This window comes from Talpa europaea, assembly GCF_964194135.1.
Source record: "Talpa europaea genome assembly, chromosome: 11".
Taxonomy (NCBI): Eukaryota; Metazoa; Chordata; class Mammalia; order Eulipotyphla; family Talpidae; genus Talpa; species Talpa europaea.
The window spans coordinates 64,225,217-64,297,305 of NC_140078.1; the positions used below are offsets into that span (position 1 = coordinate 64,225,217).

Sequence of the window (72,089 nt, forward strand, 5' to 3'; positions counted from 1 at the left end):
CAAAAGGAAACCTCATTGTTTTGCAGGTCTTTGCTATGGATGTTGGTCAGTTTGATGGAAGGCTTTACCTTGCTCCATCTTCCATTTAATGGCAGGATAGTTTTCATAAGGAGTTTTTGTAGAGCATGATCAATTTAGCAAGACTTAGACTTATTACAAAGCACCCTGCACACTCTTTAATGAGGTCAAGTACACGCAAGACCTGGGTGAAGAAACTAGTGAATTTTCTATGCAGTAAAGAGCAGGTGATTATTCCTATCTCTGAAGAATCCTTCATTATACAAAGTATTCACCCCAACTGTCCTTTAAAAAGCCAGCTCTCCGCTTCTGTACAGCAAAAGAAACAGTAACCAAAACAAAGAGACACCCACCGACTGGGAGAACATTTTTGCACACAACACTAATGATAAAGGACTGATCACAAAAATCTACAAAGAGCTGATGAGACTCAACAAAAACAAAGTAAATAATCCCGTCAAAAAATGGGCAGAAGAGCTAAAAAGGAACTTCTCCAAGGAGGAAATGTAAATGGCCAACAGGCATATGAAAAAATGTTCAACATCACCTGTAATCAGGGAAATGCAAATCAAAACTACAATGAGATACCATCTTACACCAGTGAGAATGGCACATATTAAAAAAACTAGCTACAACAAATGTTGGCGAGGATGCGGAGAAAAAGGAACTCTCCTGCACTGCTAGTGGGAGTGCAAACCACTATGGAAAGCTGTATGGAGTTTCCTCAGCCTGCTAAAGGAGCTTCCATATGATCCAGCAATTCCACTCCTAGGTATTACCCAAAGGACACAGAAACATTAATTCAAAAGGACACCTGCACTCCTATGTTTATAGTAGCACTATGTACAATAGCTAAGCGATGGAAACAACCCAAATGCCCAAAAACAGATGACTGGATCAAGAAGATGTGGTACATATACACAATGGGATATTACTCAGCAATCAAAAAAAGATAAACTCATGCAATTTGCAGCAACATGGATGGAGCTGGAAGGGGTCATGCTCAGCAAAATAAGCCAGAAAGAAAAAGAAAAATAGGGCAGGGTCTCAGGTGAGGGGCGGTGGCACCATGTCCGGCCGCAAAGGTGGCAAGAAGAAGCCCTTGAGGCAGCCCAAGAAGCAGGCCAAGGAGATGGGCGAGGAAGATAAGGCATTCAAGCAGAAGCAGAAAGAGGAGCAGAAGAAGCTCGAGGAGCTAAAAGCGAAGGCTGCGGGGAAAGACCCCCTGGCCACAGGTGGAATTAAGAAATCTGGCAAAAAGTTAGATGTTCCTTGTGCCTGAGACAATGGTGGTCCTTAATTCCATTCATATTTCAACATGTGGATTCTCTGCCATAGTATCTTTTGATGCCAATAGCTAGAATGAAGTGTCTTGGCGCTTGTTGTACATTTAAGAATAAATTTTGTAAAAAAAAAAAAATAATAAAATAAGAAGTCATACACTGAAAAAAAAAAGAAAAAGAAAAAGAAAAATACCAGATGGTCTCACTCATAGCAGGAATTTAGAAAACCTAAATAAGGGACCAAGAAAAAGACTATAATAAAGTAAAAATCAAAATCAATAAGCAACTATAAACCGGAGACATACTACGGGGGGTGGGGAAGGAAGGAGAATGGATGAGGGTCAAAATAAGGGGGGGGGGATTGTATGGGGACTATAACCAAGATGAAAATGCATACATTGTGCAAAAATGAAAAATGATGTAAAATATATGTCAAATAAAAATTTAAAAAAAAAGTCAGCTTTCCTACCCTACTGGGTCTGTTTATATGATACTCTATCTACCCAAGGGGGAGGATGGAGCCCAGGAACCCACCAGTGATCAAAACTCTGAGGGGTATAACATGGGGTTTTCCAAAGTATTAGGTCTGTACAACCAATGCCTACAAGACAACTCAAAGAAGCAGGAGAATACTAATTCTCAGGGTTACACAGCATTAGATAAGAGAAATTCTCAGTATGGTGTTAAACTGCTCTCTAACCCTTAAGCCTTCCACAAGTTGAACAGTATCTAACTATTTAATAATATGACTTCACTATTTGACTTTAATGGATACTTTCAGTTTATAGCAGGGATGGAAATTAATTTTTTAAATTAATTTAACAGGCAGATTTAAAGAAAAATGCTGAGGCAATACAGGGAAGCTGATAAAAGTTGTGATGGTGATACAGGAAAGGCTGTCAGTGAGACAGACTCAGGAGGTAGATGGGCCCCAGCCTGGTTTGGGGGTGGCATTCCAGCTGGCTGACTTCTACCAGGCTCTTCTACACTTCAGCTGCGAGGCCTTGCTTTCCTCATCTATTAAATGAGAACATTCATCCAAATCATCTCTTCTGTCATTTCCTACTCTGGTGATTTAAAATATTTCTGAAATTATGTCAGGCAATTAAAAAGTAGGATCTAGCTTGCCCTGATGATAATCTTGTTCCTTACTGTATTTCCCTGGAAACTAAAACTGTACCTGGCATAGAGTTGGTGCTTGAAAATGTTTATTGCCTGAGTAGACTGAGAAAGAAAAATGCACTCATTTTACATACCTGTTGTGTGAAGTGTGGCACACCAGCATTAAAGACAGTGATTTTGGTGGCCCTGTAGCTCGGTGGTAATTGCAATGTCAGGAAGGAGAACTTCCATCATGGCACTAGGGTGGGTGACACATACTCACATCCCAGAGCAGACCTGCACATGCCTTCCTCTGTGACCATTAGTATATTATTAATAACTGTGCTTTCCGGGCCTTTATCTTTCAACATAGGAGCAAAGACTACCTGGCCTAAAGGTATGTCAGTGGGCCCAAATAAACATTGTGTCAAGGAAATTTCATGTTCCTATTTATTTATTTATTTGTGCATAGAAGAACTGGGTGTAGGCCAGAGGTGCAGGCAGTGAGAGGATTCACCAGACATAGATAGGGTGGGGAGCAGAACAGGCAGATTTACTGAAATACACTGCTGAGGGGAGCAGTGGGCAAGACAGGAGAGGTCTGCTGTGCCATGTGGGTTAGCTCCCTGGTGGGGAATCAAACTCAGGCCACAGTGGTGATAGCCGATAGCATGATAGCTCTGAGACTTAACCCCTACACCTCCAAGGAGGCCCTGTTTCTAAATTTAATCTTTTAATGGTCTCACTGAAAACTGGGAATCCTGAATTCCAATACTTTAATCTTAGAGTATAAATCAAAATTCCAATTTATTCCAGAATAAAGAATGGAAGACACATTCAAGGAATCTTGCCTTTTCCTAGACATCTACCTGTATTTTATTAAATTTGGTTACCTAAAGTTCTGGTCTCTCCACTATAATAACAATTATCATAACAACAATGGCAACAAATGACAATAAGCAGGCCCCCACTACCATAGCTAAAGATGTCAGAGTGACAGCCTCCATCTATGGAATAACTACAGTATGCCAGGGCCTGTGGAGACAGTTTATCATCTCCTTTTATCCCTTACAACATTATGCGTTAGGAAGCATTTCCCCCATTTTACAAATGGAGAAGTTAAAGAAGTTGACAAATGCCTCCAAACTTATCTGCATTTCAGTCCAATACTGGAGGTGTCCCCAGTTCACGCCACCTTGGCTCCCTTTCAAAGTTTGTGATGAAACAAAATTTATTGTGCATCAGTTACATACAGGGCTCAGAGTTCAATGCCTGCAATGTGATCATCAACATTCTTTACACTTATCTAGAATTACTTATGAGCAGATAACAAGCTGACTTTACAAGTTACCAGTCAGTGTCTTACCTTATTCCTGCTGTTTTTTTAAAATTCTGCCGTATGAAAATTCTTTATGCAACATTTTTTGCTAGGAAAACACTATGTTTTTGAATCTAAGTATAATATCCCAATTATTAAATATTGTTTCATCTAATCCAATTTGTAAAGACAAACTGATTCCTCAAAGCTATCACTGATGACCAATGGCTGCAAAAGAAAAAGATCAGATTCCCTTTGCAGAAGTCCAGGATTGATTAGACAGAATAATTTAAGAAATGAGCAGTTCTAACTCCTTATCATAAATATCTTCTTCAGCATGGAGGACAACTACACTGAAATTTCCAGAAAACAGCCAGGCTTCTGTTGTCATCACTGACAGCATGGTGTGGCTCCCAGGCTTACTGCCAAGAGGAACTCACCTCTGCCTTCTGGTCTCATTTGTCTCCCTCTCCACCCCTGCTCTGGCTGAGCCCATTTCTTTTCTTTTGAAAGATTTATTTTATTTATTTATGTACACAAGAACTGGGGTGTAGGCCAGAGGTACAGTGGGTAAGAGGATTCATCCAAGACAGAGCGGGGAGCAGAACAGGCAGATCTACTGAAATACACTGCTGAGGGGAGCAGCAGGTGAGACAGCAGAGGTCTGCTGCGCCATGTGCATTAGATCTTTGGCCAGGAGTCAACTCAGGTCATAGGGGATAGAACTCAGGTCATAGCAATGGCTGGGGATAGCTTGACAGTGCTGAGACTTAACCCCTGCACCACCAGGGAGGCCTGGCTGAGCCCATTTCTCTGTACTGTGCAGGTGACAGCCCTGCTGGTGAAACAAGCTGTGCGCACACCTGCCGTGGGTCCTTGAATGCTCTCTTCAATCTCTCCTCTGGATATTCCCAAGATGCTCTCCTACTCTCTAGCCTAGATATTCCTCTGATGCTTTCTTTACTGTCTTCCTTAGAAAGCTCTTCATCCCTACATCCTCCACAAGAGGGAATGGATCAAAAACTCCCTCTTGTAGGGAATTAAAAAGTTAATATAACTGAGGGCCTCCCTGGTGGGGCAAGGGGTTAAGACACGACCTATGAAGCTATCCACAGCTGCTGCAGCAGGAGTTCGATCCCCAGCCAGGGAGCTACCCACATGGTGCAGCAGACCTCTGCTGACTCACCCGTTGCTCCCCTCAGCAGTGTATTTCAGTCAGTCTGCCTGTTCTGCTCCCCACTCTGTCTCTGGTGAATCCTCTCACCCCCCCATCTCTGGTCTGTACCCCAGTTCTTGTATGCATAAATAAATAAATCTTTAAAAAAATGAAAAGTTAATATAACTGAGTAGGACTTCCTTCTAGATTTTTTTCTGAAAACTGTTTGCCACTCTCATGACCCAACAATTTTACAATCAGATACAGTCCTCCCACTTCTGATTCACTGATTTCTGCCAGCAGTAGCCTCATCAGTCTAGCCTCCTGGACTCCGATGTGTCACTCTTCCTACTTGCTTACCATCCTATTATGTGGTGCCAGCACTGCAGCCAAATCAAGTCGACACAAACTATGCCATTCTAGATAACTATTTAAATTTAAATTAACTAAATAAAATGAAGTGTTCAGTTCTTTAGTCACACATATCACATGTGAACAGGAGTTACCATATTACACAGCACAGCTTTAGGGAGTTTACACCCCTGAAAATCTCTTACAACCAATTCCTTAGGCCAGTCTGGTTCCATAATTACTAGGAATGTTGGGTGGGAAGAGAAATTTTCCAACTGATACTGATTCGCCAGATGTGAGATTTTGTATAAGTTGGAGCACAGGTCCCTCTGGTCCTGGTCACTTCTTGCTCCCATTTCTAAAGGCTGCTCTTTCACCTCCCATTCAGTCCTTCCACCACCAGCTGTCAGAGCAACCCTCTCAATTCACAGCAGGGACTATATTGTTCTGGTCAAATAGGAATGTCAACCACTCCACATGATCCCAACTCAATTTCCTGTTTGAACTCCCACATCTCCATCTGCACCCCAAATAACACTCCTGTCCCCATGCAAGCCCCACACAGCCTCATGCTTTGTTGTTCCTCCAGCTGTCCCCTTCCTGTGGGGCACTCTCATGCCCTGGCTGCCTAATGATCTCTCTGCCTTGAAGGCAGACTCCAGTGTCACATTCCCCAGGAAAGCACTGGCCCAGGTCTGCAAGACTCCCTTCAAACTCAGAGCCCTGTTCCAGGTACAGTCATTGAGAACTGTTTGCAGGGAGCTTTCAGATACATGTCTGAGCTTATGAACACCTCAGCTGCCCAGTTCCCGCTCCATTAGTTCTAAGGAACTAGAGAAATCACCCTTTACATACTGGCCTGCCAAGGGGTTGTGAGGGAGCTTATGAAGAAACAGGCTCAGTATGGGCTGCTGGGTGTTCTTTTTTTGTTATCTATGGTGTTAAAAATCCATACTCACTCTTCAAGGAGTACAGTCTTCTTTCCCAACTGCTGCTGGCTCTGGCAGAAGCTGAAAATGAGATTCTGGAAACACAAGAAAGAAAATGACAAAGCATTAAATCATATTAAGGAATATGAATGAAGTGCAACAGCCAGCAAAATTGCTGGGCTGCGGGGAGGCAGACTGCTCTCCTCCTTGGCACAAAGTACAAATATCCTATGGCTTTATAGTTTGCTTCCAGTTCAGGTCACCCCCCCCCCCAATGAAGTAATCTGCATTGGCCATGCCAAAGTGCACAAAAGGCAGAGCTTATCAGATATTGAGCCAAGCCTCCAAAGGTGTGAAGAGGGCAAAATAGAGATCTTAGGGTGGTGTGAGGTGAAAGCATGAGAGTGACATAGTGACTCTGGACTAGGGTGAGAAAGCAAAAACAGGGGAGTGGACGGAGGGTAAAACAGGTCCACTATGGCAAAAGGGGTTCAAACTTAACTTAAACTCTCCTTTAGGGTTAGGGTTGACTTAAAAGTTATATTCAGAAAGGAATGGGAGGAAGATGGTAATCAATGGACAAATAAAGGTATGTTTCTACAAGTGGCTAGCAAGAGGGAATGGATCAAAAACAGGCAGACAGCAGGAAAATGAGACAGGCAAAGGATGGTAAATGCACAAAACATTTGGAGAATTAAACATTAAAAAAATTAAACCATGAAAGTTCTAAAAGAAAACAGCTTTCTTAAAATATCTCCACAAGGGAGACCTTTTAAAATAAGACATAAAACCCAGAGGCATCACATAAATTAACAAATAGACTGCATAAAAATGTTCTCAAATGTCCACATGGAAAGAGATACCATGAACAAGATTAAAATTTATCAACACAGGGACTCCCTGGTGGCGCAAAGGGTTAAGCCCCGCACTATGAAGAAATCCGCAGCCACTGCAGCACAAGTTTGATCCCCAGCTGGCCAGGGAGCAACCCACATAGCGTAGCAGACCTCTCCTGACTCACCCACTGCTCCCCTCAGCAGTGTACTTTGGTCAGTCTGCCTGTACTTTTGGTCAGTCAGTTTCCCCACTCTGATCTGGTGAATCCTCTCACCCATCTCCCCCACATCTCTGGCCTGTACCCCAGCTCTTGTATGCATAAATAAATAAATTTTTTAAAAAAAATTTATCAACACATTATCAGGGTCAATAGACTAATTTCCTTAATATATAAATATATAATATATATTTCTACACATCAACAAAAACAACAATAATGATGACCCAAAAAATCCCATTAAAAATGGGCAAATAATCTAAATAATTTACTAGAAAGGCAATACAAATGATTATTCAACATGTAAAAAGATGCTCAAGCTCATTTATAATAAGAGAAATGCAAATGAAAACAACAAAGTGATGGAGAATTTTATTTTCTGTACTGATAAAGAACACGAGTTTCCTAATAGACTGAACTGCTGAGGCTATGGGGAAACAGAAGAGTCACACAATGTTCTAATTTACAATTCCATCAACAAAGTCTACATGGCATTTGGGCCAAAATCTGTGGCAATGTAAAATACATATACCCTTGACCTTAGAATCTCACATCTCGGAATGTACCAATGTTTAACCCTGAATATAATAAATATATTAAAATGTTTATGCAATGTTTCTTGTTACAGGATTATTTAAAATCAAAAAAGGTTGGCAATAACTCATATACCCATTTTATAAGGGATGCCAGGTAAATGAGGACACAGCTTTATAAAAGAATATTACATGTAGCCATTCAATACAAATAAAATTAAATGTCATTAAAATAATAGGGCAGTTCTATTTGTTTCTATGGGTAATGACCCCCCAAACTCCAAAAAGCAAGGAACAAAGAGATCAGAGAGAATAATACCTCTTGCGCTGGAAGAGAGAAGAGGGAAGAGGGGGAAGAAAGGAGAGAGGTAATAGGAGATGAAATGTTGTTTCTGGAGGTGACACAAGTTGTTTTGTCATGGCCACCATGGCAAGAAACAAAGGAAACGTCACAGATACCCTTTTATACCTTTTGAATGACTGCTATTTGCATGTGTATGACTTTTCCTATTTCATTGAACAATATACTTCCCTGCACATGTTGTTAGTGGCTACCACACTGAACACAGACAACACAGAATATTTTTTATTACCACCAAAAGTTCTAGTGGCCAGTCCTAGAGTCATTGTAAGGGGAAAAAAAAAAAAAAGACTCCATTAGAGCAGCTAAGACTTCATTGTTTACCATGAGGATGAAAGAAACACAAATGTGGGCCTCCCCAGTGGCACAGCAAGTTAAGCGCAGGCCGGCAGACCTGCAGACCTCTCCTGTCTCGCCACCCGTTGCTCCCCTCAGCAGTGTTTGTGGACTTTCTGTCTGTTCTACTCCCCACTCTGTCTCTGGTGACTCCTCTCACCCTCCCACACCTCTGTACCCTGTACCCTGTTCTTGTATAAATAAATCAATCTTTAAAAAAAAAAGATATACAAATGTGAATGTTAAGAACAAAACCTCTCTAAACGATAGTGGCCTGGCTGCCTAACAAGGTAACAAAGACTGGAGGACCCTATGTGACCATCCAAAGATTAAATCATCCTGGCAGGCGCTTCAGTGTTTAAGGGTCAAAATCCAGTACTCTAAGATTGAAGATAAGAATTCCCATCCTGTTTGGTGGTAATGAGCTTGTAGTGTATACAGCTATCAAATTATGATGTTATATACCTGAAATTACATAATATCATAAACCAAAATTACCTCAATTAAAAAAAAAATTTCCATGCTAAAACCATTCCAGACCTTCCATAAATCAGACATTCGTATCTCCTCTGAGGATCTGAGAGAGGAGAAGAGAAGTTTTGTTTTGACCTGCTCTAGACCAAGGTGGTTCCCCATGGGGGTTCTTGTTCAAGAACTACACAGCCCCCTTCCCTGCTTCTGCCTCCTGGGCATGCAGCACAGTGGGCAAGGAAACAGTCAAACCAGGATGGTCCTGTGGGTGGAGAAATCAGAGAACCAGGAAATCCTGCCACCTATTCCTCTGGGAATGGAAACAGCCAGAGGAAGCAGAGGCAGGCAGCTCAATCAGGAGCCATTTGGAAGGCAGGGGGTTTATCTTCTCACCATCATATTGGTCAAGAAGCATGAAATGAAACAAGTAGTATGTGCCCAGGCCTAATCTAGCACTTTCAAAACATAAGCCTCTGGAGTGAAGATGTGGGAGGTGGAGATAGTTTGAAATCACCACCCACTTGAAATCTTGTTGAAAGCAAAAAATCCCTACAGTGATACAAACCAGTCTCCTACTGGATAAAAGAGCAGCCAAAAGTCACTTGACCCTTTACCTCCAGGGATCCCAAAGTCTTCATGGTCTTAGGGAGCCCAGAACAAGCTTTTAAGAAAACACTTCTCTATGAATTAGAGTGAATGCATGCACTGTTGTCAGCCAGGTCACCTCTCAAAGGTAAACTGCTGGAAAGAACATCACATAAGTGGCTATTTTCCACATGACTGAAAAGAATTAAAATAGCCCTCTCAATGGGTGTGCAAGAGCAGAGGGACTGAAATAGAACCTTGGCACCCAAAAACATTCTCCTACTGCCTACATCTGCGTTCCTAAGTAAAAGGAAAGGCAAAATTAAAGAGAGTCTAGTCATTTCTTAAGGAGGTGAAATTGATCTATAGTATTTTCCAACTGCAGGAACAACGCTGGCATTAGACAAAAAGGAGCCCTGTTATAAAGAGCCAGGAGGTTTCTCTCAGGACAAGATTTCTGGCACCCAGAACTACGCTCCACCATTAGGACCTTTTGGGATCTAATCCCCACCTTCTTTCTAGTCAATCTTTTTCCCCAGAGGAGATCTCTGTAACACAGTTGAATTAGCATCAGACAAAGGGAAATGTGATAAAGCTGCAACTGAAAACTTCACAGTTAAGTATAAAACTCAGTTTTGCTTAGAACTTTATCCAAATAAAAACAAAGATCTATTTTGTTTAACTCACTGGCAAAATGTATTTATTAGTCCCCTAAAATTAAAAAACCATCTCAGTAAGCTTATTAGTAAAATATATGAAAAGAGGGCAAAGACAGACTACCTACCTCCTATATGTCTGCAGAGAAAGCTCTTTGCAGATGGCAATCCCGTGTGTATAAGAACATGGCTTATTTATATCAACAAATTAATAAAAAAAATCATTCTAAGTCATTTTATTGTTTACTCCATAGTCACATTTAAATTGTCAGAACTGCTCCCAGGACAGTCAGGAAAGAGACCGTCATACAAGGAAAAATAAGGTTTTCATAAAGCTTGGGGAGAGAAGTACCACAGTAACACAAAGATAGCTACACCAATCTCAGAACAGCTGCCCCTCAGTTTGAGATTATGACTTATTTATATCAGCTATTTCCTAAGGGGTGATTTCCTAATATGCTGTAAGCAAATCACCTGTAACACAGATGTAAATGGAGTAGGTTGGCATTTCTGCAGAAGTACAGACACTTCTGTAAGTTTCTGGGATGTTTCTTCAAATCATTTCTGTGGTAAATGTGGCTGAAATATGATTCCACAAAACCCATAACTAGAGAGTCTAAGGCCAAAAAAATTGGCACAAACCAAACCTACATAACATGAATTAAATGGTGCCATGTTAGGGTTTCAAAAAGAACCAGAGCAAGAAAGATTATTCAAACAGAAGAACCTCATTGTTTTCTTCAGCTAGAAGATTGGGCACCACTCTAGCTGCCTTTCATTGCTCTAACTCCTTCTCCGATTTTTCCATGAGAATTTTTTCTCCTTTTGTGCTTTCTTTAACTGGTAGAAGTCTTCTTGTTCTCTCTCATTCAGTTCTATGATGATATAGGCAGGGGTCTGTTCAATGGGGGATAGATGATTTGTTCAATGCATTTACATGCCTGTTGGTTATCTTAACAGCTTCATCCAAAATAAGCAAAGAAGTCTGCAGCAAGGCTAGTTCCACTGATTTACTGTAATTCCACTTGAATTTAGCTAACTGCTCCCCACTTCGGGCTAAACAAGTCAGTTATAACTGTCAGTTCCTTCATGGTGATCTTCAAATACTGGTACAGTAATACCTGCTACATTCATATCTTCACCTGGGCTTTATTTACATTTTGGGTAACTGTGGTGCTAAATTCTCCTGCTCTGAACTTGTCCTAAGCAAGTGGAAAGGCAGCCCCTCTCATTATTTCTCCACCAACATTTTAGTCTCTATTATCTTCTTTAGAATCTATCGAAATCAGAGTTAAGGCATCAGATTTTTTCTTCAGGAAGTTTCAACCTGTCTGTGCTCCTTTGAAGCGAGTCTTCATGAGGGTCTGTGCCAGCTATGAGAGGAAGATTTCAGTTTGGTTTTTGCCTGCGATTCTGACCAGTTTGGGTCCCCAGCCAACCAATTATGACTGCACCCAACCCAGGCACACTGTCTACCTCTTTAAAAAAAAAAAAATTATTTTAAAAGCAATAGCAAATAGTGGAGAAGATTTAGCTAATAATTGTAGTCCTGTGCTAATTCTTAGAACAAAGAATAAATTTCATGCAGATTGTCTGATAGTATAATAAATCCTTTCATTTAACATTTGGTTATCACAGTGCTATGTTAAAGAGGACATTTTCACAAAAATTACCTTATTGATTTCTCAAGGGCTTCTCAGTTCTTTGATTTTCATTCTCTTCACCAATTAATAAGCCTCCCAGGGCAGATCCTCATCTATTTAATGCCTTGACATATTATTCAAGCGGTCCTCCAATACCACTTGCTTACATTTCATGAAATCCTGCCTCTTGCACAATAGTTAAAATTTCACTTTCCCCTGTCCACAGCCTCTGAGGCGCGGGTTCCATCCCGGCTGGCCGGGGAGAATCCCACATGGCGCAGCAGAACTCTCCTGCTGCGCCTGCTGCTCCCCTCAGCAGTGTCTTTGGTCCATCTGCCTGTTCTGCTCCCCGCTCTGTCTCTGGTGAATTCTCTCACCCTCCCGTGCCTCTGACTATACTCCGGTCCTTGTAAGAATAATTAAATCTTTAAAAAAAAAAAAGTTAAAAAAAATATTCTGCAGCCTGGGAGAGACAGATGACCAGGATGTGGAGGCACCAAGATCCTGCTTGGACACCAGGCTTGGATACTAGATGTGCCAATAACTTGACCCTTCAGTGACTGTTTGAACTGGATTTCTATTTTTCTTCATTTTCCCCATTCCCTCTACTTGAATGATATCCTCAACTTACCCCATTCTTCTCCTACACAAATCTTCCTGGCAGTTAGGAATTAACCCCTTCAATTACCTTCCATCAGCCCCAGAATCATTAGGAAGTTCCACTTCATTCACTGCACCAGAGTATTTTGTAGATGTACCCTTTCTCATGGCACTTGGGATCTGTGCCTTCTATCACAGTACTCATGAGAACACCAGCTATATCCTCCACTACGTTACAAACTCCTTGAAGACAAGTCTTGCAAAATCTTTGCATCTGCCATAGCACTTTAGTACATACTGTGGCTTGTCCTTGGTGGGCACTTCGCAAATACCAAACACTAAGTTGGAAAGTCAGAAATGGACAGGGCTGCCCACCAGTGTCGATGGAGGTCATTTCTTCACCAACAAAATCAGAGCAGGGTTAAGAGACTTCAGTTCAGAGAATGAGCCCGACACGGAGCAGTTAAACAAGCTGCCCAGTGTCACACAGTTGTCTTCTGCCTCCAGTCCACCAGTGGCTCATGGTGGCCCTCAGCACAGTGTGGATTAGGTGCCTAACTCTCTCAAGTGTTATCCTCTTCTATCCCCAACCCCCACCTTCCTTGAATGATGTGCAGTACCCCACCACACATTGTGGTCCTCATACCTACAAGGCTTTGGCACCATGCTCCCCTCTCCCTGGCATACTTTTTCTCCCTCTTGCCTGGTGAGCTCCAGCTCAACCTATAAGTCTTGGCTATAAAAGCATTAACTCTGTTGTTAATGCTCCTCAAAGAGTTCAGTTTCACAGTTCCATAACCTGGTTCAAATCTCTGCTCTGCCACTGACAAGCTGGGTGATCTTGGCAAGTCACATAACCTCTTAGAACCTCAGTGGGGGAGGAAATGAGAGGATGCGTGGAAGAGACTGCTCAAAATGTTGTGCAGCAAATTCCCAGTGCTCACTCTGAACAGATGAAGTAGTTGGCTGCCCTATCAAGTCAAGTCAGGCTGACCTGCCACACCTCCACCACGCTGAATTGTCACTGTGCTTAGGTCTGCTAAGATGCTTGAGTTTATGGGCACATCTGTGTGCTATCTTTACACCCCCAGAGTCTAGCCCATATCTCAGTTCCCAAACTTCATTACATATAAGGTTTCAATCCTATTCAGGGTATATCACAAGGCAAACACCAATGCCAACAGCCAGATAGCCACAGCTCCTGGAAAACTGCCTAAAAGCACAGGCTGCTGTTACTTTAAGGTAATTACTTAAGATCCCAGCCTGCAGCAGTGTAAGGACCTCTGCCCACATCTTCCGCAGTTGTTTCCCTGATTCAGCACTTGGCTTAGTGCATCCCTAAACGCATCCAACCACAGAAAGCAACATCCCATATGGTTTCTGGGACTGAAAAGCCTAGAATATGATCAAAAGGGATTCGGAGGGTCTGGTTTAGGAGAATATCTTGATCCTCTTTAAGGAAGCAACCATATCCAAGGTCAAAGAGAACTTTGGTTTGCAAAAATTATGTCTAGATCAGGGTTTCTCAACTGTGGCACCAGTGATATTTGTGGCTGGTTGATTCTTTGTTGTGGGATGCTACCCTACAGGACATTCAGCAACATTCTGGGCCTCTACCTAGTAGATACCACCAAGTTGTGAAAACCGAAACTGTCTCCAGTCACTGCCACATGCCCCAGATGAGGGCACTTCGAGAGGAAGTGAGCCCACGCAACTCCAACCCTTATTACCACATAAATCAATGAGGAACAGTTTTAGTCCCCCACTAAATGTACCTTGAAACACTGTCTTCCAGTCCTCAGGGATTTTTTCTGAAGCTCAGTCCTGAACACAGTTGTACTCAACCCTGGATTCACATTAGGATCCCTCAGGGAGTTTAAAAAAAAAATTGATTCCTGGACCCCACCTCTGAAGATTAAGATTCAGCAGGCCCGGACATATGCTGTTTTGAAAGTTCCCTGGACAGAATATGCAGCCAGGGGGAAGTGCTGCTCAAAGACATTCCATTCTTTCCCTCATCCTCTGAATCTGGCAGTATGAAAGCCAGTGAGCCGGAGAGCCAAAAGGAGACTAAGGGCCTCCTTGGTGGCACAAGGGGGTAAGCACTCCACTATGAAGCAATCTCCAGCTCTACAGTATGAGTTTGATCCCCGACCGGCAAGGGAGCTATCCACATGGCGCAGCAGACCCCTCCTGTCTCGCCCGCTGCTCCCCTCAACAGTGTACTTCAGTCAGTCTGCCTGTTCTGTTCCCCACTCTGTCTCTGGTGAATCCTCTCACCCCCTGCGCCTCTGGGCTGTACCCCAGCTCTTGTATGCATAAATAAATAAATCTCTTTAAAAAAAAAAAAAGAGAGAGAGACTAAGGGAATTTACTAACATGCCTCTTCTTTTTTTTTTTTTTTTTTTTTAAGATTTTTATTTATTTATTTATTTACAGAAGAACCAGGGTACAGGCCAGATTCGCGGGAGGGTGAGAGGATTCATCAGAGACAGAGCGGGGAACAGAACAGGCAGACTGACTGAAATACACTGCTGAGGGGAGCAGCGGGCGAGACAGGAGAGGTGTGCCACGCCATGTGGGACCCTCGCTGGCTAGCCGGGATCGGGATCAAACCGGCACTGCAGAGGCTACGGACAGCTTCACAGCACTGTGCTCAACTGCCTGCGCCACCAGGGGAGGCCCAACATGCCTCTTCTTGACAATGAAACATTCTCTGCATTCTCCATTGCTTGGCCTGCAGATGACTTGCCAGGAGGATAGAACTTAACCCTCGATCAAGCACCTTGACCATAGCCATATTGATTTAAACATACTTGTCCCATAGACCTTTCTACAATGCTGGGAATGTTCTCTGTCTGTTCTGCCTGATACAGTAGCTGCTAGTCACGTGTGGCTATCAAAGTCCTGAACGTGGTTAGTATGCCAGAAAACAGAATTTAATTTGAAGTTAGATAGCCTTATGTGGCCACCATATTGGGTAGTACAAAAAGTGTTTATGTCCTGACAGAGGCACAAAAACAAAGAAAAGTCCTATAGTCTGTCAAATTCCACAGAAGTATGAATTATCTTAAAATATCTAAACTCATCAGTCTTTATCAAATGCAATACTAGCTATTCCACTAAAGAACTTATTTATGAGAAATGTTCAGTTTTTTCCTACTTGCAGAACTAGTTCCCAAACATATTCCAAACACTTAGCTTTGAGGGGGACATTCCTGGACCTTTTCTTCTGAATGCTCATCACTATAACTGATTTAGTCACCAAAAAAGGCAGAAATTGGTTAAGAATACCACTCAGGGAAGTTAATTTCCACTCCTAACAGCTGGCTAGCTTACAAAGATGGAGCACTCCCCCTTGCTTTCCTTCCCTTCAAATCCTGAGATAACCTTCGATTCTAATCCCTTGCTCCTAAAATAGGGCTAAACCAACACACACTGCAAACCAAGGTCACTTCTACGAACAAGTCATTTTTTTTTAGAACAAGTTTTTTTCTACTTTCTCATAACATTAACTTTCATAATGACTTACAATCACACAAACTGCATTCACACATTCACTCTAAGTGTGTGCATCCTCACAGTATTCAAAGCCCATAAATTTTTAAAGCTAAAAAAGAGAAAGGCATATGGATGGTTTAGAGTTGAAGAAAGCCACATAGATCTTTCTTTTCTTTTTCACAGGTCTGTCTGAGCACAAAACTGCTTACCTAGTCTTGGCCCAAACTCCTTTGACTCACCTCTAAGCAGTCAGTGTGAACCACTGAGTAATGATCTAATATTTCTCCAGTAATTCACGGTGATGGCCAACTTTGCTCACCCTTCCTAACAGCTGTTTATTGAGAGCTTGCACTATCAGACCTTCTGGGCCATGTGTCTTAGTTATCTAACTCTTACCACTGCCTTCTGAAGCAAGAACTATTACTATTTAATAGTTGGCAAGGCTCAAAGAGATAACCCCCGCCTCCTATAGCCACATAGCTAGTAAGTGGTAGAGGTCAGTTTTTGACACAAATCTCTCTGATTTTCTGGTGAGAATTCTTTGGACTGTTGGTCTCACTCAGAGCAGGAATTTAGAAAACCTAAATAAGGGACCAAGAAAAAGACTAATTTTAATAAAGCAAAAATCAAAATCAACAAGCAACTATAAACCAGAGACACACTACAGGGGCAGGGATCAAAACAAGGGGGGTGGGAATTGTATGGGGACTATAACCAAGATGAAAATGCATACATTGTGCAAAAATGAAAAATGATGTAAAAATACATAAAATAAAATAAAACATAAAAAAATAAATAAAAGAATTCTTTGGACTATGAACACACTCAGTTATAATGTTAGGCACCAGGCTGAGCCATTCTCCCTGTGATTAGGCTGCAGTTCAGTGAAAGGAAGATAATATTATAGAATACAAAAATTCTGAGAACCAACCCAACCCCCTACGGCCTCTCCCTCTGTCCTGGGGAATCATCAGGGCAGGTGGAAGGAGGGGTGTGATCCTGCCAGTACAACTGCTCCCCAAAGGCAAAGCAGACACATGCGACAGAACTTTCCAAATGCAATCACAGCAGTGGGAGGTAGTAGAGAGGGGAGAGCAACAGATTTCAGTTGGAGGCAGAGAAGAAATCAGCATGTTCCTGGAAGGAACAGCTGAGTTGGACCCTGAGGGATAGATAAAATTTAGACTTGAGGGGTGATAGCAAAGGCAGCTGAGAGGGGGGTGGGTGTCAGAGGAGGGTGGGGGCAGCTTCTTTAGGTGTCTAGGCTGATGGGCTGGGGCCAGGGGGAGTGGTGGCAGAGAGAGCCTAGGGTACAGTACCCTTTAAGCATTCCAAAACCATCCCATTTTGCATCCCAGCCTTGAACTTTCTAGCTTTGGATCCTCAAGCAATCTCCTCTGCTCTCTGGGCATCAGTCTCCTTGAGGAGGACACCGAGGACCCCCTAGTTGACCTGAGAACCTAATTTTAGAAAAATTTAATTGGAGCTAGGAGCATAGGTTATTCTCTTCTTTTAACTTCCTATACTATAAAAATGTGGATAAGAATGTACAGGTTACAACTGTGTAAAAATAAGGCTAGTGGGGGGGCCTCCCCCGTGGCGCAGCGGTTGAGCGCTGGGTTGCGAAGCTGCCCCGCAGCCTCCGCAGTGCCTCCTCGGAGGAGGGTCCCTCTCCTGCCACCCGCTGCGTACCCAGTGCATGTATAAACAAAGAACAACAAAACAAACAAACAAACAAATAAATAACATGCCTCAAAATAAATAAATAAATCTTAAAAAAAAATAATAAGGCTAGTGGTTCAGAACAGGGGCTTTGAGGTCAGACTCATTGTGCCCTGGGAAGGGACCAGCCCTGGAAGCCGCACATTCCTCCTCCAACAAACGGGCACAGCAGAGGGACCTACTTTATGAAGCCATTGTGAAGAGCAAGGCAGGCAATGTCTTTAAGGTGCTTAGACAGAGTCTGACAATCAGTATTTGCTTATTCTACACCACCTATTATAAATAATAAACTATTTTTAACTCCTAGTCTAGTGGAGCTACTCGTTAGGGATTACCAAGCAGGTAAGGGTGGAGACAAATGTTGCCCTTCAGTCCCTGCTGGGATTTCCTAATCACCCACCCTATGGGGCACAAAAGGGCTCCAAACAACATTCCTGGATGCACACCTTCTAGACCCTCTCGCATCCTAAATCTTCCTCCCTACCTCACAGTCAGCTGGCCTCCTCCACTGGTCTGCAGGTTTGGGGGTGCAACTCTTACACGTGCTTTGCCCTGCAGCGGGCGTTACACAATCCGCAATTCCCAGACTATCAGGACCCGCGTAGGCGTGGGTGGGGGACGCGAGGGTGGCAGGCTGGCACCTGGCTGCCAAGGAGGTTGGACCAACATCCTGATTTACCGGTTGAGAGGAGGAGGCACAAGAACGAGGGTGCCGGGGCAGGATGGGGAAATGGGAGCTGCAAGCCTTCTGGGGGTAGGCATTGGCAGGGAGCGGTCTGGAGGGGTGCAGAGGTCTGCAGCGGGACTGGGAGAGGTGACCCGGGAACGCAGGGCGAGCTACAGCCCTTCCCCAGGAAATGGAAGAAGCGGGGATGCAGGAGTCTCCAAACCTTGCAGGCGTTGGGTAGGGGTGCTTAGGGCGCGGGGTCAGGAGGCAGAGCGGTAAGAGGGTGCAGGTCCCCGACCCGTCCTCACCTGGCCGCTCGGCTTAGGGAGTCAGGCACTTCCCTCCCGGGGAGTGGAGGGACGGGCATTGGGAATGTCAAACCTATCCGGTGCTGATGCTGGAGATTGGGGTACGGAGTAGCAAGGAAGGCGCAGGTTCCTGACCCATCTTCACCCGGTGCCCCGCTTGTGGGGAGGCCAGGCAGCCGCACTCGGTAAGTGGAGGGTGGATTATGGGGCCAAGAGGGAGCCCCGATAACTCCCTTCGAGGTGCGCACCCCTCCCCCGGCCCAGCCCCGCCCCCGCTCACCTGACCCGACCCAGGCCGTCAGGGTCGAGAAGCGCGGTCCGGACGCCTGCCCGCGGCCCCCAGCCCCCCACTCGGTCCGGCTGCAGCGCTCGAGCCCGAGCGCCTCTCAGCTCGCTGCTCCGGGCGCGGGTTCTGCTGGATGCCTTAAAGGCGCAGCGCGTTGGCCTGCGTCCGCCGACAGAAAAGTTGGCTCCGCCCGCGTCCCTCCCCCTCCCCCGCTCAGCTCCCCTTTCCTCGCTTTCGGTACTGGGGACCTTGGGAAGAAGCCCCGAGGGCCTTCGTATCGCTGTGCCTTAGTGTTAAACCTGGAGGGCAAAGGTCATATCGCGCAAAACCCGACCCCAGCAACCTGTCTGCAAGCATCCTAGAGCCAAGGCAGGACACCAGCGCCTGCAGTGTTCTGGGCGCAGAGCCAGGTGCGGAGGCAGAACCCAACCATCACGTCCTAAAGAGCTCGTTTGGGCGGGGGACAGAGGGTGGGGAGGGGGTGGGACGGATTGGAACCCAAAGAGCCACAGTTCCACAATGCGACTCCAGAATTCGTTGGGGGCATTGTTTCATTTGCTGAGCACCTACTGTGTGCCTGGCACTGCTGGGCACTGCACTGGCCGAAGAGACTTGGGCTGGATATCTGCCCCTAAGGGGCTCAGAGTGAATGAATAGGGACAGACAGAGCTTCACAGGCAAGCAAAACTACTCTACCATACAATGGTTTTCTCATTTAATCTTATGAGGAGAGCATTGGTGTTGGCTTCCTTTCTTGAAAGAACCTCTTGTCAGGGGTTCAGCCTGCAAATGCCAACCCAGGATCCTCTAGCTCCAAAGTTCTGGGGGGAGGGAAACCAGAATCTTGAAAGGTCTTCAGTCGTCTCTGGTTAAATCCCCAAAAGGCCATTTTTCTTTTAAAAGCAATCAAACCTCAGACCTTCATGGTGCTGCAGGGGTTAAAGTCTCAGTGCTATCAAGCTATCACCAGCTACTGTGACCTGAGTTTGATCCCTAGCCAGGGAGTTAACCCACATGTGGCCCAGCAGACCTCTCTTCTCTGGCCCACTGCTTCCCTCAGCAGTGTATTTCAGTAGATCTGCCTGCTCTGTTCCCCACTCTGGTGAATCCTCTCACACCCCTCCCCCCACCTCTGGCCTACACCCCAGTTCTAGCATACATAAATAAATCTTTAAAAAATAAAAACAATCAAACTGAGACACAGGGCAAGCTAGAAATTATGCAGTTTTAGGGACAGTGCAGGAGGGGGACCTCTGAAGAATTTAGGGAGGCTTCAGAGATAAGGACAACCAAGGGAAAGTAACCCATTCCACTAGGAAAAACAAACATCTCAGGAGCAAGGACAACATTGTTAATGCTGGTCCTGGTTTTCTTCAGGTGGTAAAGAGAGGCGGAGATTGGAGAAATGGAGAGTGGTTTAATTTATGGACACATTAGAAGGGCAGCTGTTTAACTTCAATGCAGGGATGCCCATCCAGAAGACTGGGCCAAAAATTTAAAGATGCAACCAATGGGAAAAGAGAAAGCTGTTAGATAAGGAATGTGAAGATCCCCCACTCAGTAGCAAATTAAGTGAGACAGCCGAGAACTAACCAATCACAAAAAGACTGGTGGAGCTTTAGAATAATGAGGGAAAAAAGGTATATAGTCCCTGAGACACGACTCCACTTTGGCTTCCTTGCCCCTCACAGGCCTGGTTCCCTGGCCTGGGAGTCCCACTTTATTTCTGTTCTTTTTCTCCTCAATAAACTTTTTCTTCTTCTAAACAAAACCTGCCTCTTCTCGCTTGCTTGCCTGAGCGTCTGCGAAGTTCCTGCTGTGGCTTCGTGAGACACCAACCCGTGGGGGTCTAACGGCTGGGACTCAGCGCTGCCCTGCAGCCTGGGATCCGTTTCTGGCTGGAAGACTAGGCCTGACAATTCTGTTATCAAAACCACATTAGGAGAAAGGAAAAAAATATATATAATGGCAGGGAGCATAAAAGTTATAACCACTGAAAACAAGTGGAGCTTCCTGACTAGCTTATCAGCTACAAAACCTGGGTTTTAAATACCTGGCTTCAATTTACTATTCTGACTCATCTCAGCATTCAGACTGAGCTCTTACCTCTTATGCCTTTGCATGGGCTGTTCCCTTCACCAAGAACTTTTCCCTTCTTGCATTTCCTGGCTACTTCTTCCTCTTTTCCAAACCTGGATTTAAATGTTACTTCCTCCAGGAAATCTTCCTGAAGTCCCCTTTGGGACCACACTGCACTTTGAGCTTCTCTCATCAAAATGTTTATTCATTCCTTTAACATATTTACTGAGCACTTCTGTTTGCCAAGCACTGAGTGTGGGGAACAGGGAGCCCTCCTTGCAAGTTTTCTTGCTGTGCTGAGGTCTTGGCGTGTTTGTCTGCCTTTTCCTGACCTAGGTGGGATCCGTGCCCAGCAGTACCCTTTATCCATTCTTTCATTCCTTCATTCAGCAAACCTTTCCAGAACCGACTTTTGGGTGAACAAAGATATGCCCGTTATGGCAGAATTCCATCAGGGAAGCAGGCATCACTCAGAGAGGAGGAGAGAAGGTCTTTCTTTATGCCAGTGGGCTTTATACCAGTGGGCCCAGAGGAGGTATCTCTTCAAAGTCTGAGCCCCAGCAATTAGTTTACAGAGTATTTATTGACTAAAGCAAGAGGTACTGAGTCAGTTGGGAATGAATGAATCAGGGTGCCTGTGCCTTGAGGGCGCATATCAGTTGGTCCCTAAATCTTTCAGTCTACAGGCTATGTCCTGACTTGAGCTAATCCACAGGTCAGCCTGACATTTTCCACTTTATGCCTTCAAGGTCTTAGAGTCTATTAAGAAGTTTTGAAAACATAGTTGTTTATTGATTTTGATTTTTTTCTTTCTTATAGCTATTCTTTTTCCTGGTCCCTTATTTAGGTTTTCTAGATTCCTGCTATGAGTGAGACCAGCTGGTATTTTTCTTTTTCTTTCTGGCTTATTTCGCTGAGCATGAGCCAACAAACAACTATGAACCAGAGACACACTATGGGGGGCAGCGGGGAAAGGAGGAGTTGGGGTCAAAATAAGGGGGTTGCAATTGTATGGGGAATATAAAAATAAAATTAAAAAAACAAACAAACAGGGGAGAGAAGAGCACAAGGAATTTGGTGAAGGTTCATAGGTGATGTGGTGGTGGGAGATTTACGGGGACTACACCTAAGGAGAGAAACCAAATACTGTACAAAAATGAATAACCATGTAAGAAAATTAAAAAGTTTAATAAAAAGTTAAATATTCCCCCCCCAAAAAAAAAGAAGTTTTGAAAATGTTAGAAATTTTCATCCAGTCTCCCTAACAGGATGGGGTAGGCTTTTCTCCATATGACTAGACAAGGTCTCTTGTCACCTTGGTAAGGGATCTAAAGATCAATCAAGCTCTGGTGACAGGAGGCCTATTACCATTAAAGAATGCAGATTATTTTGAGTTGAGAGCAGCTTCTGTCTCTGCTTAAATTCTCCAACCCTCCCTAACTGAATATGTTATCACTTGCTGAACTTTTGTCCTTTTACCTATCAGAGAAGCAATGCACTGTTTCTCTTTAATGACCTAGAAGAATGTGGTTTGGAAGGTCTCATCCAGTTGAAGGTTTATCAGCAAACATGTTTCAGGACAGGGTGAGGGGCAACCCAGAACTCCCAACCCTGCCCACTCTAAATAGATTCTGTCATCCACCGAATCAAGTCAAAACATGCTCTAATGCATATGACCTTTAATGGAAAGAACTTTAATACAATTTGTGTGCAACAAAGCACCCAAAGTTACCCATCCCCTTGTGGGTGAATGTCCAGTCAAAGAGGTGCAAAGCAGGCCCACTGAGGCCTGAAAGCCTGCCCCAAGTCTAAGGTACCTCCTGGTGAGGACCCACAGACAAGGGGCAGAAGGGGCCCAGCATGTCTGGGACAAAGGAGCAAAATCAAGACAAAAGCTGCCATTGTTAACCTCCCTAATGACCTCTCACCCACATCTGTTTCAACCAGTCCAGGACCAAGAAGCAAGCAAGGTTTCTTCACATGTCTCTCTCCATTTGGCTCCTCCAGGTCTCCTGCTTGCTCCCCACACTTCTTCCTTCCTTCTCCAGTCTCCTCTCCAGCTTCCCTGCTCAGCTCCACCCTTCCTTGGTGGGAAGGGGCAGGGAATCTGGAACCACCCCTTTCCCTGGGGACCACCCTGATACAAACATGTTCTTTCTAAGAATTTCATCTTTATTCTCAGAGTGACGATGAGGTAATTCCCTTCTTATCTGTCATGTGATTCCACCCTCGCCCCCTCCAGCTTGAAACCTTGGGTTTCTAAACACAGGAAAATACTCCTGGTCTGTTCTATTATTCTTTTTTTTAAAAGATTTATTTATTTATGCATACAAGAACTGGGGTACAGGCCAGAGGTGCAGGGGGTGAGAGGATTCGCCAGAGACAGAGTGGAGAACAGAACAGGCGGACTGACTGAAATACACTGCTGAGGGGAGCAGTGGGCAAGACAGGAGAAGTCTGCTGTGCCATGTGGGTTGCTCCCTGGCCGGGGATTGAACTCGTGCTACAGTGGCTGAGGACAGCCTCACAGGCTGCGTCTTAACCCCTTGCGCCACCAGGGAGGCCCTGTTCCGTTATTCTTATTAACAACCATGTAAATTCTCTGTATGTATGTTATTACACCGATTGCTTTTCCTTTGCTACCATTCTGATGCTGTTTTGATTACTCATTCACCTCAAAAAGAACCCAGAAGGGTGCCAGGTGATTTTCTGTGTGCCTTGACAAAATTATTCAATCAGGGACCACATACAAACTCTAATGGAATCATGAGTAACACCAAGTACAAAAGCTATGTTGGCATACAGAAATACATGCAGGGGAAGAAGAAAAAACACAAGATACCATATGCTCACAGACCTCATCCCTGAGCTTAAGGGTGTGCGCATGAGTCTTTCTCCAAACATTTACTGCATAGCATTTCTAAGCTGAGCCCCTGCCCATTATGTGATTCAGATGTTACCACTTCACATCAGCCTTTCCTGAAACTGTTCCATTATCCATACCCCTTTAGCACATTGTACGTGGTTACATATTTATTCATTTCAGTGACTCTTTTTTTTTTAAAGATTTATTTATTTATGCATACAAGAGCTGGGGTACAGGCCAGAGATGTGGGGGGTGAGAGGATCCAACAGAGACAGAACAGGGAACAGAAGAGGCAGACTGACAAAATACACTGCTGAAAGGAGCAGCAGGCAAGACAGGAGAGGTCTGCCTCACCATGTGGATTTCTCCCTGGCCGGCTGGGGATTGAACACATGCTACAGAGGCTGTGGATTGCTTCATAGTGGAGTGCTTAACCCCTTGAACCACCAGGGAGGCCCTCCTTTCAGTGACTCTTTATCCCACTGAGTTCTGAACTCCTTTTCCATCTCCATCTCCCCAGGGACCAGCATGAAAGGTGGCAGAGTAGACACATTAACTAATTAATGGACTAATTAATAAATTAATTGACTAATTATTACAGCCCAGGATACTTAGATATGATCTCAGAAACATATTCAGTGATCTCCAAGAAGTCATGCCAGAAGATTCTTATAAGAGCGAAGGTCCCATATCAAATAAGTAGAAAGTTCATGTGCACCTTGTACTCTGCTTGCGTGCATTATCACATTGAATCTTCCTAACAACATAATGAGGTAAGCATTGTTATTTACCCCATTTTATATATAAGGAAATTGAAGCTCTGAGCACTTACATAATCTACCCAAGATAATACAACTAGTAAGTGAAACTGTTAGAGCCCAAACCAAGTTGTGTATGTGTGATTCTAATCTAGGTTCTAATCACTAAGATGTCTGCTGCCATAATCAATAATGGAATTAAATATGATAGCTGTGGCAGCCTTACCTCAAAAAAGCTGTATCAATAAATCTGTAAAATATTCACATTCTTTTTTTTAAGATTTATTTATTTATTTTATACAAGAACCGGGGTACAGGCCAGATGCGCAGGAGGGTGAGAGGATTCACCAGAGACAGAGGGGGAACAGAATAGGCAGTCTGACGAAATACACTGCTGAGAGGAGCAGCGGGAGAGGCAGGAGAGGTCTGCCGGGCCATGTGGGACCCTCACGGGCCAGCTGGGATTAAACCAGGGCTGCAGAGGCTGCAGACAGCTTCACAGCGTGGCGCTCAACTGCCTGCACCACCAGGGGAGGCCCAATATTCACATTCTTCAGGCAAAAAGCATCCCCTTTCTAAACAATTCAATATATTGCTTATTCATTTATTTGTTAACTAAAGGTTTTGGAGCATCTGCTATGCATAGGCTGCAAACTGTGCAAGATACATTGAGTATCTTCCAGGAATACAGTCTAAGTTGTAGTTATATATACCTAGTTATCATTATATGCACCTTAAAAAAAAATCAATGCAAGAGTTACATAATAGAACATGCTGAGACAACATTTTAACATATGTCAAAATACAGCATATGATCCCAGAATGAGGAACTCAGTAATAAGGCAGTAAATAACTCAGCAAACTTGATTTGGTGAAAATGTCAGTTGAGCCCAGTACTAGGCTCAAGGGTTTCCTGGATTTGAAAGGGAAGACATTGAGAGAGTGGTGTGACTGCAGAGGTAGCTCTCTGATAAACCCAGATTTTTCAAGCACCCATGTATACGTTGAAAGATGATGCAAAATTTCCTGGACCTTAAAAAAGAGGAAAGGAAGGCTGATATTCAGAATCACTGAGACTAAAATGCTGCAGACAGAAAAAAAATTGTTCATTTACATTCACATTTGGATAAAGATGAATTAAAAAGCAACTGAACATGCGTCATGGCAACAGATAGCAGAAGGAAGCAAAGCTACCAGTTTCCTACTTTACTTCATCACAGAGAAAGAGCTTCCTTGGGAGCAAAGAATATGCATTGGAGCAAAGAAAGTTTGTTCAATAAATGGTGCTGGGAAAACTGGGTCGCTACATGCAAAAGAATGAAGCTTGACCACCACCTCACACCATACACAAAAATCAACTCAAAATGGATTAAAGAACTAGACATAAGACCTGAAACCATAAAATATATAGAAGGAAATATAGGCGAAACACTACGTGATTTGCACATCAAAGACATCTTTACAGACACATCACCCAAAGCAGTGATAGTGAAGGCAAAGATAAACAGCTGGGACTACATCAAATTAAAGAGCTTTTGCACAGCAAAAGAGACAATAACAAAAACAAAGAGAAACCCCACCAACTGGGAGAACATTTTTGCACCCAACACTAATGATAAAGGACTGATCACAAAAATCTGCAAAGAGCTGATGAAACTCAACAACAACAAAGAAAATAATCCAGTCAAAAAATGGGCAGAAGAGCTTAAAAGAAACTTCTCTGAAGAGGAAATGCAAATGGCCAACAGGCATATGAAAAAATGTTCAACATCACTTGTCATCAGGGAAATGCAAATCAAAACTACCATGAGATACCATTTTACACCAGTGAGAATGGCACATATTAAAAAAACTAGCAACAACAAATGTTGGCGAGGGTGTGGAGAAAAAGGAACTCTTCTGCACTGTTGGTGGGAGTGCAAACTGGTCCAACCACTGTGGAAAGCTGTATGGAGATTTCTGGACCTACTAAACATAGAGCTTCCATATGATCCAGCAATTCCACTCCTAGGTATTTACCCAAAGGACACAGAAACATCAATTCCAAAGAACACCTGCACCCCTATGTTTATAGCAGCACTGTTTACAATAGCTAAGCTTTGGAAACAACCCAAATGCCCAAAAATAGATGACTGGATCAAGAAGATGTGGTACATATATACCATGGAATATTACTCAGCATTCAAAAAAGATAAACACATGCAATTTGCAGCAACATGGATGGCGCTGGAAGGGATCATGCTCAGCGAAATAAGCCAAAAAGAAAAAGAAAAATACCGGATGGTCTCACTCATAGCAGGAATCTAGAAAACTTAAATAAGGGACCAGGAAAATGAATAACTATAAGAAAGTGAAAATCAAAATCAACAAAAAACTATGAACCGGAGACACTTTTAGGGGGGCGGGGGTGGGAGGGGAGGGATTGGGGTCAGAATGGGGGGGCTGCAATTGTATGGGGAATATAACAATAAAATTTATTAAAAAAAAAATAAAGAGCTTCCTTGGTCAGATTAGAATATCACAAAGAGGGAAACCGAGTGCAGTATAGGAATAAAGGATAGGGAATGAATAACAACAATTTAAATTCATTCAGTTTATCAGATCACAAGAAGACTGTGATAACTAAAAAAAAACAACCATCACTGGAGCCTCCCTGGTGGCGCAAGCACCACACTATGAAGCAATGGCAGCCTCTGCAGCAGGAGTTTGATCCCCCACTGGCCAGGGAGCAACCCACATGGCGCAGCAGACCTCTCCTGACTCCCCCGCTGCTCCCCTCAGCAGTGTACTTCCGTCAATCTGCTTGTTCTGTTCCCCACTCTGTCTCTGGTGAATCCTCTCACCACCCCCACTCCCCAGCCCCGCATCTCTGGCCTGTACCCCAGCTCTTGTATGCATAAATAAATTAAAAAAAAAAAAAGATAACCATCACTATGTAAAGGGGAGAAAAGCTTTTATTCTCAGAGTCAAAGTTGAGGATTAACCTAGATGAGAACAGTCCAGTGAGAAAAGGGACCCAGACAGCTCTTTTCTTCACTCCCCCACCAAAACCCCCAACAAGGTAGGGTCTGATTAATATAGCATTGTGGCAGGTGGTGTTTCTTGGGGGGTGGGGGAGTCACTTAAGGCAAACTCATTAGAGAAACAAAGTATTCCTTTTCATGTGCTATGGTAATTTTCTGACAGAGGATTGTGCATGCTTTAAGCTCAAGGATTGTTTTTTCTGTGACAGATGCTATCTGTGTGTGAGGCAGGCAAGGCCTTGAAAGAGTAAACTCTCTCATGGCGAACAGCTGACTTGGCTAGACCCTGCAGGTCTGCACATTGCTCCAGTGAAGGGAAGGCTTCCAGGCTTCCAGATGGTTCAGTCATTTCTGGACCTCGAGTGCCTTCTTTCTCACAGCCGGTCTCTTTGATCTGCTGACTCAATGTCTGCATACTTGTATTTCCTTCTGTGCCCAAATTCGTTGATTTTCTTTCACAAATTTGCTCCTTTGGTGAGATGATCAAACTCAAGTTGAACTGACTCCAGTGTAGATCCTTTCACCTGTCCAGGAAAAATCCTGTACTATAATCCAATTATTAGGATTTGAGAAATTCCTGTTGCCTTTTCTCACATCTAGACTAAGAGCTGAACTGGAGACAGGGCTGATTTATAAATCTTCACTAAGGGAAAAACAGGTTACATCTCATCTATATGCTGGGCAGTCATTTCATTAGCAGAGGCAACTTGTCTATTAATACTACCAATTACAATTTTATTTAGGATATAAAAAAAAACTTTGAATATAGCTATGACTATTACACAGAAAGGAAATACAGATTTTAACCAGTTTGAATGAAAGAACCAGTTTCCTAATTACCCCATCCTCCCCACCCTAGGAAGGAAGGGGATCGATCATCCATGGAAGTGATATGGGTTTTCTTAGGATTTAAGAAGTAACACTAGAAGGATCAGGTACAACATTCTGCACTTATGATGGTACATGTGCTGCCCTGGGGGACTCTAAGGACATCTAAAGCCATTGGGTTTTGTAAAACTGCCTTACACATTAAGGAGACTTCATTGTTTAACATTTCAATACTCTACTGGCAGTTATTTTGGGCCTGCTGAGTAAATTGTCTTTTTTTTTTATAACGATTTATTTATTTATGCATACAAGAACTGGGGAACAGGCCAGAGGTGCGGGGGTGGTGGTGGGGGGTGGTGGTGAGAGGATTCACCAGAGACAGAGTGGGGGGCAGAACAGGCAGATCGACTGAAATACACTGCTGAGGGGAGCAGCGGGAGAGACAGGAGAGGTCTACTGCGCCATGTGGGTTAGCTCCCCGGCCAGGGATCGAATGTGTGCTTCAGTGGCTGGATAGCTTCATAGTGCTGCCCCTTAACCCCTTGCACCACCAAGGAGGCCCTGAGTAAATTTTCTTAATTGCCTCCATGTGTACCGTGACATCCTGACACCAGAAGATGACACAAAAATAGCAGCCAAAAGATTATACCAGTGAAAGACTGATGTAGCTCATTAGCACTTTAAGGTATAGAAGGTTAACTGGAGATTTCAGCAGGAAATCCCAGATATACCCTTGTGTCCGAAGAATTCCTAGTGTGCCTGGTGGGAGCCAGGATCAAAAGTTCTTACCATATATCCCCTGTGTGCTGTTAGGGGAAGTTCAGTAAATTTCAGGTCACCTTTGCCAACCACTGCCAAACCAATCATTAAGTAAATAATACATGGCAAGACTCCAAAGGTGTCCACCCTAATTTTTGAGTATTTTCTGATTGGAAAATCTTGGCATGATTATTTTGCTTCCAGGATATAGGCATCTTTGGATTTAAGTGGAAATAACCATGGGTCAGGCAGATAGGACAATTGGAGAATGATGCTCCAATTGTCAGATGTTGGTTTCTGTCTAAATAGCAGTTGTTTCTTTTAAGGTAACATTATTTGAAACTTAGGGAGAGATCTATGGTTGGGGCTTAATGACCAACTTATACTTCCTCTTAAGCCACAACTTCCTTTATTACAGTATATCCATGAACTGACTCTTTGGGGTCTTCATAAAATAATGGCTTGGTGGAAGTGTTACAGGATTGGGACCACCCTGTTACAGAAGCAGTATTTCTGGAAACCTTCCTTTACTATAACACATATAACCCTTGATCCATCCTCATGGGTCTGCCAGTATCAAATTCAAATGGTGACAAGTGTTTCCCAAAAGGGGTAGATCTAAAGTTAAGAAGCACTAATGGAAGGGTTTTTGGCCAAGACAAAGAAAATGCATCTATAAGTTTTGACAGTTGGATGTTAATAATATTAGTATGTTTCTCTAGGCCTGGTGATTGGGGCTGATAAGCACAGTAGGAGTGTTTTAATACAGGGCAAGATTTGATAATTTCCTTGATGCTTTGTCCTGTGAGTCCTTGATCACTATGCAGTCCAGCAGGGACTTCCCACATGTGAATTATATGTTCCACAAAATTTTTCCTACTGTATGAGACACTGCCCTTCTGCTTGGGAATGCTACAACACAATGAGAAAACATACAAACCATACCTAAAACATATTGATATCCTTAGGGAGGTTGCATTTGCATAAAATCAAGTGCCAGAATTCAAATGGACCAGCAGGTAGCAGAAAGACACCCTATGGCTATGAGGGAATCCAGCAGTGGGAATATACCTTTCGTGCTACATAAGGTGCCCCTGCTCACAGCCTGAGGTGTGTTCCAAGCTCTTGAGGTCCTTCCTAATGTATGAGATAAGCTGGGGGCTTCAGAATATGGAAAGAAATCATCCCTACTCTCTGGGAATCTGCAGGGCAAGGGCATGGATTGTTCTCAGTATTCTGAGCTAGAATATTGGCAGGGCCTTTGTCACTGCTATGTGCCAGAGAGAAAACGGTATAGGAGACTGACAAGGCGCCCTCTGTCCTGGCAGTGTCCATGGTTTCCATCTGTCCTGCAGTGCCTCTTACTAGTTTTGAAGTCTGGGGCATGTGACTCACCCTCTCTGAGATTCAGTTTCTCACCTGTAAAATGAGAATAATAGTATTTGGGTGGTTTTGAGGCTTAAAGGACCTAGTACATTTAAGGGTATATAATATGGAATGTAATACAGCTTAGTACTGAGTACTCAGTACTCAGTACTGCTATTATTGCTTTATTATTGGCAAGAACAATGTAAGCACCTCCAGGCAACATTGTTCCAAGGGAAGGATAGCCCCTAAATCAACAAATGCAAAGAGGAATGTCAAATAGCAAGCTCTCAATAAATGTTAGTTGCTATTATAAAGAGCTTTGAAATAATCTGCTTCCTGTGTCTCAGTCACCTGGTTGCCCTGTGAATGCCAGGAAAATCTCCTTTAAGAAATTCCATGAGATACATAAGTAGTATTCCAGCCCCCACTGCATTACCTGAATCTAATCTAATCCTTAGGCAAATTGAGGGACTGCAACAAAATAACCAGCCTTTACACTTGGAAAATGTCAAGGATATGAAAGACAAAGAAAAGGTGAGGAACTTCTCAGATTGGAGAAAACCAAAGAGACTGGGACTTCTAATGCAATACACAATCTTGGTTTGAATCTTGAAGCAGAAAAAATATATATTGACAAGGACATACTTGGTAAAATTTCATCAGGTTTATAGATTAGGTAACAATATTCTATCATTGCTAAACTTTCTGGTTTTGAAAATTGCCCCATGATGATATAAGAGGTTGTACTTGCACTTGGAAAACATACCCTGAAGGAGTTAGGAATAAAGGATCATAATGACTACAATGAACACTCCTATGGTTTAGAAAAAAATCTGGACATGTAGTATTAAAACGTAAAATTCATTTTAATAAATTGAAGATCTATTTGGCTTTCCTCCTGATTCATGAACCTGGGGACATTCCATCTAGCCTGTGAAAGGGGTGGTACAAAATGGAAGGTCTTTATAGTCAGAAAGAGGGTGGGACAAAGAGATCATTTAGCAAAAGAAAAGATTGGTTCCAATGACGTCATCCTCCCTTGGGTGAAGGGAGGGACAGTCTGTCAGATCTTTTGCTATTGTTGATGGGAGTGGTTAAGATGACATTCCTGGGAGGGGTGGAAAATGTAGTTAAGTTAGATATTAAATCTTGATGTTACTTGAACTTTGGCACAAGTAACTCCATTTGGGGCCTGGTTTTTTTTTTTTTTTTAACACTTATTTATTTATTTATCTATTTATTTATTTATTTATTTAGATAAGCACTGGGTACAGTCAGAAGCATGGGAGGGTGAGAGAATTCACCAGAGCCAAAGCGGGGAGCAGAGCAGGCAGAAGGACCGAAGTACACTGCTGAGGGGAGCAGTGGGCGGCAGGAGAGGTCTGTGCGCCATGTGGGACCCTCCTCCGGTGGCCGGGGAGCAGCAGGGGATCGAACCGGCGCTGCAGAGGCCGCGGGCAGCTTCGCAACCCAGCGCTCAACCGCTGCGCCACCGGGGAGGCCCTGATTTTTTTTTTTAACAATAAAAAACTAATGAAAAAGCAAATGCAGTTGATGGTTTGATAGTAGATAAAACTGAGGGGTGCCCAGAGACCCCAAATTATTAAGGAAAAAAACCATGTTGCCCGTTCTAGAGGTCTGTGCTCACCTGTATACATAAAAGCAAAGTAATCAAACTAAAGTGTGTGCAAAGAGTTTTAACCAGTGAGAGTTTTGGTTTACAGACGACCCCGGAGATATCAACTGAAGTGTTAAGATACCAAATAGTCAGAGGTAAATTACTGACAGAATTAGTCACACATGGTGTCATAGCACTCGTAGCAGGCAATTTTCGAATCTGCCATGGAAACGGGGATGAGTCCTCAGGTTTTTCTGCTCAAGGTGTTCATGACAGATAAGCCACAGACCCAGCTCAGTGCAGTGACCAGGGGAGGGGAGGGTTGGGGTGGGGAGTGCCAATGGCATCATTTGACCTGCCTGCCATCTAGATGTCTCAAGTAGGATCAGGGTGAAGAGGCTGTTCTAGCACTGACATGCTAAGAGGCAAAGATGAACTTGGCTCCCAGGAGAGAAGCAGTGTTCGCTCTCAGCCAGAAGAGGACACTGTTTTCTCCTGTGTCATCTTTTGAACCTAAAGGCCTTTCCACTCCAGATGCCCCCAGAGCAGCTTCACATGTCTGTGGATCCCAGGGGCAGGATTAGGATGAGGCAGTGAGGTGGGATATGAGAGTACAGGGTTGGGTCCAGTCTTGAAGATTGTAACACTTAGTTCATCATGGCTGTTTCTGCATTAATCTTGATTATTCATAGTTAACTGAAAATATTATTTAGCTTGTCACTGAGTTGTTTGGTACCCCCCTTGAATTTTATGCTTGAGGCCAGTGCCTCATTCTCCTTATCCTGTCCCACCCTGGTAGGTTTAACCCATTAATCAGCTCAGACACCAAACAGTTCAGAGCTTGCAACTGATCTAAGGAGGTTTAGAGTTAATGCGCCTTTTGCATCTATGAGGAAAGGGCTGACAAAGGGAATTCATGCTGAGAACTCCAATTCCTGCCTTTGATATTACTTCATTTCAGTGCTGTTCTAGCACTGACATGCTAAGAGGCAAAGATGAACTTGGCTCCCAGAAGAGGAATGACCTGACCTTTATCACAATTTTTCTCATCTCTGAAGTGGGGGTGGTAATTCCTTCTTTGCACAGTCTATTCTGAAGACAGAACATCACTCCTGTTGAACACCCCTAAGGACCAGACACTGTGCTGAGTTTGCCCTTCAGTTGGGAACTCGCTAGATTGCCCCAGATCTATCATGTAAGAGCTATTATTTGAAGATGAGAAAATGGGCACCAAGAGGTTCAGTTCCTTGTTCGAGGCTAAACATCCAGGAAGCAGAACATAGACACTTTATCCTCCACACCAGCATCCTCAATCGGGAGCGGCCACCTCCCTGCTCCCCCGGAATATTTGGCAATGTCTGGAGACATTTCCGATTGTCATAACTACGGGAGTACTTCCAGCATCCAGCGGGTGAAGCTAGGGATGCTGCTAAACATCCTACACTGCATGAAACAGTCCCAGCAAACCAGAATTCTCAGCCCCAAATGTCACTAGTACCAAGACTGAGAAACTTGGATCCTGCTCTGCCCCCACAGTCTGGGAGAACTTAGCACTCAGTGCTCCATGAAAGGCAGATGTTGTATAGTGGTGGTTGCAGTGGCGGTGTTTTTTTGTTTGTTTGTTTGTTTTCTGTCTCCGTGGTCTGGGATTTCCCTTAGTTATTGAGGGAAATGTGAGTCCTGCTGACTCAGCACCCTGGCAAGTGGTGGTGAAGCTGGGCTCTGGAGTCCACCAGAGCATGATGTCATGCATTCAACCATCATTCCCTGAGCACCTGCTACATGCTGGTCATGACTGGGGCAGGGCAGACACACAGAGAGCTGGCTAGTGGGGAGAGAGACATTAGATAACATATAGGTCCATACACCACAATACGTGGTGATACGCGCCATGAAGCAAAGGACACAGGCGCCACAAAAGAGAACAGAGGGAAGAACCTATTGGATTGAGAGGGAACAGCAAAGCCTCTCAAAGAGAGGGGCATTCAAGCTGAGACATGGAGGTGGGAGTGTTACAGGGCAGCCCCAATATAAAACGGGGTGCCTGGCTGTGGGTCCTCAACCGTGCGCTTAAAAGGCACTTACTACTTTGCTGCAGGCACACACAAAGGTTAATAAAAGGTTTATTCACAAGGGAAGGGCAAATGAGGAAATGTACAACTCAGGGAGAAAAGTGGGCGATAAAGTCTTAAATGCGTCCTACCCGATCCGCAGATCTGGAATCCCCAATGGCTCTCTGAGAGCTGGCCGCGAGCCACCAGCCGTGAAGCCAGGAGGCGAGAGAGACCCCAAGGCCCACGTGTCTGGTTTTTATACCAAACCTGGCTACTTAACTCTACCCTCAGGTCCCAGCAACCTTCCCTTTGGTGGTTCCCTTTGGTCCTACTGGTGGGACTTGTAGTTCCCAGTGTCTTGATGGCTTTGGTCTGGAGTGGGGGTGGAGTCCACAAAGCCTGCATGGAATTAGCTCAGGACATCCTTTCCCCCTAACAGGAGGAAGGAAGAGCACCGCGAGTGAAGGGGCCAGCTGTGCAAAGGCCCTGAGGCTGGAACTAAATGTTGGGCAGTGTGAGGGGAGGCCAGTCATGGGTTAGAAGGGTGTAGAGCATTGTGATCTTGAAGAGGCTAGAGGTTACAATAGTGTGGTCTTATGTCCAATGAAGCGTCTTTGAAGGATTCCATTCAGAGCCGTCACACTGAGACCTGCCCTTCAGAAAGTGATCCCCTTGGGGTCTGGGCACCAGCCCTATGTAGAACATGCTGCGTGAGGTCAGAATCCAGGGCCTGCTTCATCAGCCGGAAACCATCACACAAATGAGATTTGTCATAATCCTGCAACCTGAAACAATGTGCCTTCCCTGCCCCAAGCCCCAAGCAGGTTGTGAAACGTGATGACTGGAGCAACGTGCATACATTACAAGATTATTGCCAGGGCTTATTCATCATTAGACAGAGAGTAGTATCAGTCACTGGAAACGCCTATTTGGATCATGCGGCTCTTCCCTTGCCAGGAGCTGAGCTTTCCCACAGGGCCCCCTTGGTTTTTTTTTGTTTGTTTGTTTTTTGTTTTTGCTGCTTTTGGGGGTCATTCTGCTTTGCAGAACTTTCTCTCCTTCTGGAATCTCCATCGTGCCTTCCTCAGATGTGGAGGCATCCCTTGTCCAGTGTGTTAGCACCCACTGATTCCTATCCCACCAGGGTGTGTGATGAATGGCTGAGGCTGGGGCTGGGGCAGCTGCTGCTGTTTGGGGACCATGTGTCTGAACTCCTGATTCTCATTTCTGCTCAGTCATATGACATACTTGGGACTCTTCTTATTGAAAAAGACAAGACCTTAAGGCTTTGAGAGTATCTGATTGTCCCTGCCCCATCAGGATGGTATTTCCAAAGGTGGACATTGCCCAAGATAGTAAAAGGGATTACATGGAGAAAAGGGTTGCAGGGACGATAAATTCAGGGCACCCTGTTTCAACAGAGTTAAGCAGCTTTCTTTATTATAGGACTTTTAATATAGGACTTTTAATATGCTGATGTGCATTATAAATCTTCCAAAAGGAGTGCTGTATATTTATCCTTTTTCAGGAGCATCTTGCAGGCCAGAGTTTCGAAGTACATGCCCCAGGAAACGTCATCCACAGCCACGGGGTGGCAGAAGGTGGGACGCCACACTGTGTTCAGTGCAGGTCAGGCCCAACAGAGGGCTGAGTGAGGGTTTTCCCAAGGCAGCCTGTCCTGACGGGTCACTCCATCCCTCCACCATATGGGGACCCCAGGGCCTGGGTGCGAGATGCCCTTGGCGTAGCTGCACACAAAGATGTAGACATGTTGACATGGGAATTGTTAGACCTGCTTAAAAATCTACAGAGCTTTTCGTACTTTTTCTCTGCCTTGAGCCAGCTGCAGCAGCCTGGGTGTCAGGGGTTCCTGAAGGATGGGACGGCGCAATCAGAGAGAGAGAGTGAGGAAGACACAGACACAAGTGTTTCATGCTAGTATCTCCTGCTGAGGGTCTCAGCGGGTCTTTATTTATACATTAAGGCAAGCGTGAGATAACATCAGGGTATGCATTGAAGCAAAGCAGAGACAATCAGTACATTCCTTTCCCATGGACATCTGGTGCTTACGTGCACTCTAAAGAAAAGGTCCCCTTTAGGGTTAATAGATAAAGGAATTATAATTAACTTCATTACTGGCTTAATCAATCATTTAAAATAGGGCATAGGGCCTCCCTGGTGGCGCAGTGGTTGAGCGCTGGGCTGCGAAGCTGCCCGCAGCCTCTGCAGTGCTGGTTTGATCCCCAGCCACTGGGGAGGGTCCCACATGGCATGCAGACCTCTCCTGCTGCGCCCGCTGCTCCCCTCAGCTGTGTATTTCGTCAGTCTGCCTGTTCTCCCCGCTCTGGCTCTGGTGAATTCTCTCACCCTCCTGTGCTTCTGACTGTACCCAGTGCTTGTATAAATAAATAAATAAATCTAAATAAATAAATAAATAAATAAAAAACGGGATAATCATCAGTGCATATCCTTTCGCTAAAGTTGTGACATCAAAGAGTATCTATATCTTTATAGCCTCCAGTAGGGAGTCGGCAGCATGGAGTCAGCAGCGTTATCAGTCAGTAGTGTCTCCTGTTTGCCAGACTCTCATTCTCCTAAATCAAGTTTCAACTAAAACTTCTAAGAGGTATAAGGGTCAGGAGCTTAAAACAAATTCTCAGTGTGCTTAGTTGAACATGCTCACCCACCTACTCTCCTCCAGTGTGCCTTAGCCCAAATCAATGTTTAACCTGAACTTTATTTTTTTTAAAGATTTATTTATTTATTTATTTATACAAGCACTGGGTACAGTCAGAAGCGTGGGAGGGTGAGAGAATTCACCAGAGGCAGAGCAGGAAGCAGAACAAGCAGATTGACGAAATACACTGCTTAGGGGAGCAGCAGGCGCGGCAGGAGAGGTCTGCACGCCATGTGGGACCCTCGCCGGTGGCCGGAAATCAAACCAGCGCTGCAGAGGCTGCGGGCAGCTTCACAGCCCAGCACTCAACCGCTGCACCACCGGGGAGGCCCTAACCTGAACTTTAATTGTTATGTACTACAATCAAAATAGACTATGGGCCTCCCCGGTGGCGCAGCGGTAGAGCGCTGGGTTGCGAAGCTGCCCGCGGCCTCTGCCACGCCGGTTCAATCCCCGGCTGCTCCCCGGCCACCTGGAGGAGGGTCCCGCATGGCGCGCAGACCTCTCCTGCCGCCCGCTGCTCCCCTCAGCAGTGTACTTCGGTCCTTCTGCCTGCTCTGCTCCCCGCTCTGGCTCTGGTGAATTCTCTCACCCTCCCGCGCTTCTGACTGTACCCAGTACATGTGTGGACAAAACAAACAGACAGACAAACAAACAAACAAATAAATAAATAAATAACCAAAAAAAATGCCTCTATTAAAAAAAAAACAAAACAAAATAGACTATTTGCTTCTGTGGCCAAGAACAAAAAGTAAGAAACATATGCAGGTTATGGCACAATCTTCAGCCCCAAGGTGTGAGGCACAGGGGGTCTTCGGCCGTACAGTGTGAGGCAGTTTCTTCGGCCCCACAGTGTGAGGTAATCAGCCTGCCCTGATGGCAGGACCCCTCGCATTTCTCTATCTTTTTAATTACTGACTAGTCATATTTTTATTAAAAAATCTATCAAATAGCCCAGAACGTAATGTAAAAAGTGGAAGTCCTCCCCCACGCCCACTCAGCATTTCTTCTTAAGAAGTTTTAACACCTGGTTTGGTGGTAGAGAAGGCTGGTCTGGGGTCAAAGTAACTGGATTCGAGTCCCATTTCTGCCACGTGCTGGCTGTTATCCCTGGCACAAGCCTCAGTAAAACCGAGGGAGCATAGCAGGAGCCGGGGGAGCACTGCCTGGGATAAAACAGAGCACTCAGTAGATCACTCCCCTGCACACACACCTGTTTGGATTAGTTAAATTGACTCTTAGCATCTTCCTTCCAAAAGCCAGGTAAAATTTTTTTTTTTTAGTTCGTTTCCATGCAATGAATGCACTAATTATAGAATGGGGTCAATCTCTTCAGTCTGTTCATATGATTTTTTTTTAGTCCGCAAGGGGAGTTTCTACAGCAGAAACCACTATTAAGAGGTTGACTTTATTTTTCAAATGAATATTCAAATTATCAAACTTTAAAATAAAAAAAAAAACAAGCTGATTAGTTGACTCTCTCATCCTGTAGACTAGTTTATTTATTTATTTATTTATTTATAGAGGCATGTTTTTATTTATTTATTTATTTGTTTGTTTATACAAGCACTGGGTACAGTCAGAAGCGCGAGAGGGTGAGAGAATTCACCAGAGCCAGAGCGGGGAGCAGAGCAGGCAGAAGGACCGAAGTACACTGCTGGGGGGAGCAGCAGGTGGCAGGAGAGGTCTGCGCACCATGTGGGACCCTCCTCCGGTGGCCGGGGAGCAGCCGGGGATCGAACCGGCGCCGCAGAGGCCACGGGCAGCTTCGAAACCCAGCGCTCAACCACTGCGCCACCGGGGAGGCCCAGACTAGTTTATTTTTGATGCAAGAACTGAAATCTTTCAGGATCCTGATAGCATGGTTATTGCCTTAGAAAATATTGTGCTTTTAACTTTAGTTTATAAAAGTTCATACTCTTTTTCACAAATGCAGCTAGCATGGCCAGATAAAACATAGGTTGCCCAATTAAATTTGAATTATGTAAACCTTAGTTTTACGTAATACTTCGTATTAAGTAAGTTGTAAGAAAAATACTTTGTCTTTTCCTTTGCTAAATCTGGCAACTCTACATCCAGGAATTAAACAATAACTTTTAATTATTTAATTGTTTAATTTAATTGCAATCACTTTAAACTTCTTTTACACATTTAATATATCTTACTTCCTCATAAAGTTCTTCAATACAGTACTAGCAGAAAAAGCACCCTTTTAAAGTCCTGAATAGGGCCTCCCTGGTGGCACAAGGGGCTAAATCTCAGCACTATGAAGCAATCCGCAGCCACTGCAGCACAAGTTCAATCCCTGACCAGGGAGCTGACTCACATGGCGCAGCAGACCTCTCCTGACTCGCCCGCTGCTCCCCTCAGCAATGTATTTGGCGGATCTACCTGTTCTGTTCCCCACTCTGTCTCTGGTGAATCCTCTCATACCCCACACCTCTAGGCTGCACCCCAGCTCTTGTATGCATAAAGAAAGAAATCTTAAAATAAATAAATAAATAAAAACAAAGTCCTGAATAAGTTTAAGAAATTAAACTTATAAATTAAAAATTAAATTTATAAACTTATAACCCAAAATTCTTATAAATACTCCAGAACTATATGTAAACCTAGTAAGTCAAAGTCATGAATCTAAACCAATCCTCCCAATTGTGTATTTCCTGTTGGAGTTACAAGATTGCCAATTTAACAGGTCCAAATCTGTCATATGTTATAAGTTGATAAAATAGCACATAGGCACAAATTCCTTTTTAAAATACAAACAAAAAATGTACCACACTTAATTCTAAATCATCCTCTGGTTGGAAGATGCTTCCTTTTGCCCAGCTAAGCAAAGTAACTTATCAACAGATTCAGTGAAGCCTGAAGTCTGGGCTGAAGACAATAGGGAGTTTCACTCACCAGGAGTTCAGGAAATCACTATTTCCTTCTCTGTATTATTTGGGATTATGTCCTTAGAATGCCTAGACACTCTTGGCCAGAGATTTTTGTGGAGATGCTGACTGCATGTAAGTATATGCATGCTTTTCCCTTGGGTCCAGCCACTGCCCTTCACTTTAAGAGGGGTTATCCAGAGCCCCCCAACACTGACTTCAGGTTACTCTCAATACTACTCTCTTCATTCACAGAAGAATTTTCCTCGCCAAAGTCTGCAAATCTCACCCAGTTTTATCATCTAATTGGATTTTATATTTCTTCTGCATTTCAGATTTTCATATCTTCCCACTCAAATCTCAAAAAGTCATTTTACTGAGGCTGAAATCCTATAATTCTTACAAAATCTTCCTTTGTCAGGACCAAAAGACTCTTACAAACAGGGAAACAGTGCTCTCTCCAGGAGCTTCACTGGCTCCTTGTTCTTAAAGTCCAGGGATGTTTTAAGGACCTGTTCTTAGAGACCAGCACTTCTCTCCCTGACAACACACTGCTAGAATTTAGTGTGTGAAATTGTATCTAGGAAAACCAACTTAAAAATCAAGTAACATAAGTAGAACTGACTTAATCACACCCATCAGAGGGCTTAGAGTTAGAAACTGCACATGTCAGCACAGCTGGCTGCCAAATGGCAGAAAACACACCAAACTTTCCACTGCCCCTGCCTTGCTGTGCCAGAGAAGGAACCATCACCTCAAGTGCCCTCTGGAATGGACCACTTTCAAGTTCATCCATTATCAGGAAAAGGCACCTAACAAGAAACCACAGAAGAGATAACATGTCACAATTGAGAGATAAAAGATTTTGCAAGGGATGTTGTCTAAATTAGGAAGGCCAGTGACCCCTAAAAGGCTGCCTTATTTCATTCATTTCTCTGGGGAATGAAACCTAAGACCTTCAGTTCCTCAAAAAAGTGAAAGAAGCTGAGAGCAATCCAGTAATTCCTGTTATTTGCATGCTATATAAGGCAGCGAGTCTGAGGAGGTAACCAGCAACCAAGGTCCTTCCTAAGCCCTGAGGCCAGAGGAGCAGAGGAGCAAAAGATGTCTCAGCCACGGGCCTCCCTGCTGCTTCTCCTGCTGTGCATCAGCAGCGCGCAGGCCACACAGGCCCTAAGGATCTGCTCCTTCAATGTGAGGTCCTTCGGGGAAGCCAAGAAGGGCAATGGGGAAGTCATGGATGTCATCGTCAAGGTGAGTCTCTTTCCTGTTGGGAGGGTCGCTGGCCTCCCCTAGAGCTCTCTCTGCTGTTTTCAGGTTTTAAAAGACTCAATGAATTGAACTGGTGAGTTAAATGAGTGGGCTGAAGCAGGGTGAAGGTGGCGGCTGGCTTAGAGTTGTAACAAAAACAAGAGTAAGAGATGAAATAGCTGTTGCTTCTCTAAGCTTCTTGTCATCATCTTAAAATGGGGATAAAAGCAGTACCTCCTTCAGAATGTTGGGAGGAGTATGTGAATTAGTAAATGTCAAGCCCCTAAAACAGTTTCTGGCTTGGAGTAAGTTCTGGGTGAGGGCCGACTAGTGCTATAATTCTTTTCACCATTTATTGAATGCCGGTGTCAGACATAAATACATAATTTCCTTTCATCACCCTTAGGAAGGAGGCTTATTATCCACATGTAGAAATGATGAACAATAAAAAGTGAAGTGACTTACAGCAGGTGGGTGGCTGTGGGGGTGACAGGGACGCCAGCCCAGTCTTATCTGTACATACAGCACAGAATTTGCACCTTTCTTTTCTCATCTTCTCTCTGCTTCATCCTTCCCTTCCCCACGCCCCCACCCCTGGGTCCCATCAACCTTCTCGCAACTCCCAATTGTAATCTTCCTCTCCATGTAGACAAGACCTTCCTTAGATGATGGGATTAGTCTGCTCACAGTTCTCCAGAGTTAGTGGACTCTCTTTACCCTATAGGCTGATTTCTTTTTGAAGCTAGTTGTTCAAACCCTTTCCCACAACTGGGTATTAGTACCTTCAAAAACCCTGGAGGCACCATAGTATGGTGGGAATGCCAAAAGCCCTGGGTTCAGATCTCCTCTGGCAGCCCTTGAGTGAGCTCACAACAGGTGTCTTCTCCTCCCTGAGTCTCTGGGAAAATGGCGTAACGTGGGTCTTTTCCAAGCCATGGTTCCAGGGGAGTGAGAGAGCTCAGGGGCATCAGGCCCTCAGCAAAGCCTGTGACAAGGCAGGCGGCCCTCTGCAGAGCTGTTGCTGTTGTTACCAGGCCAAGTGGATTAGAGCGAGTACTGACTCGCTTTGTTGTAACTTTAGACAGTCCCCTCCCTAGTTGGCTCTGCCCTCTGGATGGTACCCAAGGCCTTCTAGATATTGTTTATCCAGGAAAGCCAGGCCAAGCCTGTGGGAACCCTGACTCTCTAGCTCAACAGGAAACTCCAACATGCAAGGAAACAATTTTCCCCTCTTCCTCACGCATGGGCCCCTGGAGCATGGACACTTACAGAGTTCCCATCACCTTCCACACTTATTCCACCTGGGAACTGTCACCTCCATCTTTAGAAGCTGTCTTAGTGTTCCCTGGTGAACCAGTACAAGGGCCAACACTCAGCACTCTCCTGAGGCGCTGTGTCCTGGGGGCCCACTGATAGACCGCTCATCACCCCAGACAGCAAGCATGTCTGGTCTTTCTCAAGGCCTCCTTACTTCCCAACACTGCAAAATCATCCTATAAACAAAGACCATCCCAATTCACAACCAAAGTCACCCAGAGCACCTACAATGAAACCGAATCCCAGGCATGAAGGACAGCAGTATTTATAGGGTGTGAGCACCTTCTATATGTCAGGGATTTTATATTGTTATTTAATACTATGATATAGGTAGCACCGTCCCCACTTTATAACTGAGCAGACTGAGACTCAGAATGGTGAAGTGACTTACCCGGGTTTCTATAGCTAAGGGGAAGAGCCAGGATGGACACCAACTATATAAACTAATCGTTTAAATGGAGATGACTTTTCTACTCTTTTCACACTACGTGAAGAGTAGAGCATTATCATGCTGTTGTCATGGTTTGCTGGGGAGGCTGGAGAGTGAGGGAAGCCTGCCTTCTCCACCTTTGGGTTTGCAATGCCAGGAGTTGGACATAAAGTCATGAATAAAGCAAGGTCTAGCATTTCATCTGGCACACAGCAGACCCTTGGTAAAATTTTATTGGCTGGATGAACCAACAAATGGATAGACATGTGGGAGGGAGGATGTATTGTTGAAAGGCAATCTGATAAAGTTGTAGGTTTCATTCCCAGGAGAATCTGACAATGGGACCCTGAGTCATTGTTCACCGTAGGGAGATCCCAGTCTGTATGAATATTCCCAGAGGTATGGAGGAGACTGTTCGAAAGAAGTGGGAATCAATAACTGCTGCTGCAGTGGGGTGTGGGGGTGGCTGTTCCATAGGCAAAGGGGTTATAAGTGGGAATCTGGAGGCTCAGCTCTTCAACTCAGGAAAGGGGATCTGAATTCCTGGGTCATATTTGTCCTGCACTGAAGGCTCACACTCGAAAGGGGGACCTTTGTCTTTTCTGAGGAGTAGTCACAGGAACACCCAGATAGTTGAGTGCACAGATCAAGAAGGGGCTCTGCAGTGTAAATCCCATTATCCCATATTCACTGATGTTTGAATGATTTACCCTCACGGAGTCTCCAAGTCTCCATTATGTGATGGGGATAATAAGAGGACCTTCCTTGCAGGGTTATTATGAACATCCAATGAGTCAGTGAGAAGAGCTAACATTTACAAAGTCCTCACTATGTCCCAGGCACCATATTAGGCACTTTATATAAGACAACGCATTTAACTTATGTTAAGTAAGCAGAATCACACCTGTTAGCCTTAATAAATACTGGCCATCATCTCCTCCCTGACAATTTCTTCCTCATCAAGCAGTTTTTTTTTAAAATGACACTTTAATATTCTAAATTGTACATTTAGCACTTATAAATTCATATTATTAAACTGAAAACAGTCACTGTGGACTACTTTAAAAATATAGAAACATATAAAGAAAGAAAAAGAATCACCCATTATCCTGTCACTTGAAGATAACAGTTGTTGATATTTGGGTAATTTTCTTACAGGCATTTTCTATGCAAAAATAAGCACATTAATCTGCAAAAATTTTGCAGCATGGAGACTACCCTATGACACTGGTTTTGCATATTGCTCTTATATTAGAAGAAGAATTTTCCATGTCAATACTCTTAAAACTTGACTTTTGATGCCATATAATGCCCTATATTATGTTTGCAACCAATTTCATTTAATACTTTCCTTTTTGGGGATAGTTAGGTTGTTTTCAGTTTGGTTTTTGTCATTGTTGCAAGGCATCTTCCCTTCTGATCTGTACAAGTAATAATAAAAGCAACAATGATAGTTACAGTTACTTGTGTGCTTCCTATATAGTACTGCTTTACTTACCCACTTAATTCTCCTGCAACCCAGTAAAGGAAAAACTACACCATCCCAATTTGTAAATACAGAAACTGAGGCAGAGAAATAATAGGTATTTTCTTAAAATGGAAGACCTTCCTCAAAGTGGAAAAACTGAACCAAGAGGTAAATACATTTTTTAAGACTATTAATACATATGCTAAAATGCCGTGTACAGAAAGTCCTACAACCACAGGTGACTAAATCAACAGGCTGGCTTGGTGAGTGGCACCCCTCCCCACAAGTGGGAGAATCAAGTGGGATAAAACCCACTTGATTATCATGTATAGTTTTTGTAATATATTGTTGAATTCAATTTGCTTGTATTTTGTTGAATATTTTTGCATCAATATTCAGCAGGGATATTGGTCTATAATTTTCTCATTCTGTCTCTGGATAGCTTCTTAAAGGCTGCACAAAATGGTGCTGTTAGCTCTCCCTGCTCCCCCTCCTAGAGAAGGAACTAGAACATATGCTCTGGAAATAGGGCCAGTAGCATAATCCTGTTGCTCCATGTCTTTTTTGGCTGTGTGAGAGGATGAAATTAATCTATATATTTTTTTAAGATTTATTTATTTATGCACACAAGAACTGGGGTACAGGCTAGAGGCGCGGGAGGGTGAGAGGATTCACCAGAGGCAGAGTGGGGAACAGAACAGGCAGACTGACGAAATAAACTGCTGAGGGGAGCAGCAGGCGAGACAGGAGAGGTCTGCTGTGCCATGTGGGATTCCCGCCCACCGGCTGGCTGGGATCAAACTGACACTGCCAAGGCTGCGGACAGCTTCACAGCACGGCACTCAACCGCTGTGCCATCGGGGAGGCCCAGCTAGTGTATTTTTTAAATAAAAATTTATGTTTAAATGTATAACAGATTCCAAGACACTTCACTCTAGCTGTTGTCAGCAACAGATGTTATAGAGGGAATCCAGATGTTTAAACAAGAATGGAATTACGGATCACTATTGCCTTAGGCATAAGGAACAGTTTTTTTTTTTGCCAGATTTCTTAGTTCTCCCTGTGGTTAGGAGGCCTTTCCCCTGAGTTTTCACTTCTGGTTTCCAGAGTTTCTTCTGCAACTCTTTCTGTTTCTGACTGAATGCCTTATCTTCCTCATCTATTTCTTTGGCCTGTTTCTTGGGCTGCTTCAGGGGCTTTTTGTCAGTTTTGTTCCCAGACATGCACCACCAACCTCGTAGTTCCAATTTTGGCTCTGCCATCTATACTTTCACCTACTTACTCAGTTGCTCTAAGCCTGGTTTCCACCTCTGTTTAATGGGCTTATAATTGTAGTCATCTCACAAGGTTCATAAGGCTCAGAGTAAGCACCCAATAAATTTTAGCTCTTGTTATAATTATACTTCTTTATTTTTAAAAAGATTTTTTCATTTATTTTTGTGTAGAAGAACTGGGGTATAGGCCAGAGGTGTGGGGTTGAGAGGATTCACCAGAGACAGAGTAGGGAGCAGAACAGGCAGATCTACTGAAACACACTGCTGAGGGGAGCAGACAGGAGAGGTCTGCTGTGCCATATGTGGATTATCTCCCTGGCTAGGGATGAAACTCAGGCCAAAAAGGTGGTCGCGCTGAAACTTAACCCCTAGGCCACCAAGAAGGCTCTATACCTCTTTATTTTTGCAGTATCCAGCCTAGTACCTCTCACTAAGGGCTTAACACATATTTATTATTACTGTTGTAATTATTAAAGCAAATTGAAGAGGTAGGGTGTAGGGTACCATGATTATGGGTTCTAGACTAAGATTGTCTAGGTTTATTTTCTGCCTCAGCCAGGCCACTTTCCAACCGGGTGACTTTGGGGAGTTTACCCAGCTTTCCTAGAGCCTCAAGCTTTTTGTCTTTAAAATAGGCAACACAGGACCTCCCCGGTGGCACAGCAGGTTGAGCGACGCGCTGTGAAGCTGTCCGCAGCCTCCGCAGTGCTGGTTCGATCCCGGAGGCCGGCGAGGGTCCCACATGGCGTGGCAGACCTCTCCTGTCTCGCCCGCTGCTCCGCTCAGTGGTGTCTTCAGTCTGTCTACCTGTTCTGCTCCCTGCTCTGTCTCTGGTGAATTCTCTTACCCTCCTGTGCATCTGGCCTGTACCCCAGCTCTTGTATACATAAATAAATCTTAAAAAAAAAAATAGACAACACAATAGCACCTACCTCAAGGAAGACTTCATTTACTTCAGGGAAGAAGTTACATGAACGAAGACCCAATCTGATACTTAAAATATAGCAAGTGCCCAATAAAAGGCCTTATCATCTGAAGTAAATGACCTCAAACATGTGGGAACCCTCTCTTTATAGGTCATCAAGCGCTGTGACATCATGCTCCTGATGGAAATCAAGGACAGTAACAACATAATTGGACCCATGCTGATGGAGAAGCTGAATGGGTAAAGACAGCCCCGCCCTCACCCTTTGCAGGTTCAAGGTCAAATTCAAGTGTACCTGAAATGCCCTGGTGGAATGAAATTCATGTGAGAGCCAGCACTTCCCCTTACCACCAGGTTATGTGGCCAACACTGCCCTGACTTTCAACTCTATCAGCCCCGGTGCTGAGAACTTTCAACCAACTAGTTTTAATACGATAGAGCAAAAATAGGGGAAACAGGTGAGGAGTCAGAATGGAGAGAGAAATGAAAGAAACAAGCAAGAAATGAAGTAAGAAGTACTGTTGCAATGAAAAGATTCAGTGTACATAAAAAATTATGTTATGCCTGCAGAGAGGACTATTCTGTACCCATTAAAAATCATGCTTACTAGAAAAGGTTAGAAATGAAATATTCCATCTTTGGGTAAAGGGGCTGCAATATATTGGAAAAAAACAAGTTCAGAATTATAGGTAGAGTTGCCCACTTTTTTTTTTAAGATCTATCTATCTATCTATCTATCTATTTATTTATTTGTTTATACAAGCACTGGGTACAGTCAGAAGCACGGGAGGGTGAGAGAACTCACCAGAGCCAGAGCCAGAGCGGGGAGCAGAGCAGGCAGAAGGACCCAAGTACACTGCTGAGGGGAGCAGCGGGCGGCAGGAGAGGTCTGCGCGCCATGTGGGACCCTCCTCCGGTGGCCGGGGAGCAGCCGGGGATCGAACTGGCGCCGCAGAGGCCGCAGGCAGCTTCGCAACCCAGCGCTCAACCGCTGCACCACCAGGGAGGCCCAGAGTTGCCCACTTTACTAATCATATTACACTCTACTTGAGTAAGGGTATGTTTGAGTTTGCATGGGAAGCAAGATTGGAAGGAATGCTGTAAACTGTTGGTGGTGGGTAACTATAGCGGGGAGAGGGACTATGTGGGGCAGGTAATATTACTGAGGGGTAGGTGCTATAACTGCTTCCCTTACAACTGGGAGAACTAAGGCTCAGAAATGAGGCACCTGCCCAAGGTCACCCAGTCAGTAAATGACCAAGTCTACCATTGAACCTGGGTGATATTTGACTCCCAGCCAGTGCTCTGTTTTGAGTCCCCTTAGTCTTGGAGTAAGGTCAATTGGAGCATGGTCAATTTTCAGAAATATAGGGGATTTATGGGACAGGGAGGCTCCAGGCAACTCCAGAAACCCTCCTACAGTTGGTCAGGGGTGTGTCTTCTTCACACCCCCAATGCTCTCGGTGCTCCCCTACCTACCTACACTGTGCCATGGACTCCAAACAGTCAGACCTGTTTGGCCCCTGAAATCCAGGAGGGGCCTTAGTCACCTCACAGCTGAGTCACTGTAAGCAGTTTGCCAACTCAGGACTAGGCAGGCTAAATTCAAAACAGGGCTAGCCTTCCCAAACAGGTAGCCCAGCAGAATCCATTGTCCACACTCCTGGGACCCCAATGGCTGGATCTGTCTTAGAGTATGCATTTAAAGTCCCAGGAAATTTCTATAGATTCTACTTGGCCCCTAAAAACTCCCTCTGCTTTTTTCCAACTGAGACTATGGGGCATCTTTAGACATGCCCTAGATCTTTTTGTGGGCAGATGGAATGAAACTGTGTCAGGCTCTGCCCAGGGTGGAGCCATCAGCAGGTATGGCAAACACAGCCAAGTTCCTGGGGTACAGGTAAGGGGGAGAGTCTGTGGGACTTCATGACTCTGTCCCCAACTTCCAAGGAGGGCTGATTTGAAATGCTTCCAGGACTTGTGAGAAAATATCTGGGGACTTATAGAGAAGAGAATGGCCAATGAAAATGTTATTAGGAATCTTATTTATGATAAATGCTCAGGAACGAGGCATGGACAGAGTGACTTGATAAGGTTTGCACCATCAGCAGGTATGAGGTTTCATCCAGACTTTACCAGGGGGAGTTTGGGGCTAATGCTGGACTGAATCGTCTCTGTTCTTAATTGGATCCCACAGGTGTAGGCCTGTGGGTTTGGGATGAGTAGCATCTGAGTTCAAATGCTAGCTTTGTACTTGCAAACCATAAATAGTGGGTAACTATAATTCTGCCTTATAAAGACAAGAAATAATGATTGTAAAGATCCTGGCAAATATCACACTCCTAGTCAATAGGAGGAGCCCTTCTTAATAGACTCCAAGTTTATAATGAAGCATAGCCTCCTACATGATGTCACTGGGAATATGGAAGGAGACTGGAGAGAAGGAAAACTATGAGTAGGGAAGTGTTTATTCTTTATGGTGCAATGTGAAATCTTTATGTTCTAGAAATCCAAGAAGCATAACATACAACTATGTGATTAGTGATCGGCTTGGAAGAAACAAATATAAGGAACAATATGCCTTCCTCTACAAGTAAGTATAATCTACAATTCCTGAACCATGGTCCACTTACAAATAATGACCATAAATGGAACAAAATATATATCTATTCTTCAAAACCAAATTTTGATCTCTAACCAGTTCTCAAGATCGAACCAATAATCACTGTCAAAATTGGAACTAATGTAAGAGTATTGACTTTTCCAACTTGAACATATGAGTTACCTTCCTCTTTTGTTTTAAGAAGTGGGGTACAGGCCAGAGGCACAGGTGGGGGCGGGGGATGGGGTTGAGAAGATTCACCAGAGATAGCGGGGAGCAGAACTGGCAGACATACCAAAATACACTGCTGAGGGAAGCAGCGGGCAAGACAGGAGAGGTCTGCTGCGCCAAGTGGGTTGCTCCCCAGCTGGCCAGGGATCGAACTCACGCTGCAAAGGCCGCAGACAGCCTCACAGGGCTGCGCTCAATCCCCCTCCCTGCCACCAGGGAGGACCCATGAGTTACCTTCCTAACACCTAATATTATTGTTGACTCAGTGGTGCTTGAGTTGAGTTCTTTTTTTAAGATTTAAAAATGAATTTTTTTAAGACTGATTTTTATTTATTTATGCATGCAAGAACTGAAGTGTAGGCCAGAGGTCTGGGGGTGAGAAGATTCACCAGAGACAGAGTGGGGAGCAGAACAGGCAGATCCACTGAAATACCCTGCTGAGGGGAGCGGCGCAAGAAAAACAGGAGAGATCTCAGGCCACAGTGGCTGGCAATAGCTTGATAGCGCTGAGACCTAACCCCTGCACCACCAGGGAGGCCTGAGTTGTGAGTTCTTTACTCCTCATACTCAAGTCCTGATCCAGGGAGGGAAAAGTGAGTGAGTTGATGAGCATGGCTGATTCTGGAACTTGACATTTTCATCTTCCTACTAGTAATTTGTGAAGTCTCAGCATCAATTTGTGGGTACCCCAGATAACTAGTACTGCTCATGTATCTTCAACTCCCAAAGCACTGACCACTGAGAAAGTTGACTCAACCTGGTCAGGCCAGTTTAGGAAGTCAGTGAGGCCATGGGAACTTACCTTTGTCTTGAGAAAACAAGAAGATAACTTTCTAAACTGAGAGGACTTCCTTTTTTTCTCTTCTAGGGAAAAACTAGTGTCTGTGAAGAAACGCTACCTCTATCACGATAATCAGGCTGGAGATGTGGATGTATTTTCCAGGGAACCCTTTGTGGTCTGGTTCCAGTCACCCCACACTGGTGAGACCCACAAACCTCTCTCATCCATGATCAGCAGCCCTAAGCGTGAGCTGTAATCTCAGGATTTATGGAGCCTCTTTAGGGAGGCATTGGGCTTAAGATGGCCTTTAAGAACTTCTACTATGTGAATATAGAGGGCACAATTTGATGGCACCAAACTGGCTTCTCTAAATCCTTAACTCAAGACCTCCCCAGCCTAGAACCCAAATTCTGGAATCAATGATAACTTCATTCTCAATGGAACATTCAGGTTGATGGAAATTATTTACCCTACTTCCTCAGCCCTATCAAGCATAACTATTCCTTCACTGAAAAAAATTCCAGTGATGGCCAGCAAAGACGAACCCCCAACCAAGAGCCTCACTCTCCCTGCAGAAACAACATAGCAGTCTCCTCCATAGACTTGGGGTAGAGAGGATATTGAAATAGATTATTGCACTCTGAAGCTAACAACAATAGTACTAGTTTTAGCTACTAACAACAATGGATCTCTGATTAATGCCAGGCTCCTCTTATCTGTGCCGTGACCCTATAAGGTAGAAACCAGTATTATCTCCAATTTACATTTGAGGAAAGTGAGGTTCAAAAGGCTGAGCCTCATTTATCCAAGGTTATTCAGTAGTTGTTGAAGTGGCCCAACCCAGGGAGGTAAGCCCATGCTCTGAACTTCTGTGTGTTGACTACTCAGTGGAAAGTCAAGAAAACACTTGGTTTGCAGATTGAAGCCACATAGAGTCAGATGTTTTATTTTTCAGTACCTACAATGTGCCGTACTCTATCCTGTGCACCACTCTTGTCTGGTACCCTTTATGGAGTTACCCTTATGGAATCGCTACCCTTATGGAATCGCTACCCTTAGGGAGTTATGTGTAATAGAGGTCTCTATCCTTATGGAATTATGTGTAATAGAGGAGACAGATACATAAATGCTGAATAGTTAGGATGTACACCTATATCTCATACTACACAAATATTCACATCCTACACAGTTAACCTATTTCTGCCCAGGATTAACTAGCTCAGAGGCAGAGTACTTCAGGAAAACAAGCATGCACAAATAATGGGGAAATTACCAGCAGAAAAAGAGAAGGAGATTGTGGCTATTGAGGCTACGAAATATCCTTCAGAGCGAGCAGACAATAATCCTCTTTGTCAGGCACGTGATTCACCTTTGGCTGACCAAGTAGTATTCAGAAACCCCTCCTCCCACTATCCTGCCCCCCAAATGATTATTTCTTCTCCAAGAGAGTCCTTGTTCTTTGTGACTTGCTAAACAAACCTGTTTGTCTTGCTTCTACTCTCCCACCCATCCTTACCACTCCCTCTCTCATGTGGGATGCAACACAGCCAGGCCATGTTAGTGAGTTTTCTCTAGTTCAAGGAAATCTGCTTATGTTGATCTGGGATACAAGATGAAAGAGTTAACCATTGCTCTGTCTTTTCTTACATTCATTCACTTACTCATCATTCATTCATTCCTTCATTTGTGCATTCAGTCAACAAACTTTTTTAGGACATTCAACATGCCAAGTGCTATGCTAGGTGCTGGAGCTCCGAGGTGCAAAACAAGTCATTCTGGAGCATGGAGACGTGGGTAGGATGCGCTGAGTAGCAGGGTGAGGGTGGGTGAGGCTCACCCACCTTCAGTGGGGTGACCAGGAAGGGCCCCTTCCTAGGAGGTATCATTGGACTGTGATCTGGAGAAGCCAGTCTAAAGGACTGGGGAAGGGGATGCCAACAGACAAGTTCAGAACTGGGAATGGGGTAGGAATGTTTAGGGGAAGGATGGGGGAGTGGATGGAGGCATGAGGAGGGCAGGAAATGGAGCTGTTGGGTAAGTGTGGGGGTCTGAAGATAGGCTGCCCGGTCTGAGTCCTGGCTCTCCACTCTGTGAGTTGAGCGGTGACCACACAACAGCCCCCGGCTCCAGAGTGAGAGCCTGGACCCGGGAACAGATGAAGGGAAGCGGGAGGAGGCGTTCAGAATGCAACAGCGGCTGCTAGCAGGTGGGCCCCAGTCTCCAGCTCGCCCACATCCCCACACTCAGGTTCTCTCAGGCCCTCCTGGCAGGGAGAGGTTTTAGATATTTCACCAAAGACTTTTATTTTTTGAATGATGTTTCTGGGTTTTTTTCATTGATTACAAAAAAGAATATAAACTGGCTTAATTTTTTCAATTAGGAAAAACTTGTCCCCTTAGCACAAAAACCCAACAGGCTGATTATTTTTAAAAAACAGAAAATACACTCCTCCAAAACTGAGAAAATAAAAACACCCACAATGCTAGCAAGGAGCAGGTTTCTCTTAGCCATGAAGGGCAAGTGGGAGAAGAGGCTTTCATGTGCTGAATTTAGCCCCGAGCTCCTAATGACTAAGATCGTTCAAATCTCAGCCACTGACTGGGCTCTGGCCAGGGGAGACCCAGATGACACGTCTGTATATTCTAGGAGGACAGCCTTTTCCTTCGAGCAGTGTCCCTGGAGTCTTGCCAGGCTTAGTATGTGACCTCCACCTCTATCCTGTTCCCTAGCTGTCAAGGATTTCGTGATTGTCCCCCTGCACACCACGCCAGAGACGTCCGTTAAAGAGATTGATGAGCTGGTTGATGTCTACATGCACGTGAAACGCAGCTGGAACGTGGAGGTGAGACCTTCTGTGTCTGTTGAATTTGCATCAGGCAGGGGAGGAATCTGGACCTTGAGAGGGGTGAGCGACTCCTGGGGAAGGGGAAGGCACAAGCAGACCAACACCACATACTCATTCTAGGCCTTTCCTCAGCCCAAAATTCCCTCTCACCACATCTGCTTGGGGACTGTCACATGGGTCTTGGGAATTCACATGCGGCTCCATGGTAACAGCAGCCGCATCCCACTGTGTGAATGCACAGCTGGTGTCCGGCGCTGTGGGAGGTGGGATGCAGGCAAGTTTTGCAGCCCTCCCAGTAACCCCACGAGGCAGCTGTATTTATCATGCTCACTTTGTAACTGATAACAGTGAGACAGAGGTTAGGAGTCACACAGTGACAAGTGATAGAATCTCAAACTGGCTCTTGAAAACTGCTCTTCATGAAAATGAAGAGCAACTTGTTGGTTCTGTAAGGACAATGTCTACAGTAGTTTAGGCATAGCTGGACCCACAGTTCAAACAAGGTAGCCAGGGCTTGGCTTGACTCTTTTCCCCCATCTTTTGACCCTCATTTCCTCCAGATGGGCTTCCTTCTCAGGCCCGCTCCATCCGTGGGATGGCAAAGTGGCCTTTAGTAGCTTCCAGGCCAATTGACAAGTTTTCTTCCCCACAGTGCAACAAATACCCCACAATTGTGTCTTATTGCATGTCCATCCTTGAACCAATCACTGTGATTGGGAGTTTTGAGAAGCTCTGATTGACTAAGTCTGTGTTGACTCCACTCCAGCCTCACAGCTGATGTGGAGGGGGAAACTGGGTGCATAAAGAAACTCGAGCTGCTACTCTCACAAACGGGAAATGCATCCACCATCACTGTTGGTCTCAGATACTGTGCCTCCCGCTGCGGCTGTGCGGGTCTATGAAAGCTCTCGGCAAACATGGAAGAGCTCTTCTGATTTCTTTTCTCATTTTGGATATGACTCTAGGGGTCCCTCTTCCCCCTCCTCAGTTCCGCTACTCAAAGTGCGAAATGAGTCAAGTAACGTGTGGACACAGAGCTGGGGTGTGGAGAACGTGGGGGTGTATTTCAATGCTTATTTGTAAAAAGCAGAACAATGGAAAGACTCATTCATTCCTAAAATTATGAATTCATCCATTCATTCAACAAGAATTTATTGAGCATCTCTTAAGTATCAAGCTCTGGGGAGGCATTAGTGGAAGAAAAATGAACAAGAGGGGAAACTCTTGTGCTAAGGGGGCTTCAGTGAGACAGATTGGGGTTCAATTCTTGTCTTTACCATGTGAACTTACAGTTGAGTGGCCAGAGCAGGTCACTTAATCCCAATATCCTGTGGCCACAGGGTTACTGGTCCCTTCTTCCTCCTGGTATTTATTGTGAAATTTCAATTAACTGTATTCAACCCTTAGTGCTGGGCTTGGCACACAGTCGTGCCGATATTCATAGAAAGTGGTGTTCACTAGGGTTAAGAATGACATTCTGTCCTCAACTGTCTATCAATCTCAGGGAAAACCATGGTCACTGAGGTCAAAATAAAATGTTTTTGAAGAAAACACTAAAGTCAGCAACAGCCCCAAACAATAACACAAACAAGGAAATCTGACATTTCCTCTGGATTAAGGAATGTTAAAATTCTGTTCCAAGAACCCTGCAGGGAAAAACACTTCCAAGATAGAATGTTTCTGCTGGTGGCCTCAGGGTTGGAGGTGAAGGGTAAGCAGGTCACTCCAGGACCTCCGCAGCTTATGTTCCTCCCACTTCCTTAATAGATTCGCCACAGAAATAAGTCCCCAAGTGCAAAACAATAGCCGAGAAAGAGCGGTGCCAGAGCTGACAGAGACAACACCCAAGTTCATTTTTCCTGCTCAGAAACAAAAAGTATTGGTTCATTCATTTATATCTTACAGTAGTTTCAGTCAGAGACAAAAGATGTGAGGGAAAAATGAACTGAATTCTTTTATCCCCCCTTAACTGTGCACACTGATTAGAGAGCCATAGTAACTAAGAACAGGAGGCAGCAGCTATGGTGAACGCCCTCCTTTCCATCTAGAACACCCTCCCTTGTACACACTTGCCTGTCAAATACTTATCAAAACTGTGACTCAAATTTCAACAGTAGCCTCTTCTTAAAAAAATCAAAAGAAAATTGAGAAAGAGCCTATATTCATTTACTAGGGCTGCCATAGCAGAGTACCAAGGACTGGGTCACTTACACAAGAGAAATTTATATCATCGCAGTTCTGGAAGCTACATGTCCAAGATGAAGGGTCCAAGATGAAGGGTCAGCCAGTGTGGTTTTTCCCAAGGCCTCTCTCCTTTGTTTTCCCCCTGGGTCCAAATCTCCCACTATTTTATGAGGACTGCAGTCACATTGGATTAGGGGCCCCCCTTATATAATCTCATTTTACCTTCGCTGCCTTTTTAAAGGCTCTATCTCAGATTGTCACAGTCTAAAGCATCGGGGTTAGGACTTGGAACACAATTCAGCCTGTAACAAAACCCACTGTTTACTGGACGTGGAGGTGGAGTCACTGATAGAAGTTCTGAGTGAAATCTTTTGGCAACAATGCCCACCAGTGATGGCAACAATGCCTTTCAGAATTTCATTTTCATGGGCGACTTCAATGCCGGCTGCAGCTATGTCCCCAAAAAGGCCTGGAAAGACATCCGCCTGAGGACTGACACCAAGTTTGTTTGGCTGATCACGGACTGTGAAGACACCACAGTGAAGAAAAGTACCAACTGTGCCTATGACAGGTAGGAGGCTGCACCCCGCCCGCCTGCCCACACCAAGCTTGGTATGCATTAGAAAAAGCGCCCCTGACATTGAAAGTGCTTGACTTTGAAAGGTGAGCAGATTGGACTTCAGACCCCTCCGCTGGGTGCTGTGTGCAGTATACAAGCTACATGACCTTTTATGGTGACCCTGAGCTGTCTGGTGACACTGCACCTTAGCAAGCACAGGCTCAAGCTTCGGTATCGTACAGCCCTGCATTCAAATCATAGCTCTGCACTTAAGTGTTCTGTGTCTTCACTTTCTTGCTTGTAAAATGGAGATTGTGGTAGTGCCTCATTCATAGAAAGATGAAGAGGATTTACACAGGAAGAAACATGTAAATATTTTAATGCTGTTCCTGACTTAGGGTAAATGCTCAATACACTCATGGGCTGCTGATGGTTCCTTCACAACAATACCACAGTTTACTCACACACTCCCCCATCACTGGGCATTAGGTTGTTACCAAAGGTTTGCCATTAAAAGCACTGCTGAAGGGCCTCCCTGTGATGCCAGGGGTTAAGTCTCAGCACTGTGCAGCTATCAGCAGCCACTGTAGCATAAATTCGATCCCCAGCCAGGGAGCAAAACCCCCCATGGCACAGCAGACCTCTCCTGTCTCGCCTGCTGCTCCCCTCAGCAGTGTATTTCAGTAGATCTGCCTGTTCTGCTCCCCACTCTGTCTCAGGTAAATTCTCTCATACCTCTGTCCTATACTCCAGCTCTTGTATGCATAAATAAATAAAATAAATCTTTAAAAAATAAAATAAAACACTGCTAAAGCGAACATTCTAGATATGCATTTGTGCATGTAATTATGATTCCTCAGAGTAAAACTCTAAAAGCGAGATCAGTGCAAGGGTATTTATACTTTGCAAACTTTTGCTAGACATTCCTAAATGCAAATACACACATTTCCATACTGACAATCCCTTGTGTTTGTAAAGTTCCTCGGGATTTTCAATCTGCTTTTACCTTTGCTCCTTAAATCAGGTGGTGGGAGTGCCTGAAGCTCGTGATTATTCAGGGTGTACCCTCTCCCAGCAGAGACCACAGGCAGGGAAACCCCTAGAAGCCCTGTCTTGCATGTGGCCCCAGTTCTCAGAGCTCAGCATTTGCTGGGGAAGAGATGGCTATCTGCAAAGTGGTCATTCTCACACCTCTAGTTCTGTGGTCTGGCTTTTATTTCCTCACCATGACCTCTTTTGTTCCTCTAGGAGCTTTCAGGGCTAGTGTGTCTCTTGCAGAAGTCATTACCCCAACTCTCAAAAGGGGAAACAGTGGACGGCGGAACCAAAGTGGGAGTTACAGGAGACTGAACTCCCACAGGCCTAGCCCCCCTCCCTCCTGTTTCGAGGGGCTGCCAGCAAAGCTGGTTGGAGATGGCCACTTGTCCACTCGCTTGCCAGTCATGTGACCTTGGGCAGGTCAAGTCTTCTCTGCCATCCCGTCCTTCTCCCTTGGCAAAGAGGGAGAACCATGAAGTGGAAAAACATTGAGTCACTAGGAAAGATGCTCACAATAGTTTAGGTGGGATGGACATCAGGTTAAAAGGACCCTGATTTTATACACATGTATGCCAAGGGGTGGGATTACATCGTATTTTTTAAGGATTAATTTCTAATTTTGCTGCACTGAATTTCCTGTTTTCCATAATAGCACATATCTAGTATGGTTATTAAAAAGGAAAATAAACATTTAATAAGGGGTCCCAATTCCAATCTTTGTCACGTGTTCAAATATTTACCGAGCTTCTCTAGGGCTGAGTGCTGGTGGTCGTGGGGAGACGTCAGCGGTTGGCCAGTGCCCCAGAGCAGCCTCGGGAGAGCTTCACGGGACCTGCTGGCCCCTGGGCACAGGCCTGGAAGGAGAAGTCAGAAATGCCAAGGCTTCACTCTATTGATCTGGACTCTCTGGGTCCAAGAGGATGACTTTAACAAATCTCTAACCTGATGTGAAATGTAAACTCTGGGGCTGAGTTAGAAGTTAACCGGGGATGTTGGTAGCAAACACAGGAAACCAAAGCAGCCAGTGGGAGTCAAGGACAGCTCAGCGGGGAGTCAGACAAGGGAGTTTACACACCTTGCTAGTCTTCATCAGGCTGTTGGGGAGACTGTTAGACCCAAACTGCTGCCACCCCGCCTGGGGCACATTAGGGTCCATGTTTCCAAGACTCATTTAATTACCACATTCCCATTTTTTGTCACCACAGTGAAGTAACTATACTATGATTTTTCTGTATATCTGTCTTTAAATCCATTGATTTCTTACTGAGGTAAATTAACTTTTAAAGGAAACTTCACAACACTATGGTAAGAAACAGCATCATTTGCCATAAATTGAATAAAACTGTAAAAATAAGTGCAATGAAAACTGAACAGCGATCAAGTCTGCCTCAGTTCTCTTGCCTGCAGAATGCTTGGTGTTTGCTCTCTGCTCTCACTTGGTCAAAATGGGACTTGGGAGGTATTAAAAACAAACCAGCACCTTGCTCCATAATTAAATCAGAAAAGTGATGCAACTGAACAACATTCTTAGCAGGCAAGTCACTGCTGCGTGACGTGGTGCCCGTATTACATGAAATCTCTTCCAGCACGAGAGCCACCTGATCTCACAGGGAAACACTGTCCTGGGGCCACAAAGCTGCAGCAGAGACTGATCCTATTTTCCAACCTAAGGGTCACAAGTTAAAGCCAGGTCTGGACTTTGAGTACCACATGAAAAGGATCCGTCTGTTGAGTAATTCCACATGTTAAACATAGACCTTAGTTCCATCTCAGCAATCAATAGGGTGGGTTAACACGACTATCTTAACTTCTCTTCTCCAGGATCGTGCTTAGAGGACAAGAGATCGTCAACTCTGTGGTTCCCAAATCGAGCGGTGTCTTTGACTTCCAGAAAGCTTTTGGGTTGACTGAAGAGAAGGTAAGGCTGCCATATTGTCTTGGGAGGATGGTCAGTGTCACCCTTTTGAGTCCACCACAACATTGGACCATTGAGTCTTGAGTCTCAGAATCTAGGACCTGGTAAAATTTCTGATGGAGCTGGTCCAGGAATGATGCTCACCAGTGTGCGTTCTCTTGGGCATTTCATCTTCCCTCCCCGAGGCTGAATTTACTCCCCACTAAAATGAGAGTTGCTTCTAATTCCCAAATCTATTTCTCTTTACAGGCCCTTGAGGTCAGTGACCACTTTCCAGTTGAATTTAAACTAGGGCCTTCAAGGGCCTTCACCAACAGCAAAAAATCTATCTCTCCAAAGAAGGGAAGAAAGGGCCGCCGCTCCTAGATATAAGGGTATCATTTTGTTGACCATTTCTTAACTCGAAATAAAACTGCTCTGCCAGTGTGAACTGCTCCTGCATTCAGAAAACTGCTTTCATCTTTCAACTTGAATCTGACCTGCACCAAACAGGGAGGAGAGTCTTCTATGAACCCTCTCGAGCTCATGCCCCCCTGAATTGCCCAAAAGGTAACTGGGGGGCTTTTACAGTTCAAAGGGATGGTCTTCACATCCTGAGCTGGAGTCCCATCAGCTGTCACTGCCACTGCTGTCCCTCTGCAGTGAGAGAAGCTGCAGGAGGAGGAAGAACCTCAGTTCTTCATCTTCAGGACGGGATCCTCTTCCACTGGAAATGACCAGAAATGCCAAGACCCCAACTGCGCTCCACGGTTTGGACAAGTGACTCTTTTAGGGATATGTTCTCTCCTGTCTGAGGTCAAGTCACCATTGTACCTCTCAGGGATGGAGGGTAAAGTCCACACCCCACTGGTCTCCCTGTTTCTGAATTATCCTCCAACTCAGTAACCACCAGAGTCATTTTGAAATTCCATTCTGACTACAAACCACCCTGGGCCTATCTGTGTATAAATCCCACAGGGGCTCCCATCGAGGAGGAGCCCAGAGTGTTTGGATACCCGTGAAGTTTTCTCTTACTGATTTATGATGTCGGTCTCACCAGGCCAGCTTCCACCCCGTACTATACCACCAGTACAGTACTTCTCCTTCCCTGCACACTCCAAACCCTTCCTCCCTCTGCGCCTTGGCTCTGCCCAGGTGCCCTGCCCCCACACGTGCCTGCCCTGAGGGTCATAGTCATTGTGCTTGACACCAAGATCAGTATAAGGGCTCCTGGGAGGACCCATTGTGACAAAGGTCCTGGGGCTAAGGTTGACAGGGGTTTGAGTATTTTGTTATCTTTGGGCCACAAACCAATACAGCATCTAGCAACGCCAGTTTGCCAGCATCTATGGTGACCATTTATGTTTGTTTTGTTTTCCCTCATATTATTTCTTTGCTCAAGTAGGAAATGAACATGTATAATCATGCAAACAGTACTAAAGAATAAGCAGTGACAGGAATGTCCCAACCTGACTTCCACCCCCTAGTTTCTTAGCTCAGAAGTAACCCCTCTTACCAGCTTGCTGTGTTCTTCTAGAGTCTATGCATAAGTGAGCACTCAATGTTGCCTTGTACAGTACAGAATATAGTGTACCATGCACACAGTTCCACCCCTTGCTTATTTTCCTTAATATATCAAGTGTGTCTTTGATATAAGAGAAATAGACCATAGCCTGATTTTTGAAATTTGGTAACATCTGAAGAAATAAAATAAAAATTAAAAGGGGGAATCATTTTCCCCGAACTTCTCAATTAAATTCTCAGATGTCTTATTGGAACTAGAGGAGGGTGGCAAGGCTGCTAAGGCTCTATCAGGGCCTCCCCTGGTGGCACAGTGGTTGAGCGCTGGGCTGCAAAGCTGCCGGCAGCCTCTACAGTGCCGGTTCCATCCTCAGCCGCCGGCAAGGGTCCCACATGGCGTGATGGACCTCTCCTGCTGCGCCTGCTGCTCCCCTCAGCAGTGTATTTCATCACACTGCCTGTTCTGTTCCCCGCTCTGGCTCTGGTGAATTCTCTCACCCTCCCGCGCTTCTGACTGTACCCAGTGCTTGTATAAATAAATAAATAAATCTTTTTTTTTTTTTTAAAAAAAAAAAAAAAAGGCTCTATCACCCTGATACCAGAATTGTCAGGCCTAGTCTCCCGACCGGGCATGGATCCCAGGCTGCAGGGCAGCGCTGAGCCCCAGCCACGAGACCCCCACGGGCTGGTGTCTCACGAAGCCGCAGCAGGAACTTCGCAGACGCTCAAGCAAGCAAGTGAGAAGAGGCAGGTTTGTTTAGAGAAAGAAAAAGTTTATTGAGGAGAAAAAGAACAGAAATAAAGTGGGACTCCCAGGCCAGGGAACCAGGCCTGGGAGGGGCAAGGAAGCCAAAGTGGAGTCGTGTCTCAGGGACTATATACCCTTTTTCCCTCATTATTCTAAAGCTCCACCAGTCTCTTTGTGATTGGTTAGTTCTCGGCTGTCTCACCTAATTTGCTACTGAGTGGGGGATCTTCACATTCCTTATCTAACAGCTTTCTCTTTCCCCATTTGTTACTTCTTTATCTTTATGGCCCAATCCTCGGATGAGCATCTCTGCATTGAAGTTAAACAGCTGCCCTTCTAAGTTGTCCATAAATTAATCCACTCTCCATTTCCCCAATCTCTGCCTCCCTTTACCACCTGAAGGAAACCAAGGCCAGCGTTAACAATGTTGTCCTTGATCCTGGGATGTTTGTTTTTCCAAGTGGAATTGGTTACACTCCTCTTGCTGCCCTTATCTCTGAAGCCTTCCTCAATTCTCTAAGGTCCCCTCCTGCAGTGTCCCTAAAACTGCCTAATTCCTAGCTTGCCCTGTGTCTCAACCCCCTCTTCTTAGCAGGGCTCATTGTCCTGGAAACCTAGCTCACATGATCCGACATGGCCAGACAGGCAAGTCACAAATGAGCTTATTCGGATGCAGAGATCATCCTCCTGCCCCAAAGGCCAAGGGCAAGACCTATGCTGGGAGTAGCATGCAGAAGGTGGCCTTGGCTTTGACCTCAGCTCTGACTTCATCCTGTTGCTGTCGTGTTGAAGAGGTGTTGGGGTCAGAGAGTGGGGGCCTGGGGTTAACTCTGGGAAATTTTCACCAGAGCTTCCCTTTCAGTGGCACAAGGCAAGTTTCCCAAGCAAGTTTTGCCACAAGGCAGATACTTATTTATATCCAAAAGAGCAAGTTTATTATAAAAAGGGAGAGAAGAGTAAATAACAATTGCATAGACACAAGCAGGCACAAAGAGCTGCCCCCGAAAGGGACAGGTTTGTTAGTAGAGATGCTTGCATCGTCCACAGGTGGGCAGGTGGGCTGCTGCCCCTGGCCAGTGCACAAATTGCCCTGCTTTAGTCTTCTTCTCTTAGAGAGGGGCTCATTTCTTTGTGGAGCTGTAAACTTTTGTTAAATTAATTACTTTTAGGGTGTGGCTAAGTTGATTTGGAAGTACTAGTGATTCCCTACAATGGCCCTCAATCTCCATATGTCCACCTCTGGCCTGCACCTCAGGATACTTTCTTAGCAGGCTGATACTTGCATAGCAGTTGTTGTGTAAGGAGTTTTCTTTAAAAAAAAAAATTTTTTTGTTTTTATGTATTTATGCATACAAGAACTGGGGTATAGGCCAGAGGGGAGGAGGGTGAGAGGATTCACCTGAGACAGAGTGGGGAGCAGAACAGGCAGATCTACTGAAATACACTGCTGAGGGAAGCAGTGGGCAAGACAGGAGAGGTCTGCTGCACCATGTAGGTCACCTCCCTGGCTGGGGATTGAACACATGCCAGCAGTGGCTGGTGCTAGCTTGACAGAGATGAGACGTAACTCCTGGGCCACCAGAGATGCCCAAAATTTTAATTTCAACAGCTAGATTAACAACTGTGTTAACACTTCTACCCCCACCTCCAGCATTTGGTGGCCTTGTGTGAGCCAATATCTGGTCTTGTGATGCCTCCGTTCCAAATTCTCTGCTCTTAGCCTCCATCACAGGCACCCTGTGACCTTGCTGGTAACTAGATAGCCCTTTGTGCCTGCACTGGAGCTGAGGGCATCTGTCAGCTCTTGTTCTGAGCAAACTGCCAGGACAGAGTGACTATAACCAACCAGAGCCACCGAGGTCACCAGAGCCATCCCTCTCAGTCACCCGACCTGGCTGGAGCCAGGAACTCCCTTGGGTTCTCAGGGAAGGCAGCTCTACCTGATCATACGTGCCCTTGCAGCCTGATGTTGTCCAGATAGTTTGAAATTGGCGTGCACCAGAATCCCAGGGAACCAGTCACTATGGCCATTCCCAGGCCCCAGTCCCCCACAGTCTGTCTCAGGAGGCTTGGGGGAGGCATGCTTAGGATCCTACATTTTGTAGCAAGCTCCCAGGTGATCTGAGGACCAGATATCTTTGTAATTATTTGTTCAGGACAGGATTTTGAACACTTTCTCCAGACTCAGTGAGAAGAGGGGTTAGGAGACAGATGCCTCCTTGTAGCCATGGGAACTCGAGCAGGAGACTGACCTTCAGTTTCCTTATGTGCAAAATAGGACCATAAGACAAACAACCTCATAGCTGAAGTTTAAATAATAATGAATCCGAGGGCAAGTTAGGGAGAATTAGGCAGCCTCAAGGACAGCGCAGGTGGGGACCTCAGGAGAATTAAGGGAGTCTTCAGAGATAAGGGCAACAAGAGGAATGTAACTAATTCTGCTGGGAATAATAAACATGCCAGGACTAAGGTCAATATTGTTACCAAATGCTGGCCTCAGTTTCCCTCAGCTAATAAAGGGAGGCGGAGTTTGGGAAAAGGAGAGTGGTTTAATTTGTTGACAAATTAGGAGGGCAGCAGACTCATGTCTGGAAGACCAACATCCTGCCCTTTGACAGAGTGCGGGGAAATTTATGCAAGGGGGAGATGGAAGGGGTCAGCACGGAGACCGGTGGGCGCCAGCCTGTTTTTCTTCAATAGCTGATGTTTGACTTTCTCTTCCCTAAAATACAGGGGTGCTCATCTGGGAGACTGGGTCATAAAGATAAATCTATCAAACAAGGGGGAAGATGCAACAAATAGGGAAAGACAAACCTGTTAGATAAGGAATGTGAAGGTGTCCCCCCCCCACCCCCTGCCAGATTAAGTGAGACAGCCTCAAAGAACTAACCAATCACAAAGAGACAGTGGAGCTTTAGAATAGTGAGGGAAAATGGGCCTCCCGGGTGGCGCAGCAGTTGAGCGCTGGGTTGCGAAGCTGCCCGCAGCCTCTGCGGCGCCGGTTCGATCCCTGGCTGCTCCCCGGCCACTGGAGGAGGGTCCCACATGGTGCGCAGACCTCTCCTGCCGCCCGCTGCTCCCCTCAGCAGTGTACTTCGGTCCTTCTGTCTGCTCTGCTCCCCGCTCTGGCTCTGGTGAATTCTCTCACCCTCCCGCGCTTCTGACTGTACCCAGTGCATGTATAAACAAAACAAACAAACAAACCAGCAAACAAATAAATAAAGCATGCCTCTATCAAAAAAAAAGAAAAAAAGAAAAAAAGAAAAAGAATAGTGAGGGAAAAAAGGTCTGTATTCCCTGAGACACGACTCCACTCTGGCTTCCTTGCCCCTCCCTGGCCTGGTTTCATGGCCTTGGAGTCCCACTTTATTTGTTCTTTTTCTCAATAAACTTTTTCTTTCTCTAAACAAACCTGCCTCTTCTCGCTTGCTTGCCTGAGCGTCTGCGAAGTTCCTGCTGCGGCTTCATGAGACACCAACCCGTGGGGTTCTAGCGGCTGGGGCTCAGTGCTGCCCTGCAGCCTGGGATCTGTTCCCGGCTGGGAGACTAGGCCTGACAATCCCAGTATCAATAAGATAATGCACGTGAAATGCAGAGTGTGTGCCTGACACCTCATAAGGCATCTATCAATGGAGGTTATATGTTTATGAATGGGATTTGCTCCATTAAAAGGAGGCCACTTCCAATCTCTGAGTATTTATAGGGCTCTCATTTAATTTTCATTATGCAAAGCCAAGTTTTGTGAAGCCAAGTCTCCACTTCTTTATCTTTTATCACAGCTCTTGAGTGATGGCAAGTGAGCCTTGAGAATCCCAGCCCGCACCCCGCCCCCTTTCAGTCCTTGTTATTTTCTCTTCCTTGTCAACACCCCTTTCCGGCCTCAAATATAGAAACAATCTCCCCACCCCTCAACCCTTCCTCCTGTCCCATGGGGTGAGGGGTGAACTCTAATTCAGCAGCCCTAGCGCACATCTTGCCTGTGAGTTGGAGGAAGACTAGTTTAAAGGGCAGTTATCAAGTTGCCAAAGCAGGAAAGGACAAACTGCAGCCACACCTTTCTTCCCTGCCAGAGAGGAGGCAAGGACTCTGGCCCTGGCCAGCGTGGGTGTCAAGAGCTGCGCCTCTGCGAGGTCGTTCCACCAAGCACCTAGCGCTCCCGAAGACAGAGGCCACAGTGAAGAGCCAGCGTTCCCTGTCCCAGCGCACCCATGTTACCGAATGCGGGCCTCAGTTTCCCTCAGCCAATAAAGGGAAACAGTTTGAGGAAAAGGAAAGTGGTTTAATTTGTCGACAAATGAGGAGGGCAGCAGACTCATGGCTGAAAGACTGTCGTCCCTGCTCTTTGGCAGAGTGCAGGGGTATTTATATAAAGGGGAAAAAAAGTGGAGATGGGCGAGGGTCTGCAAAGGGGAGGGAAAGGGGTCAGCACTGAGACAGGTGGGCCCAGCTTGTTTTTCTTCTTAAGGGAAGGGGTCAGGGGTCAGCAGGAGGGCGCCAGCTTGCTTCAACACCCACTTCCTTTAAATGCGGGAGGACTTGTTATCTAAAGACAAACCTGTCCAAACAAGGGGGAAATTGCAAGAAAAGGGGAAAAGACAAACTTGTTAATGTCTATCTAAGAGACCGGTCTGGTCTTTTGTAACTATCACCCACAGGTCACATCTTGAAGGATGCATGGGTAACCAAGGTCCCACCGACCCTGGTACCAGTAATTTCAAACTTCAGGATTCAGGGAGGCCACTGAAATCAAATAAAACTAAGGGGATGTCAAGGAAACAAGGATGTGAGCATGCAAATATACACGTGTGTGTGCTTGTGCTCTGCGCAGGTGACAGACGGCTGCAGACAGACCCCAGGGCCCACGGGGTCAAGGCCAAAGACACTGCCTGTAGGGTAAGGAAAATGTCGGGCTTTTCTGCCCTTCCGCCATCAGGATAGATGATGGATCCTTGTCCTGAGTGCATGCCTGATGGCGGGCACCTGGAGTGGGGTGTGGGCATAGGTGGATGGGATTCAGCTGAGCTAAGACTGTGCTTTTGGGGGCGGTGTCATGGGGACGCCAGCAGCAGCAGTAGAACCGAGAAAGCAGCAGCAGAAGCAGAAGAGAAGCCGAGATCACCAGAGAGCCCAGATAGAGTGAAGACTTGCTGGGGGCTGGGATGCCTGCCAGCCTCCCAGCCTCCCAGCCAGCACCCCTGCCTGCCATATGCCTGGTGAACCCCAATAAAAAAACCTGCAAAACTACTGAGGACTCTGACTCCTCCTTTACCAGGTCTGCATGGGATCAGAAAACCTGCACTGTGGCCAGTTCCTGGCCCTTTACACTGCCCTAGTGCAAGTAACTTTACTTATTTGAAGACATCTCTGGTCCCATCATTTCCACCCTTGCCCCCCACAATCTGTCCTCCTCCCAACAACCAGGGTGTAATTCCTAAAATGCAAACCCCACCCTACCTCCCCAACCCTAAAACCCTCAATGGTTCTTCATTTCTCTCTGGATAAAGACCCATGTGCTTAGCACGGCTTACAAAGTTCTGTATGTCTTGGTCTTTGCTAATCTCTTCTGACCATTTTGTTTCTTTCTTTTCTTTAAAAAAGATTTACTTATGCATACAAGAGCTGGGGTACAGGCCAGAGGTGGGGGGAGTAGGAGGATTCACCAGAAAAAGTGGGGAACAGAACAGGCAGATTGACTGAAATACACTGCTAAGGGGAGCAGCGGTCTAGCCAGGAGAGGTCTGCTGCACCTTGTGGGTAGTGCTGCAAACTGCTGATTGCTTCATAGTGGGGTGCTTAACCCCTTGCCACCAGGGAGGCCCCATCTTCCGTACCATTTTCAACCATCCATGCACCCTGGCCACAGTGTTGCAGCAGGTGCTGCTCCCCCTCTCAGACCGCTCTTCTACACCCTGCATTTAGCTAAATTCTTCTCAGGCGGTTTAAACCTGGTTCAAGCAGGGAGACCTCTGAGTAGCCTCCCGACTCCATCCCCCACCTCCGTCTATTTTAGGAATCCAAGTTACCTCTTCCCAGGGTATCCTGTGTTCTTCTTCCTAACTATTTATGTGTGTACTTACAGTTTGTGTTGCTGAATGACGGAGACACTTTCTGAGAAATGCATCATTAGGTGACTTCATTGTTCAAACACTCTAGAGTGTGTTTACAGGAACGCGGGTGGTGGAGCCCATGCAAGCCAGGCCGAGTTGAGCAGCCTACTGGGATCACCTACGCATGTGCGGGCCTGTCACTGATTAACACGTCGAAGCAATGCTTGTCTGTCGTTGTCTGCTGCCTGTCACCCCTCCACAACCTACAACTGCTGCGAGGGCAGGGTTGTGGTTCTTAAGTCACTGTTCAATACATTTTTGTGGAATTAATTTAACTTGGGGACAGGAGCCACTCCATCTTGGAGTAAAGAGTAAAATTAGCTTTAACAGAATTTCCTTTTTTAGATAAACTCATGCAATTTGCAGTAACATGGATGGCGCTGGAAGGGATCATGCTCAGCGAAATAAGCCAGAAAGAAAGAGAAAAATAATGGATGGTATTTTTACCATTTATAGCAGGAATTTAGAAAACTTAAATAAGGGACCAGGAAAAAGACTAATTATAATAAAGTGAAAATCAAAATCAACAAGCAACTATAAACCAGAGACACACTAGGGGGGTGAGGGGGAGGAGAGGAGGGATTAGGGGCAAAATAAGGAGGGTGGGAATTGTATGGGGAATATAACCAAGATGAAAATGCCTACATTGTGCAAAAATGAAAAATGAGGTAAAAATATATAAAATTTATAAAATTTTATATTTTATATATATATTATATATATATTTTATATTTTATATATTTTTATTTATATACTTTTAAATTTTTTTTATTTATATACTTTTTCCTTACCCTACAACGGTCATTGCTCAAATATTTTTTCTTTTTTTAAAAAAGGAAATTCTTTATAAATAAAATGTATATATAAAAATATATAAAATTAAAAAAAGAATTTCCTTTTTTTAAAAAAGAAAAAATATTTGAGCAATGACCGTTGTAGGGTAAGGAAAAAGTATCAGGCTTTTCTGCCCTCCGGCCTTTAGGATAGATGAGGGAACCCTGTGGTCCTGAATGCATGCCTGATGGCGGCACCTGAAGTGGGTGCACCTGGGCTGAGAGACTGAGTTTATAAGGGCGGCGTCACAGGGACGCCGGCAGAAGCCAAGAACAAATGGAAGCTGAGAGAAGAAGAAGCAGAGTGAGTGCCAGAGAGCCCAGACAGAGTGAGGATTTGCTGGGGGCTGGGCGGACTGCCAGCCTCCCGACCCCCCAGCACCCCTGCCTGCCATATGCCTGGTAAATCTAAATAAAAGAACTGCAAAAGCCACTGAGGACTCTGACTCCTCCTTTGCCCGGCCTGCTGGATCAGAAAACCTGCTCAGTGCCCTGTTCCTGCCCCTACAATAGTAAACATTGGCTAGTAGATTTGTTATTATTTTTCTTTTAGATGCCCTTCCAGATGGAAACACCTAACTTACAGTTAGCTAGTGATTTTGCTAACACAAATTTGGTTTTAAAAATTAACAGTGCAGGGCCTCCCCGGTGGCGCAGCGGTTGAGCGCTGGGTTGCGAAGCTGCCCGCAGCCTCTGCAGTGCCGGTTCGATCCCCGGCTGCTCCCCGGCCACCAGAGGAGGGTCCCAAATGGTGCAGACCTCTCCTGCCGCCCGCTGCTCCCCTCAGCAGTGTACTTCGGTCCTTCTGCCTGCTCTGCTCCCCGCTCTGGCTCTGGTGAATTCTCTCACCCTCCCGCGCTTCTGACTGTACCCAGTGCTTGTATAAACAAACAAAGAAACAAAATAAATAAATAAAGCATGCCTCTATAAAAAAAAAAAAATTAACAGTGCCCTGTAATATGTTAAATTATTCTCTAAGAATAATTGAAGGATCTAAAATGGGATGGCACCAGGGACGGGAAATCTGATCCTAAGATCCGGTCGAAGTAAACCTCACTGTGCTTCCCTGAGCTTGCCTTCCACCCTCAGGCCTCAGGTCTTCACCCAGGCTGTCTCCTCTGCCTACAGCACCCCTCCCCTCTCTTCCCTGCGGCACAGTGTCCCTCTCTCCATGAGCTGAGGCGTCTGTGGTTTCAAAACTCCATTACAATCTTCCCTTCTCTAAAATGGGTTCTCACACGCATGCGCGCTCACAATGTACGCTCACACACATTCTCGCTCAGCCCCTCCTCCCTCTGCAAATACCGGCTTTCCTGAGGGTCTGCTCACCTGAAGCATATTCCCCAGCTGGCTCAGGTTCAGGCTGACCAGGACAAGCCCCTGCTCTACCTCATCTGCGTTCCCTGATAGCAGGAGCAAATATGTGTTAGCCATTTGCAAAAACTCCTGATGACATTTTCTCTAGGAAACTCTTATTTCCTCCATCAAATACCTCGGAAGCTTCATTTTTCTGACGTTTGAGTTTCCTCTTTACTTGAGACGTTTAATTGTTCTATACAGATTCAGCTGAAAATATCTTTCAAGATAATAGTGATGATGAAGATGATGGTGATGCCACTATTTGTCCGGCTTGCGCCGTGCCAGGCTGTGTTCTCAAAAGGCAAGGCATATTCCAACCAGTTCACTGAAAAGGTGGCATCTGTTGCCCATTTTATAGATGAGGAACCTGAGTCCCACAGAAGCTAAACAATGTTGCTGAGGTCACACAGCTGCTGAGTGGGGTGGAGCCCAGGGCACTGCTGAGACATAGTCTCCAAACCATGATACCTTTCGCGGCCATGAAAATGTTTAATATTCTTTCCGAATAAGAAGGAAAAAGATAAAATTTCAGGTTGAAGAAAAATGTAAAATTAATGTATCTGTCTTTATAACAATATAGTTGTAAAATATAATTTTAAATACATTTTTTATGGAAGGAAGGACTTGCAAAGGCAAAAGTGCCTTAGGGCCCATGAAAATCATAATGTGACCCTGGTGTAGGCATAAGACAAATCAAATCAATCTGCTGCCAAAGTACATGTTTCACAAGCCTAGTCTAAACTCTACAGGTGAGGAAAGTGAAGGCCACGCAGCAATTGGACGGCTGAGCCCAGCTGAGACAGTGCCTCACGGCTACAGCCTGCGGTCCAACAGCACCCTCTCGTGGGCTTTCAGGGAACTTCCCTTTAGTCAAAGGCTCGACCTAGCTGCGGGCACAGGTTCAGATATCCCAGGATCCCCCCCACAGGCCTGTGTGCACTTGGACTCCACACTCTGCAGTGCGGGGTCAGGCCCGGGAGTCACCTGCATGCACTCTCTTTAGCTTGTCATTGGAATTCGCACATCCACCTACACACACACACACACACACACACACACACACCCTCTCCTAGGATATCAATTCTCCCATGAAATTAATATTGGTAAAATGCTTTGAATGATCTGCCTAGTACGAATATCACGTGAACCAATATGAAATTTGACATTTTCTGATAGCCACATTAAACAAGGTAAAATTAATTTTAATAGTCTATTTCCTTTAACCTGGAGGTTGACCTGTGGGTCAAATCTGGCCTACTTGATCCAGTTGGAAGGAAAAAGAAAAATGTCAGATGGAATATAGGGGAACCAAATAAGACATGGGGGAAAAATAACAATACAAAACACAACACAACACAAGACAACAAAAACAATTATAAACCAGAGACATCCTGCAGGGTGGGGGGAGGGATGAGAGGGAGGGAGGGAGGAGCACAGGGGACTGAGGTGATGGTGCATGGGTGCCTTGGGGAAGGAAGTTCTACGGGGACTACACCTGAGGGGATGGGGGGGGGGAAGCAAATATTGTTTAAAAATGAACAATGATGTAAAATAGATATAAATAAATTTTTTAAAAATCTAGTCTATTTTTTTTTTAGATTTATTTATTTATTTATGCAAGCACTGGGTACAGTCAGAAGCGCAGGAGGGTAAGAGAATTCACCAGAGCCAGAGCAGTGAGTAGCATAGGCAGAAGGACCCAAGTACACTGCTGAGGGGAGCAGCGGGTGCAGCAGGAGAGGTCTGCGCGCCAATTGGGACCCTCGTCGGGGGCTGGGGCTGGGGATCGAACTGGCGCTGCAGAGGCTGCAAGCAGCTTCGCAGCCCAGTGCTCAACCGCTGCGCCACCGGGGAGGCCCTCTACTGTCTCTTTTTAAAAAAGATTTATTTATTTATGCATAAAACAGCTGGGGTACAGGCCAGAGATGCAGGGGATGAGACAGAGTGGGGAATAGAACAAGCAGATTGACCGAAATACACTGCTGAGGGGAGCAGCAGGCGAGGCAGGAGAGGCAGGTCTGTTGTGCCATGTGGGTTTCTCCCTGGCTGGCCGGGGATCAAACTCGTGCTGCGGAGGCTGCGGATTGCTTCATAGTGTGGTGCTTAACTCCTTGTGCCACCAGGGAGGCCCTGTCTATTTTTTTAACTGAAGTTTTATGGGAATGTAGCCATGCCTGTTTGTTTCTGTACTCTGTGACTTTCCACATGGCAATGGCGGAGTTGAATCTGTGCAGCTGAGACTGTATAGCCCACAGAGCTGAAAATTTGACCATCTAGGTCTTTACAGAGAACGTTTGTCAACCACTGACTAAACCCAAAATGTCCAAATTTGGTTATTTCAATATGTAATTCAACATAAGCAGCATTAATGATATATTTAACACTTTCATCATGCTAAATTTGGAAATTCAATGCATCTCATATTTCTAGCACATCTCAATTTAGATGAGTTGGATGAGACACATTTCAAGTTCTCCTGGGTACTTAACCATTCCTGATGATGGAACTGGACATACAGGCTCAGGAACTATCATAGATGTGATCATTAACTACATAAGTAAATTCCCAGAAGAATTACGCCCTAACACCTGGGATATCCACTGTTTGTTTGAAGCAACCTTTTCTCCATGCCTCTGGAATGGCACTAGCTCCATAGACCCAGCCTTGGAAGAACTGAGATAATAGTCACTCAAATCATTTTCTGAAAGCCTAAATATATTCACAAAATCCCATCTGAGAAAAGTTGCCCAGATGGCAGCCTGTCTTCTCCTAAACAGCTTGCAGACTTGCTGCTAATGGAGATTAGCATAATAATTACTATAATCCACAAACAGAGAGCCAGGCCCTTGAAAGGCATTTTCTCAGCATTGCTTCATTTAATGACTGAAATAATGGTGACCACCCTAGGGAAGCCCACTCCAACACCCCATGCTGACG

General features: G+C 45.0%; 2 protein-coding genes across 2 annotated transcripts; both read left to right on the top strand.

The window, feature by feature from the left end:
* Positions 1–1,087: 1,087 nt before the first annotated feature.
* Positions 1,088–1,763, top strand: LOC311179727 (translation machinery-associated protein 7-like; the record flags this gene model as incomplete). The annotated part of the gene is made up of 1 exon (XM_084247196.1): positions 1,088–1,763. One exon carries the CDS (start codon positions 1,088–1,090, stop codon positions 1,298–1,300), a length of 213 nt encoding a protein of 70 aa, XP_084103322.1. The 3' UTR covers positions 1,301–1,763.
* Positions 1,764–40,889: 39,126 nt separating this feature from the next.
* DNASE1L3 (deoxyribonuclease 1L3) lies at positions 40,890–58,971 on the top strand (the record flags this gene model as incomplete). The annotated part of the gene is made up of 8 exons (XM_084248075.1): positions 40,890–41,039; positions 46,602–46,690; positions 48,957–49,043; positions 50,152–50,264; positions 52,794–52,906; positions 55,507–55,664; positions 58,512–58,608; positions 58,855–58,971. 8 exons carry the CDS (start codon positions 40,890–40,892, stop codon positions 58,969–58,971), a joined length of 924 nt encoding a protein of 307 aa, XP_084104201.1.
* Positions 58,972–72,089: the final 13,118 nt, after the last annotated feature.